The sequence below is a fragment of the Marmota monax genome, unplaced genomic scaffold (assembly GCF_021218885.2).
Source record: "Marmota monax isolate L192 unplaced genomic scaffold, Marmota_monax_Labrador192_F-V1.1 WCK01_AAM20220418_F8-fsc00219, whole genome shotgun sequence".
NCBI classification, from domain to species: Eukaryota; Metazoa; Chordata; class Mammalia; order Rodentia; family Sciuridae; genus Marmota; species Marmota monax.
The window spans coordinates 2,556,002-2,628,090 of NW_026692081.1; the positions used below are offsets into that span (position 1 = coordinate 2,556,002).

The window sequence follows — 72,089 nt, forward strand, 5'->3', positions numbered from 1 at the left end:
CCAATGACTTCTAATGAGATAGAAGGCTTTTCACTACTGTCTCTAACAAAGAAAAACTCAGGGCTGGATGGACTCCCAGCTGAGGTCTACCAAAAATCTTTGAAGAAGAAGTGATGCCAAAACTCCTCATATTACCCCATGAAATACAAAGGGACAGAACACATTCCAAATTTATAAAGCCAGCATCGCACACATACCCAAACCAGATAAGGACACATCGAGGAAAAACAACCTACACATCAACAACCCCAAAGAACTTAGATGCACAAATATTGGATGTACGTTTTCTCTGATATGCAAAAAATAAAGAACAAAAAGGAAAAGAAATGTGGGAAAGATGAGTAGAGAAAAGGGAACAAGTGGTAGGGGTAGCGTAGCTGAGCCATACTGCATCAGTAAAAATATGGGGAAAATGATAAAGATTACTAAGAAATCTTGATACTAACCCCAACAACTGAGACAACCAGTCATTAAGGGAATGGAACAGCTCTCAAAAACTGAGAGGTATCACATTTCACATAAAACCACTGTTTGCTTGTTTTTGGGGGTGGGAAGAGAGGGGACTTGTCAATTAGCCTACCCTTTAATATAGAAAAAAATGCCACAAGATATTTGTTTGATGACATCGGTGGAAGCCCTAAAAGGAACACCAACACAAGTCTTCACAGGTGTCAGCCTTCTGAGGCAGGCAACATGGCTCTCAGTAAATTAAGTGTCCTGGTAGAAATGTGAAGTGATCCAAATCAAGCTAAATGAGAGCTGGAATCCTAGAGGTGATGACCCAACCAAGAGCTGCTCCTGGATACTACATTCCCCCACCCCAACTTTTGGTAGTAGTTATGACCATTTAATTTTCCCTCATGAAATTTATAAAATAGGTACAGAATAACCATCTTAGTGTATTCTACTGTGATTAAGTTTTTTGTTCACACAGAAAACACTCTACTACCATCTCAATTCCAGAAAGTGGGAAGATGTACTCAGGGGGCACTCTTCCACTGTCAAAGCAGAATGACACCAATGCCTCAAGAATATGTTACACCCTTGAATTAATTTTTCCCTCATTTCAAAAAAAAGTGAGTTTTCTTTTCTTGTTCTTCCTGGCCCAGGTGTTCTGATGCCAGGCCTGCACTCTCTTTTAAGTTGTTCGTGATGGTGATTGGCCCAAGACTCACAAACTGCACTAAGGATCAAAAAGAAGAGGCCACCTCAGAAAGGGCAAAGTGTGGGCAGTGGGACCCCTAGTGGATGTGACAGATGATGCAGAACCTTCAAGATCAAGGAAGTGGGTGACAGGTGGCAGCTCGTACAGCAAGTGTGAGTCTTCCCTTTACACTTGTAGTTGGGGCACTAGATCAGGGGCCAGCATCCCTTCAACTCAAGAAATATTTTGAATAGGCCAGAGAAAGGGATGCTTTATTTTGCAAGAATGCATCTATAGGCCAAGGCACATGGTCTCCTTTGGAGTGATGGTTGCATTCCACATCTTTGGGGAGACAATCTACTCGGTGGAGAGTCCCACAAAAGTCATGTAGTGTGCTAATACATGAGGTGGATCTCTCACCCATTCAGCTTCTCCTGCCAGTAGCCATCTGGCTCCATTACCTACTCCATTGCCTTTGTCTGGAGTGGTGTCAAATCCTTCTCTTTCTAGAAGAGACATATTTTCTCTTCTCAGCCTTGATTTTTAACATCTCAAGATTCTCCTGGTTAGAAGGGGGAAGGAGGCATTTTTGGTTGAGCATGGCAGCATTCCCCCCTGATCTGAGCCAGCTAGGAAACTGCTGCCAGGTACTTTGAATGGCTGCCTGAATTTTCCAAGTTAGTCAGTGTCCAGCAGAGGGAGCTCTCTGAAGTCCCAGCCATCTACCTGATGATGGAGATCAGAAACTGAGAGCCCAATCTGTAACCAGGTGGAAAGGAATCTGACCTGGATTGAGGGAGGGATAGAGAAGGTCAAGAGGAACAGTAATTGAACACATGAAAGCTTGGTATGTTCCATCTGGGGCTCTTCTCCTGAGAAGACATGTGAGATTTGTAGAGGGGTTGTCAGCTAACCAGGGACTGTGAATTCCCAGGATGAGCAGGACAATCATCTTCTGGTGGTGTCCTTCCTCTTCAGATGTAGTGAATGAGGGTTAGAAATGTGTGAGTGCGTGGTTAGGAGAAATTCATGAGGGCCTGTCCACTTATCCATGAGTTGCACTTCTGATCTCTGGCTTTTGTATGTCTTAAGTAGGATTGAGTCTCCTGCCCAGAATGTATAAGAAGGGTCCTGAGGAGAGGGTGTTGTCCTAGAAGAAGGAAATTCCTGCATGGAGGTCAGAATTAGTTTCAGCAGCTGTAGAGAATATTGAGTGCTGTCTTCATATTTTCAAAATGGAGAATGCATTCTTCTTAGTGAGGTCTGAATGATCTCATAAGGGTTCAACTGCAGCCCCATTCTGGGGACAGACAGGACGTGGAGCTGGGCAGTAGGTAATATCATTTCCCATATCAATCTAGTTTCCTGACATAATTAGTCTTCAGTTATTTTGTGACACACACCATGGAATTGACTGCGTTCTTTGCTTGTTCATCCATTGAAGGAATTTCACAGACACAAATAGTGAAAGTGTGAGGGCAAAGTGTCAGATTATACAAAAACAATATAAAGAAAGCAGAACCCCTGCATGGGTGGGGTCCCAAGAGAGGGTTGCCAATGAGTGGCAATTGTCTCAGGTTTTATAAGGATCGAAGGGTTAAGAAAATAAGCCTCCAGCCCACTCTTGGTAAGGCATTCAGGGACAATGTGCACTTCATGTGCCATTTCTTCCCCTATGTTAAGGTCACTGTGTTGAAGTTTATCCCTTTTTAACAGATGTCTCACCCTTTGTTTGAAGCTCAGCCTTGCATCTGTGGTCTTTGTATTCTGTTCCACTGTCGTCTTTCTGTTAGGAGAAACTTGACCTTGGTGAGTGCAAGTCTCCTATCTGCCTACCCAGCTCTTTCCCTACCTACATTTTAGAGTGTGAGTCATATTTTGTGTGTTACATGTTGATTGAGACTTCAGACATCACAGAGTCACCAAAGAACTCCTCAAGATTTACTCAACTGGTGAATTACTCTGGAGACAAAGGTGAGAACATAATTACATTGAACGAGTCACCTATACTCTCCCTGGGGAAGCTGTCTCCCAATAGTCGCCCTCAGGGTGCTTTTGAGCCCCTTTCCATTCAATTTTCTACCAGTCTTGGACATTTAGGTGAAGTTCATTGTCAATATTCAAACGAATATGGCCCTCAAATTGGGCCCACTATTTTTGGCAGCTCTTTCATTTTCAGTCTCTTTTGGACACAGAATTGGCATCTGAGTCACCTCTTTTTTTCTGTCATAAGCATTCCAATTCCTCAGAGAAGTGGTCTGGATAATTGCATACACATATCTGTTCCAAAATGAGACTTTAAGGGACAAAACCAATGTCCATCAGTGCTCAAGAGAACCTCTTCTAGTGGTAGGCACATCCCTACCAACTACAGGAGGAAGTAGAGAGGCATGACCCACAGACCCTTCTGTCTACATCACACCACAGGAACACCAGAGGCTCCCCACTTTCTTGACAAACAGAGAACTCCACTCCTTCACACTGTGGAACTCAATGCCCAGGGTCAGTCCTCACTAGTCACAGCTAGAGATGCAACAGGGAGTAGAGGCAATGGAGTGCATCTGGAGTGAAACTCAACACCACACACCAAACCGTCCCTAGGCGACTGCACCAGGAGAAGGCAGATGATAAGAATGGATCCAAAACAAATGTGAGACACAACTGGGCATGGCAGTGCCTGCCTTTAATCCCAGAAGATGGGAGGCTGAGGTAGGAGGATTGAAATTTCAAATCCAGCCTCTGTAACATAGTGATGCCCTATTCAAATTAGTGATAGCTTCTCTCAAAATGAAAATGAAAAAAAAAAAAAGGGCTGAAGATGTGGCTGGCTCAGTGCTTAAGCTCCTCTGTGTTCCATCCTAGATTAAAAATAAATAAATAAATAAATAAATAAACAGCAGAGACACATCCATCTCCTCGGCAGGGCAAATTTAGCACAAATACAAGAAATTTCACGATACAAGGAAACCTGACACCTCCTACATTCTATAATTTTCTTGGCACTGATGCCAAATATTTGAACTTGCCAGATAAACTATGCAAAACATTAATCTTTTAATGATTCTCTCCCCACCTCACATCCCTACATGTGTGAAACCAAGTACTTTGCATGAATTAGGATTTTGAGGACTGGGATGTCTGAATAGTACATTAGAATTATGTTGTACAATCTTTTTATTCTTTATTTTTAATTTTTTTCTTTTTCTTTTTCTCTACCAATTTCTGCTACTTTAACATTTTTTATTTTTCTTGATATGTATGTGCTTGTTTTATGGACTGTATTGTCTTCCCACTTACTTGTCTACCCAAATTTACTTCCTCTCCTTTCAACTGCTACTAATCTTCCTCTTTAGATTTCTCTTTCACACTTCCTAAAATATAACAACTCTATGTCCTCACCTCCTACCTCCTCAGCATATCATCTTACTCCTCATCCCTGATTCTTTGTCTACCATCAGAAAGTGTAATCCCTTTTACAAACCTACTGGGTATATTGTAGATAATATTTGAATTCACAATATCTATATATTGTGACCAAGTGTAACATCTTATTAGCAAACATTTGTTTTTAGGGTCTATATGGTTTATATTGGGATCTGATAACATTGTCCTTCACCTCAAAGGAGGTGATCCCTACAGGGGCACTATAAGCCTGTGGGGTAAAAACAGTAACACCTAGGGTCCACAGTGCTAGGAAAGAAGACACACAAGCAATATGAAAAGAAAAGGGAAGAAAGTGCCCCAAACAAATCAAGATACCACAGTATTAGAATCCGTGGCCGGCACATCAGAAGATATGACAGAAAGAGTTCAGGATGTACATAATTAAAATGTTCTGCAAATTAAAGGATGATATAAAAGACCAAATACATGCAGCAAAAGATCATTTTGACAATGAGCTACATAAACAAGTATTGGAAGCAAAAGATTACTTCAGTAGAAAGATAGAGATTCTAAAAAAAAAATACAGAAATCCTTGAAATGAAAGAAACAATAAACCAAATTAAAGGTTCAATTGAAAGCATCACCAACAGATTAGATCACTTGGAAGACAGGACATCAGACAATGAAGACAACATATATAATTTTGAAAAGAGTGTAGACCACACAGTGTAAATAGTATGAAACCATGACCAGAACATTCAAGAAATATGGCGTAGCATAAAAAGAAAAAAAGGTTTTTATTTCTAAGGCATATACATCGACAAAATCTGCAAGAAAAAGCTCTTCAATGTACAACTTCAAAGTATAAATATGAACATCCTCACACAATTAAACTTCAAGTCAGGATACATTATGAAAATTAAAGATATACTCTTATTCTTAAGTTCCAAAAAGCTGGAGCTGGTGCAATGAAGTGTGTTTAGTGATCTTTAGGATGCAAGTGTGTCTTGTGGATCTGGTGGTGGTAGTCACTTCAACCTGCATGCATGATGAAATTGCAGAGATCACATACACAGAGTTGTAAATCTCTGAATTTCCTATGTAATGTGAAAGTAATTGGGGTAACTCTTTCATCCTTATAGAAGGATAGCTAAATAAGCTGGAAAACAGATAAAGGCTCTAATTTAATTACAGCCATAGCTAAAAATGCTTTTATTTAAAAAGGATTTTTCAATGTCTTGTTAGTTCAAATGTAGGACATATCCAGGAGAATTTGCACTTTAGATTTTGGATTTTCCTTTGTCCTGAGCTAGCAATATGTATCACAACACCCTCTTGGTGGGGGCAGCAGCAGTGAGAGGCAGCTCCCCAACAGTGACAGGATCATTAGGGGAAGCAAGTAGCACCTGCAGAGCACTGTGCTTCTAGGCACATGGTGTGGTGCATGCATTTTCAATTTGAGATGTTTTCCTTTATGGTGGAGTTAAGTAGGGGAATATCTATGATGCCAATCAGGCAGAGCTCGGGAGGCAGTTAAACATTTCTCAAATGAACTGTTATGGGAACTTCCTTTACAATGTATGGAAGAATGGTAATTTAAATAAGTTAGCTAAGAAGAAAGGTGACACTGTGTGAAGCAGTGTGGCCTGTTAATTTTTTGGAAAAACAAGTTTTATACATCAACCCATAATCAAAACTTCCAATCTCCCAAATACATTAGAAATATACAGTAATCACAGCAAAATTAACAATTAAATTTCACTCTAGTTGGAGCCACAGCTCTTTACATATTTGAACTCGACTTGTTTTCACAGTTTCTTGCTATTCAAATGTTTCTCTTTCTAAGGCAGAGCTACACTGACAAAATCTGCAAGAAAAAGCTCTTCAATGTACAACTTCAAAGTATAAATATGAACATCCTCATACACTTAAGCTTCAAGTCTGGATTTTTTTAATAATGAGCTGGTAAAAAATTCTTAGGTTCTAAACACCTGGTGCTGGTGCAAGGAGGTGATTTCACTTATTCTTAGGATGTAAGTGTGTCTGGTGGCTGTTGTGGTGGTCGTCACATCAACCACATATGCACAGTTGTAGGGGACTGGTGTGGGAAATCTTGTTCTTAGCCTTTTGATACAAATTCTTCTAAAGATGATTCATATATGTTTCAGGTCTACTTTGTGACCTACTTAAAGAAGCCATGAGTAGTACTTTCTTTTCTATTTGTAAATTGCTTGAGATTAAAGATAAACCACATGTCCTTATCCTAAAGGAGCTTGAAAATCAAATAAAGAAATAAGAAGCTGAAACTGAGAGAATATTAAAAATTGAAAGAAAAATTAAAAAAAAAAAAAAAAAAAAAAAAAAAAATATATATATATATATATATATATATATATATATATATATATATATATATATAGCCAGTAGGTATTTTGTCTTCACTTTTTAATTCTGTAAGTTAAGATAAGAGATTAATCAAGTTTCCAGCTTAAGTTAGGTTAAATTGGAGAAGAGAAAAAAGTACATTTTATAGCAAATACTTCTGACACCTGTAATTTCTAAAACCATTGAGAACATTTTATTAAAATTAATGAATTTTATTAAAATTCATATTAAATTACATAACAAATAATTTAATTTATATTAAAATTTATTTAAATTAATTTTACTAAACTAATTTTAATAAAATTTTAAATATAAATTAAAATTTAATATAAATTAATTTATTAAATTAATAAAATTGAATTAATGAAAATAATTAATTTAATTAATAAAATAAATTAATGAAATTAATTCATATTAAATTATATAATTTGTTTTAAATAATTTAATTTATATTAAATTTTATTTGAATTAAATTTAATAAAAATGTTCTCAATGGTTTTAGAAATTGCAAGTGTGAGAGAAGCATTTGCTATATAATCTGGTTTTTCACTTCTCTGATATCACCTGACTTAAGCTAGAAATTTTTGGTTTATCTTTTATCTTACAAAAGATATCTTATCTTTTATCTTATCAAAATATATCTTTCACCTTATCTTTACAAAAATAAAAAAGGTTTTAACTAACCATTTGTTAACTTTTTCATCTTTTAAAAAATCTATAATTTTGTTTCTCTTCTCCACTTTCTGTTTTTGATCAAATGTTTTTTAAAATGTGCTTATAAGCATTACTGTAGGGCCCAGAAAAGTATGTAAACAGTCCAGATATTTAATGATACATTCTTAAAAATTAAAAAGGATGCATGTGATTATACTTTTGGTTTCACTGACAAAAGTCATCTTCCTTCTGGTCATATTTAACATCTAGAAAAGGGAATGAACTTCAAGTGACTCTTTTAATAGAATGAAGTAAAAGGGATAGGTGTCATAGCATTTAGATTAAAAGAATCTTAGAATTTATCCACCACTAACATGTTCAGGCCCTCCCACTGTAATTTTCTTTTAGTAGTTATACAATGTTTTCTTTTATAAACTAATGAATTCACAACTTTTATACATCATATTTTGTTTTCATATAGCCCAAATACTGAGGTACATATCTTTTTCATATCAGTTGGATTTTTCTTTTTTTCTGTTATATAAATGAAATTAAATTTAACAAATATAATCATTTAAAAAAATTGGAGCTCTAGTTATTATTGCTGTTGATTACCTGATAGCATCAGAACAAAATTTTATGTAAAAAATGCTACAGCAAACAAACAAAAGTAAAGTTTTATTAAAAAGTACTAGAGCAAAAAACACACTCCAAAAAAAGGGGGAAGGGGGAGACAAAATACCTGGTTGCTCTGTATATCAACTTTTTTCTTTTTCTTTTTCCCTGAAAATGCACGACTTCTTTTCAAAAAGGCCACTTTGTAAAAAGTACAAAGTGTTTATGGCTTCTTTAAACTGCTAAATCATCTCTGGCTTGAGAATCACCTATTGCTTTAAAAGGTCCTTTTGTACAACCCTGGCGCTATTGTCGGGGGACACTGGCAATGGTATAAAGGTGAGCAAGAAGTCTAAGATGAGATTCAAAAGGAGATCCCCAGGTTCACTGGGTCCAGGTCCAGTTAGGCTAATCAGTGGCACAGAGAATGTGATGACAAGAATGGATTCACAGCTGCTCTTTTACCAACTCTGAATTCTGCTGCATCTTTCAAACTTCTTGGTACATTCTTACCTTCCTTTCTCCTTCCTCTGGAGTCAAACATTTCATGGCATGAGCAGAAAGTTTTGGTGGTGGAACACATAAAGGAGATTCTGCTTCCAGAAATTTAACAAAAAGTTCTGAAAAAGAACTATTAAGCCCAGGTTGCTCATTTGTCTCAAAGATGTGCTGGGGACATTTTTTGATCTTCCTCCAAGCCAACCCGTCATCCGCTTAGTAACACCACCATCATCTCCATTCGACAACTGCTCCATTTCTTCCTTTTGAATGTTCAGGATGCTTCCAATTAACTGTAACACTTTGTGATGCTTACTGTTCAGTGTATGGAAATGCCCAACAAAGGTTTCTCATTAGGGCTTTGTCCGCTTTTCCTTCTGTGCCATTTCCTGAGTTCATCAATTTCTTTTGTGCATCATTCAACATTTCTTGTTGGAACTCATTTTGCTTTTTAAGTCCTTCAATCTGTTCTTCCTTTAGATGTAACTGTTGTGTAAGTCTGGTTGCTGAATCCAACACACCATTGGCTTTATCCAAATATTCCTGTAATAATAATACCTCTCTTTCTAGATTTTCTGCCTTTTCCTTTCATTTGGTTATATGTTGTTTTTCCTTTTCTAATTCAGCTGAATACATAGCTTTTTCTTCTTGTTGGAAATGCTCTAGAACAATTTGCAGGTTAGTTAATGACATGGCATACTGCTTTATTTGTTCCTGGTAGAGCAAAAGCTGCAGTGCATACTCATCCCTCTCTTGGGAGAGTAAACGTACCTGTTTCTGCAGGGACTCTACCTGCACACTGGCTTGATGACTTGCATTAGAAGAGGAAAGTAGCTTTTCTTCCAATAGTGTGACTTTCTCTCTCAGGTTCATCTCTCTCTTCTCTGCAGCCCAAATTTTCTGGGTGTAAGAATCTTCTGATTCTAAAAGATGGCTCCTCAGTCTCTGTACCTCCTGATTTAAATGTAATTCTTTATCACTTAAGTGTTGAGCCTCTTGCTGGAGGGTACTCTTTTCCATCTGTTTGTTCTTTAGGGACAAGGTGAGTTGGTCTGTCTCCTACTGATATAGAATGCTCTTCTCCTTCATTGATTCAACTGCATTTAAAAACTGATTTAATTCCCCAGCCTTGCCCTGTTCTTTTTCTTGTAATACTTACTCAAAGGCAAGAGATTTCTCCTTCATCAACTTCATGAGAAGTTCATGTTTCTCTCTTATAATGCTTGATATTCCATTTCCTTTTCTTTGGATGTTTCTATTATTTTTTCATTTTCTCCTTTTAGTTTAGAAATCCATTTCTAAAATTAATATTCTCTCCTCGAGGTTAGTTATTTCTTGCCTCAACAACTCATTTTCATTCACTTTGTTAGTGAACTTTGCATTTGAAAAAAGGTAACTGATCACTTTTGGCTTGGATTAAGAGGTCTTTTTCTTTCAGTAAATTTTGTAACAGATCTTGTTTGTCCTTGAGCTGTTTAATTTCAGAATCTGTTTGTTCATATTCTTTCTTTTCTCTCTTGGAGGCAGCAACGGTTGCATCAGACAACCTGTGGTTATTCTCCTGGAGCTCCTTAATGGTGGCCTCTTTTTCTTGCAGCAGTTTTCTCAGCTCTTTGACCTCTGCTGACTGGGAGGTAAGTGATGATGCAGACAAGAGCTGTGGTGTAATCATATCAAGTTTTCCTAAAAAGAGAAAAGTTGCCCTAGGCACTGCTGAACCTGGCCTAATTTGAGCCCAAAATATTTGACTTTGGTTTAATTCAGCTCATAACATTGGATGAGGCCAGTGTAGTCTGCTTCTAATTTAGAACTGTTATCACTGTCAACCAAAACTTGGGCTTCAAGTTGAAGAAGGTCTTCCTCGTGTTGGGCTGACTTATGATGCAGATTTTGGATGGTTGTCATTACCTATTGTGTCCATTCCTCCATTTTTTTTCACTTGTTGTTTTAATTCATCACATTCTTGTAGGAGCTCCTCGAACTGATGACTATTAACACCTCGAACCTCATGACCAGTGCCAGAGATTCATAAAACTTCCAATAAAGTCTGACATTTTTTACTTAGTGCATCTATTTCAATGTCTTTTTCTCTAATGATACTAGATAAATTCTGCAGCGTTTCCTTTAAACATATCTTGATAACTATTTTCAAATTTTGTGGACTTTTTTTTTAACTTTCTTCTTGAAGTTGGATGAGAGTTGTTGTTTTGGCAGTGACTATATCCTTCATTTTCTGATGTTCTGCTTGCAGTTGGGTATTTTCTTTTGTCTTCTCATTTAAAATAGCTAATATTTGTTCTCTTTCCATAGTGAAGGTCTGCAGTTGCCACTGAAGGTAAACAACATCCTGGGTGTAGGAATCTGAATAAATTTTATCCTGAAGAGCTTATATCTCCATGTCTTTCTGCTGGATAACTTGAGTGAGTTTACCAACTTCATCTTTGGACAGCTGATCAATCTGTTTGGTTAAAGATATATTATTTTCATTTAGAAGTTGAATCTCAAGTTTTCATTCTTTAATTCCTTTCACTAATTTTTCAATTTCATAGTTATACAGGTGGTGTTTTTCACTTCCATTTTCTATAGAAAGGCTTTTAACTTTTGTTTCTTAAAAACTATCAGAATTGTCTCCGGGAGGGTTGTGTGTGTCTTCCTACAACTGGGCTTTTATTTGTTCAATGGTTTTCTGCAAATTCTTAATTTCCTCATCTTTCTGCTCCATCACAGAAGGCCACAATTGACTACATTCCAGTTTCAAGTTTTCACACTGTTCAATTTCTTGTTGCTTTCCCACACTGAGATGCACTTTTTCTCTCTTCAAGGCATCTCTGTCATTTTCTGCCAAAGATAATTTTTATTTATGTCTTTTATTTGATTCTCAAGTTCTCCCATCTTTGTTGCAGACTCTACTTTTTCAGTTTGTAGAACCTGAATAGTTTTTTACATCTCACAGATTTTAGACTCATCAGTTACTGTAACTCCTGAGTCACCTTGTTGTTACTGATTTTCAAGTTTTTCGATTCTTTCTTCATAGTCCTTTAATTCCTCTTGATACTGGTGACTTATCTCTGCCAGTTTCTGTTGATGTGCATTCTGCAAAACTGACATTTCCTCTTGATGATTATGAAGATCTTGACTTCGGTTTTGTTCAAGTACCTTAATAGTATTTTGTAGTTTGCAGATTTCACTTCGATGAGAATTATGTGTTCCCTTTGCCTGTAAGGGTCCGGCAAAGCGTCGGAGGAAGAGACCACCAAGGGACTGTGACTCATGCAACAGCAAGTGGGGTTTATTGAGATTCCAGCATGCTGGGGCTCCGTGCTCACTCAAGAAGGGAGAACAGCCCAGAGCCCAGAGCAGGGGTTGTGCAATGCTTAAGTACACTTTTTGGGGAGGGCGGGACTTTACATACATCACAGTCTCCTTTAACAAATCACCATACACCGCGGGAAAGTCAAACAACAATATCTCTAATGCACCTAGATGCAAAAATCCTCAATAAAATCCTGGTGAATCGGATACAGAAACATATCAAAAAAAAAAATTGTGCACCATGATCAAGTAGGATTCATCCCTGGGATGCAAGGCTGGTTCAATATATAGAAATCAATAAATGTTATTCACCACATCAATATACTTAAAGATAAGAACCATATGATCATCTCGATAGATTCAGAAAAAGCATTCGACAAAGTACAGCATCCCTTTATGTTCAAAACACTAGAAAAACTAGGGATAACTGGAACTTACCTCAATATTGTAAAAGCTATATATGCTAAGCCTCAGACTAGTATCATTCTGAATGGAGAAAAACTGAAGGCATTCCCTCTAAAATCTGGAACAAGACAGGGATGCCCTCTATCACCACTTCTATTCAATATAGTTCTCGAAATACTGGCCAAAGCAATTAGACAGACAAAAGAAATTAAAGGCATTAAGATAGGAAAAGAAGAACTTAAATTATCACTATTTGCGGATGATATGATCCTATACCTAGAAGACCCAAAAGGGTCTACAAAGAAACTACTAGAACTAATAAATGAATTCAGCAAAGTGGCAGGATATAAAATCAACATGCATAAATCAAAGGCATTCCTGTATATTAGTGACAAATCTTCTGAAATGGAAATGAGGACAACCACCCCATTCACAATATCCTCAAAAAAAATAAAATACTTGGGAATCAACCTAACAAAAGAGGTGAAAGATTTATACAATGAAAACTACAGAACCCTAAAGAGAGAAATAGAAGAAGATCTTAGAAGATGGAAAAATATACCCTGTTCATGGATAGGCAGAACTAACCTCATCAAAATGGCGATATTACCCAAAGTTCTCTATAGGTTCAATGCAATGCCAATCAAAATCCCAATGGCATTTCTTGTAGAAATAGATAAAACAATCATAAAATTCATATGGAAAAACAAAAGACCCAGAATAGCAAAAGCAATTCTAAGCAGGCAGTGTGAATCAGGAGGTATAGCGGTACCAGATTTCAAACTGTACTACAGAGCAATAGTAACAAAAACAGCATGGTACTGGTACCAAAACAGGCGGGTGGACCAATGGTACAGAATAGAGGACACAGAAACCAATCCACAAAATTACAACTATCTTATATTTGATAAAGGGGCTAAAAGCATGCAATGGAGGAAGGATAGCATCTCCAACAAATGGTGCTGGGAAAACTGGAAATCCATATGCAACGAAATGAAACTGAATCCCTTTCTCTCACCATGCACAAAAGTTAACTCAAAATGGATCAAGGAGCTTGATATCAAATCAGAGACTCTGCATCTTATAGAAGAAAAAGTTGGCTCCGATCTACATATTGTGGGGTCGGGCTCCAAATTTCTTAATAGGACACCCATAGCACAAGAGTTAATAACTAGAATCAACAAATGGGACTTACTCAAACTAAAAAGTTTTTTCTCAGCAAAAGAAACAATAAGAGAGGTAAATAGGGAGCCTACATCCTGGGAACAAATCTTTACTCCTCACACTTCAGATAGAGCCCTAATATCCAGAGTATACAAAGAACTCAAAAAATTAAGCAATAAGAAAACAAATAACCCAATCAACAAATGGGCCAAGGACCTGAACAGACACTTCTCAGAGGAGGATATACAATCAATCAACAAGTACATGAAAAAATGCTCACCATCTCTAGCAGTCAGAGAAATGCAAATCAAAACCACCCTAAGATACCATCTCACTCCAGTAAGATTGGCAGCCATTATGAAGTCAAACAAGTGCTGGCAAGGATGTGAGGAAAAGGGTACACTTGTACATTGCTGGTGGGACTGCAAATTGATGCGGCCAATTTGCAAAGCAGTATGGAGATTCCTTGAAAAGCTGGGAATGGAACCACCATTTGACCCAGCTATTTCTCTTCTCTGACCCAAAGTACCTAAAAACAGCATACTACAGGGACACAGCCACATCAATATTTATAGCAGCACAATTCACAATAGCTAGACTGTGGAGCCAACCCAGATGCCCTTCAATGGATAAATGGATAAAGAAAATGTGGCATATATACACAATGGAATATTACTCAGCACTAAAAAAATAATAAGATCATGGCATTTGCAGGGAAATGGATAGCATTAGAGCAGATTATGCTAAGTGTAGTTAGCCAATCCCCCAAAAAAACAAATCCCAAATGTCTTCTCTGATATAAGGGGGGTGACTCAAAATGGGGAAGAGAGGAAGAGCATGGGAAGAAGATTATCCCTACATAGGGAAGAGGGGTGGGAGGGAAAGGAAGAGAGAAAGAGAATTGCATGGATGGTGGAAGGAGACCCTCATTGTTATACAAAATACATGTATGAAGATGTGAGGGGAAAAAAAAGAATAGCGTTACCCTAGATTAAGTAGAGAGAAGTGGTGGGAGGGAAGGGGAGGGGTTGGGGAGATAGAAAGGATAGTAGAATGAAACAGACATTATTATTACTGTGTGTATATATGTGACTGCATGACCAATGTGATTCTGCAACCTGTATACTCAGAAAAATGAGAAATTATTTCCTATCTGATTCAAAGTATGATATGTCAAGATCATTGTACTGTCATTGTAACTAAGTAAAACAAATTTTAAAAAAAGAAAATTCTTATAGGAAATGAACTTTCCACACTCAAATTTGAACAAGGTCTTAGTTGCCATGCCGGCTATAAGCATATCTGTCATTACTGCAGACAAATATTATGCTTCCCAACAGGGTTGGGAAAAGATCAAAAATTTCCTAATGGGTTTGGCATAGCAATAATAATAGTTGGACCTTATGAGCCTTAGCTCACAGCCCTAGGGTCAAACGCAGTCACCCAGAGATGGGAATAACCTGCCAAGCCTCAAACAATTTGTTTCCCTCACTCTTATCCTGTTTTTCTGATTATGCTCCTAACTGAATCCCTTTGGTGTATTTCAGTATAAATGAAGCATTCCCAGGCTTTTCTCTTTAGCATCAGACCCATCAGTTCTCTTCCACTTGTTAAGCCACTGCTTCCAATATTGTCCTGCATCTTTTGTGTTTAGTTCTTAATATTACTATCCTAGACTTTATTTTCAGCCAACTCACACTTCAATGGTTATCTTCTCCCTCCCCATGCAGGTCATGAGCAGGAGTGATGTATTTGAAGCACTAAAAGAACAGAGGTGCCAATCTAGATTACTGCACCCAGGAACATAGTCCTCTCAGAATTAGGAGAGAATTAAAAACCTTCCAAGATGAGAAGATCCTAACAGAATTCATGGCACTAAACCAGCTGGACAGATACTTAAAGGAATCCTACACACAGAAGAGGAAGAAAGATGAACACAACTAAGTTCAGGAAGTGTCTCTAGGAGAATAGATACACAATTGAGAAATGAGAGGATCACATGTTATCAATTTAGAAAACCCTGAAACATCTGAGCATTCCATGTTTCCTCCTTCACCAAAAAGACAAGCAAAAAAAAAAAAAAGCCAACAAAAAGATAAGAAACATAACATACCTTTCAGAATAACCTTGAGTACACATGGTCTTTAGCCTTCAATTTAAAGATAGAAGGGTAGATTGGATTTTTTTAAAAAAAAATCTACTTCCCACAAGAAACTCCCCTTCCCTTCAAAGCTGAGCAAGACTGAAAATGGAAAGATGAAAAATAATTTTCCAATCAAGTGGAGTCTGGAGGCAGGGAGAAGTCACTATGCTTATATATGACAAACACACTGAGGCCAAAGACAGGCAGAAGAGACAAACAAGGTCACTCTATGTTCATCAAAGGAAACACAGCAAGACGATATCACAATGTCACCAATACATAAAAACGCACCAATGTTGGAGCACCCAATTTTATCAAACACTACTAGATAAAGAGGAAGCCATAGGCTCCAGCAAAACAAAACTGGGGAACTTCAGAGCCCATCTCTCCAGGAGGTAGATCGTCCAGACGAACAATCACAAGGGAATGTCAGAGTTAAGTGGCACTATGGGACAAGTGGACTTAACAGACATTGACAGAATAAGGAATGCAACAGCTATGGGGTACACATTCCACTCACCATGACAAGGAACGTTCCCCAAGGTATATTATGTATTAGGCCAGAAAGCAAGTTTTTAAAAATACCCCAAAAATCTTATATGCTTTCCAATCACAATGAAATGAAACCAAAAATCAAGAGCAGAAGAACCTACAGAAACACTTGAAGATTATGCCTCACACCACCAAACAAGTGAAAAATCCCTAAAACCAGGAGAATATGGAAAGACAACATATCAGAACTTGTGGGATACAGAAACAGAGTGTAAATTGCCTGGTGATGGCTCAGGAAATCAAAAATCAAGTCTAAAATCAGGAAAAGGAAAAAAATAATCAAGATTAGGGCAGAAAAAAAATGCAATAGAAAGTAGAGGAGCATCATCAAAGTTCGAGGGAACAAAGAGTAGTTTTTTGAAAGCATAAAACAAAGTTCCCAAACCCTTAGCTAAATTAACAAAAGAAAAAGAGATTAGACCCAAACCCATAAAATGAAACTTGAAAAGGGAGATTTTACAACAGATACCAAGGAAATTCAAAGGATCTTTAGGGAGGATTTTGAACAACTACATGCAAATATGTTGAAAAATCTAGGAGAAACAGACAAATTTAGGGACCCAAAATGAATCAAGAATATAACATTCAGATAATAGGAGGGACAAGTAAGGAGACTGCAGTAGGATCTTATGCCAGAGATAAGCTCAGGTCCCAATGGAGTCAATGCTGAATTTGACCATATTTTAGAAGAAGCAATAACACCAGTATCATGTTACCCAAAGTATTCCATAGCCTAGACGTGGAAGGAACTTGTCTAAACTCAGCCTCCAAGTTCACTGTGTTCCTGATTTAAAACCTGACCAGGACAGAACCACAACAACTATGAGCAGAACAATGTGAGGGGGACATCCCTGCCCAGGAATGGAACCAGGTATTGTGGGGGATGGAGACAGTGGTGAGTGCAGTGCAGGTCTCCTAAGTGGCTTTCAGGGACCACAGGAGAGCCTGCTCCTGGGGCTTTTCTGCTGCTCCTGTAACAGGCACAGTCTAATTAGATTTCTGTTGGACTGGGGAGTATTGGGGTGTCAGCCTGGTGAAAGACGAGAGCCTCCACTGGGCTTACTGAAGAGATTACTCTTGTCTGCAGTTTGTGAGCTAAAATTATGACAGCATGAGACAAAGATGCTCTAAAAGGGTTCCATCATTTTCAGGGTCATCATGGTTAGAAAGTTAAGATTCTTTGTGTTTAGCAGACCAGAAGAGTAGAGGGAGTGTAGGTTGAGACAGAGCAAGCTGCTGACCTTGGGATTGCTACCATGGGCTGTTGTCTTTGGGGGTATGGCCCTGCTTCACTGGGGAGGGTGCCCTGGCAAAATTGAGTGCCCTCACAAGTCTTCAAGGGGCAGAGCATGCCAGACTCACCATCCTATGGTGGAGGTGATAGGATGCCCAGTGGCCCCATGAAGTGGAGGTAGGGCCAGCTGAGGCCCAGCTGAGGGCAGTGGAAGACAGTTGGGATCTAGGCAGTGTCAGTCCTTAAAGAAGTTAGCATCATCCTATCTGGGTAGGGGGGCTGAAGTTGTTAAAGCCCAAGTGTGTTCTTAGTGCCTTCTCATGCTTCTTGTTCCTCCACTTGGGCTGATGACCATGGCCCCAAAGGCAGAGATCAGATCTGGGAGCCAGTCTGGACTCCCAGGTCTCATAGATGGAATACGGGTGGACTTCAAAGTAGAGGTCGATATTTTGGGTGTGGTGCTGGTTCCTCCAGGAGAGCTTAAGCCTTTCTGTGGGGGCAGGCTTTGGGGGATGGCAGAAACTGTGGCCACACCAGAGGTTGCTTTTCTTGGTGTGTGCCTTGCCTTCTGTCCCTTGGTCCCCACGGTGGTGCTCTGGTTAGGGGCACTGGAGGTGTTCTGTCCTAACTGTGTCCCATGTTGCCACCTGTTGCTTGGGGTACCTTCTCTTTGGGAGGAGCTACCCCAGGCCCCAAAGTTTGACATAAGCTCATGGAGCAAGTGTGGGCTCTCAGATCTCCTTGATGTCACAGGGACTGAAGGGAAACTGGAAATACCCTTTCTGGGGGTAGTGCTTGTGTTTCTGGGTGGGCAGGCTTTGAGGGATGGCACTCAGGGTAGGAACACAACCATTTCCTTGCCCTTTTTTACCCTCTTTTGTGTGTTTTCTGGGTGCCATGGTGGTGCTCTGGTTAGTGGCAGTGTAGGTGTCATTTCCCAAACTTGCCCCATGGTGCTCTCTAGTTTTGGGGGTTTCTCTACTTTCTGAGCTTGATACTTCCATGGGTGATGTCTGACCCAAGGACAAGTCTGGCTTCCCAGCTGCCATTGAGGTCACTGAGTGTGTTTGGGTGGGTGGCATGAGGACCCACGGTGGTGTTTCTATGTTTGTCAGACCCAAGGGCTGAGTAGTTTAGGCTGCCCAAGGTCATTGGGCCCACAGTCAAGGGTGGCATCAGAGCTGCCCCTGGACCTGGAGCTTCCATATGTCCAAGCCAATGAGAGCTGACAAATCTGGGGGCTCCAGGCTTCATCCCACCAGGAACCCTAGGGATTGGTGAGATGGTGGCTCCAGGGATGAGAGGCTGCTTCCCCTGCGGAATGTGTCCTCGCACCCTTCGAGCTGGAGAGCTGGAGCTTGCTACAGGTGAGGGCCTGTGAGTACAGTAGGGCTTTGGGCCCTGGTAAGAGCGCCGGAAGCTCCTACCCAAGGTGGAGGGAGGCCCCAGATGGGGGGGCTGTGAAGGCATAGTGGTGTTCAAGGGTGTGACCCCAAAGAGGGCCACTGGCTGTGTAGCCAAGCCTGCCAGTGTGCTGGGATGGGGCCTTGGAGGAAGGGCCAAAGCAGCAATTGGCAGGCTGGGGAAGAGAAGTACCCTAAGGTTGGAGATCAGATGGTGTATATGGGATAAAACAGCAGAGACCACCAACATTGGGGTGGAGGCCACCACGGTGGTGCTGCTGGGGGGGGTGGGGAAAGGTCTGGCTGAGGCTCACTGATGCCAGAGGCCTGGCCCCTCCCAGTGAAGATGGGATCCCCCCATGGGCTTGTGTGGCCATGGAACAGCTGTTCCCAATGGCCTGGTTCTCACCCATCTGAAGATGGTTGATGTGCTGCAGAGCTTTCTTTTTCTCCCAGTCTAGGTCCTCAGCAGTCACTGGACAGGCCAGTTCTAGAGGTGGTGGCAGCCTCAGAGGTTCCCCTCGGTGGCGTGGCAGGAGAGGAAACTTGCGTTTCCAGGGCCTACTGGTGTCTCCCGTGGATGAGGACTTCTTCCTGGGCAATGGCTGTCCCACCCTGCCTTCTGCCACCTTCTCACCCTGGGCCTTCTTTGGGGGAATCCCTGAGGATGAAGAGCATCCCAGGGGCTGCTCCCCATTGGATGGGTCTGGAGTCCTCCTCTGCAGGGCTCGGAGACCTCGAGTGGAGCTATAGGAGCTGCTAATGGAGTTTATTTGCGGGCAGGAGCTCATGCAGTTGGCCCGGGAGCTCTCAGCTCTGTCTTGGGAGCTCTGGGTGCAGAGGTTTCCTCGCAGAGCCCCAGGCCTGGGCACAAAGACAGGCAGGCTGCTGTGGGCCCCCCGGGTATCTAAAGGCAGACTGTGCTCTTCCAGTGACCTGGGGGTGCCCCCTCTGATGTTCTCTCTCTGCAGGGTGCTCTGCTTACCCAGCTACCACTTGGCCACTGTCTCCAGGGGCTGTGATCACAGTCTTCCCTGGGCAGGGTTCTTGGGGTGCTAGAAGCTGGCAAGAGCAACTCCCTGCCCCTGTGCCCTACAAGGCATCTGTTGGCTGGGTCTGCAGTCTGGGCTGCAAGAATCCATGAAAGCTGCAGCTGACAGCATTATCTTCAAGAGACGAGGCATGCGGAGGGTGGAAGTAATGTCCCAGTCTCCCAGAAAGGATCCATTGCTGAGCCTGGAACAGGACATTCTGTCCTTCCTTTTCTGCAGTGAAAGTGTGAGCTAGCATTTGTGTCTAGCCTTGCTCTGGTGAGGACCGCAGTGTTGGATTTGACAGCTAGGAGCTCTTGCAATGGCAGGATCCCTCCACCCATGCTCGACCCCCAGAGTTGTCAGAGCTGTCTACTGTCCTTCAGGGGTCTGGCCAGACAGAAAGGGAACTGATGTCTGTAAAATCCTTGCTTCTGTACATATACACTAATTTAAAGATATCCTCATGAGTAATAGAATATACATAGAAATAATTACCAAATCTATGATGAAAAGAAAAACTAGAATTCAAATCAGAAAATTTCAGGATTATAATTTCATTGCAAAGGACTAAAGCTTTAGTGACACCTTGTGGTTATGTTGATTATTGCATAAAATTGATTTCTACATCCACAGTGAAATCTATTGCATTATTTCAATAGTTCCTTCAATTCCTACATGAAAAAGTACGGATGGACCCTGATCTCAAAAAACATGCAGACTAATAGGGGAGACCAACATTAAACCAAAAGTAGCACACATAGCTACATCATTACAAATTTGCTAATTGCTATGAAGAAGCAGGAGTACCTTGAGAACACTAAACCAAAGGAAAAATCTAAGTTGGGCAAGGGGGGATTCTGTCAGGAAAGTTTCCTGGAGAAGTAAATATTTAAGCAGAGAAATGTAGGATAAACTGGAGTTAGCTTGGCAAAGTGTCCCTAAATTCTCTCCGATTCTGGGAGAGAATTTTCCAGTGCAAAGATGAATCTGCATGTTCTAGAATCTTCATGGAACTTGAACTGTGGGAATGAGAGTCATTCTTTGGAGGAAAGCAGACAGTGATCATACAAGCCTTGCAGGTCATATGAAGAACTCTGACTTTTATTTTAAAAGCCCTGAAAATTTTTAGGTAAAAGAATGACATGATCAGACTCAATTTCTGAAAGTATGTAGTGGGAGAGGGGATTGGAATGGTGGGAGACTCAGAATGTGTGTAAGGAGATAGGTTAGGTAGGTCTGTATAATTTTAAAGAACACAAGCATATATAAAGTACAAAGAAAATAATGTAAACATCACCTCAAATTTCATAACTAGAAATAGTCATCTTCTTCAATAGGGCAACAACTTCTAAGATTTCTAAATACTCACACTTGACTTTACTTAAACTACGTTTAAAATTTTATTTCCTACTATGGAAAAATCACCAAGGAAAAGTTGCATTGACAACTTAAAATGTAAATGCTATTATTTAGAAGTCTAAGTCATCTAAGTTTTTATCATTTGATATGCCTAAAATGATCAATTTGAGTCGGTCATACAGGTAGTCATTTAGTAAAATAAATTCATCAAGCTAGTTAATATTCTCTGCATACTGCACTGCTATTTTAGTCCATGTAAAACTATTATACATGTTTTATTTTAAGAAGGAACTCTTTCTAGTGAACTGTGATCTTCTTGAGAGGAGGAATACATCTTTATGCTCACTTTATGTCATCCTATGCACAACTGGCTGGTACAGACAGATTAAAGAGCCAACAGATAAAAAAAATAAAGATATGAATAGTCAACATTTTCTTTGAGTATATTATGTGCCAGGCATTGTTCTAAACATTTCAGATCAATGTTCCTTAAAATATGGTCCTAAACCAGTAAACAGAGCTTTACCTGAAATTTTTCTGAAATATAAATTCTCAATCAGAAATCCTCTTGCCTCTATCTGTTTTATCTTTATTTCCCTCATTCCCCCAGGTCAGTGTTGAATAAATGTTAGTAAAAACTGTTCAATGAAGAGAGGAAATAGGCCACTAAACCCAAGGCCAACATCATTCTAATTAGAGAAAAATTGAAAGCATTCCTTCTAAAAATTGGAACAAGACAAGGGCGCCCTATTTCATACTTCTATTCAACATTGTCCTTGAAGCTGTAGCAAGAGTAATTAGAAAGAGGAAAAAAATTACAAGGATATTAATAGGAAAAGAAGAACTCAAACTATCACTATTTATGGATGACATGATTCAATACTTAGAAGATCAAAAAAATTCAACCAGAAAAATTCTAGAACTAATAAATGAATTCAACAAAGTAGCAGGATATAGGATAAACACCCATAAATCAAATGTATTCCTATACATCAGTGATTAACCCAATGAAAGAGAAATTAGGGAAACTATTCCATTCATAATAGCATTAAAGAAAATAATAAAATACTTGGGAATCAATCTAACAAGTGGGGAAAGACCTCTACAATGAAAACTATAGAACACTAAAGAAAGAAATTAAAGAAGACCTTAGAAGATGGAAATATCTCCCATGCTCCTAGATAGACAGTATTATTAGTATTGTCAAAATGGCCATACTGGGGCTGGGGTTGTGACTCAGAAGTAGAGTGTTTATCTAGCACATTTGAGGCACTGGGTTCCATCCTCAGCACCACATAAAAATAAATAAATAAATGTCCAACTACAACTAAAAAAAGTTTAAATTTTAAATTGGCCATACTACCAAAAATGCTATACACATTTAATACAATTCCTATTTAAAATCCCAATGACATTCTTCATAGAAATAGATAAAGCAGTCATGAAATTCATCTGGAAAAATAAGAGACCCAGAATAGCCAAAGAAAACTTTAGCAAGAAGATTAAAGAAGAAGGCATCACAATACCAGACTTTAAACTATATTACAGAGCTATAGTAACAAAAATTGCATGGTCCTGGCACCAAATAGACACATGGAAAAATGGTATGGAGTATAAGACACAGAGACAAACCCACATAAATACAGTTAACTCATTCTAGACAAAGGCACCAAAACATTCATTGGAGACAAGATAACCTCTTCAACAAATGGTGCTGGGAAAACTGGAAATTCATATGTAGCAATATGAAATTAAACCCCTCTCATCCCGCATGAAACTCAATTCAAAGTGGATCAAAGATTTAGGCACTAGAATAGAGACTCTGCACTTAACAGAAGAAAAAGTAGGCCCAAATCTTCACCACATTGGCTTAGAAACTGACTTCCTTAACAAGACTCCTAAAGCACAAGAAGTAAAATCAAGAGACAATAAATAAATGATAAATAAAATCAATAAATGAGATGTAGTCAAACTAAAATGCTTCTTCTCAGCAAAGGAAACAGATACTGTTTAGGTACTGGCACACTGTTAAATGCAACACAATATAAAATAAAAGTCTAAACTTTTTTAGGGATAAAAAGGTGAGTGTTTGATCCTGATCTTAATGTAAAATTATACTTATGTATATTTTCTCTATGGTATCTAAACAACCTTGAATGCTTTTTTGTGAATGCTTTGAATGTGAAGAGAGAGCCTACAGAATGGAAAAAAACTTTAGCACATGCACCTCAAATAGAGCATTAATTTCCAGGACATATATAGAACCCAAAAACCTTAACACCAAAAAAACAAATAGCCCAATCACTAAATGGTCCAAGGAAATGAATATACACTTCACAGAACAAGAAACACAATCAATCAACAAATATATGAAAAATATTGAACATCTCTAGTAATTAGATAAAGGCAAATCAAAACTACACTAAGATTTCATCTCATACCAATCAGAATGCAATTGTCAAGAATACAAGCATCATTATATTTTGGCAAGGATATGGGGGGAAAGGTACACTCATACATTGCAAATTGGTGCAACCACTCTGGAAAGCAGTATGGAGATTCCTCAGAAAACTTGGAATGGAACAACCATTTGACCCAGCTATCCCACTCCTCGGTCTATACCCAAAGGACTTAAAACCAGCATATTACAGTGATGCAGTCACATCAATGTTTATAGCAGCTCAACTCACAATAGTTAAACTATGGAACTAACCTAGATACCCTTCAACAGATGAATGAATAAAGGAAATGTGGTATACATACACAATGGAATATTACTCAGCCATAAAGAAGAATGAAATTATGGTTTTGGGGGGACTAGGATTGTGACTCAGCAGTAGAGTGCTTGCCTAGCACGTATGGGGCCCTGGGTTCGATCCTCAGCACCACATATAAATAAATAAAGGTATGATGTCCAACTACAACTAAAAAATAAATATTAAAAAAAGAAATTATGGTTTTTGCAGGTAAATGGATGGAACTGTAGAATATCATGCTAAGTGAAATAAGCCATTCCCAAAAAACAAAAGGCCAAATGTTTATTTAATATGAGGATGCAAATTCACAATAAGTGGGGGTGGTCAGGGAAGAATAGAGGTAATTTGGATTAGGCAGAGGGGAGGGGAGGAGGAGCATGGGCATAGGGAAGATAGTAGAATGAATTGGACATTATTACCCCATGTGCATATATGACTGCACAACCAGTGTGATTCTACATCATGTACAACCAGAAGAATGAGAAGTTATACTCCATTTATATGTGATGTATAAAACACATTCTACCATCATGTATAATTAATTAAAATGAATTTAAAATAGATAAAAATTTTAAAAAAGAGGAAATATATAAATGCATGACATAATCGATGGAAAGCTCATCATCTTAAGATTGTGTGTGTGTGTGTGTGTGTGTGTGTATTTGGTGTTGGGGATTGAACCCAGGGCCTCATGTATGCCAGGCAAGCACTTTACCACTGAACTACATCCTCAGACTCTTAAGATTTCTTAAAGAGCTAGAATTGAGAATAAAAAGAAAACACACAGGGAAAGGGAGGAAGCAGAGGTAGAAATTTCATTTATATATATTTTGTTCCACTAATTAAAACCCCACAATTAAGCTATAGCCTCCATTTTTATACTCTTTATAGCTGTGTAGGGAAGCATGGAAAGTCAGATACACTTAAAATTTATGCTGGGTTTTTTTTTTTTCAAAAATTCAAGGTAATGGGGCTGGGATTGTGGCTCAGTGGTAGAGCGCCTGCCTCACATGCTTGAGGCCCTGGGTTCAATCCTCAGCACCACATAACAAATAAATAATTTTTTTTTTTCAGAGTAGAAATTAGAAGTTTATTAAAGGACAGCAGAAAAGACTTCTCCCGGAGGAAGAAGGGGACCCAAGAGGTGGAATCCACAAATAAATAAATTTAAAAAATAAAGATATTTAAAAATTCAAAGTAAAATAGTAGTTATTTTAAGAAACATTATACACATGAACCAGACATAGTTAACAAAATAACTAAGAATAAAATTAGATTATTCAAGTCTTCTTTTTCCAATTCCTATCTGCAAGTGGAATTGTCTCTATTTGGAGCATGTTCTATGTATTAACTGCTAGATTCTTGTCTCACCTATCCCACTTCCCTAGATCTCTTTCAGGGACTTCAGAAGAAATTCTGTGGTCAAGAAGGTATGAGCTTGTAAAAGAGAAAAATGAGGGTTTTGTTTCTATTTAGCATAAAGAAGATATCAATGGGACAAGAAAGACAAAAGGAAAATGGTTCATCAGTACAAATGTAGGTACTGGCACACTGTTAAACACAATACAATATAAAATAAAAGTCTAAACTTTTTTAGGGATAAAAGATGAGTGTTTGATCCTGGTTTTTAGTGTAAAAATATACTTATGTATCTTTTCTCTATGGTATCTAAACAACCTTGAATGTTGCCAAGAAATAAATGTTTGATTTCAATTTGGACCACCAGCAAAGTCAAAATTATTTTCAATTACAGAATGAGTTTATGTTTTTTTTTAAATTCAAAAGGTTTATTGCACCAAATGCCACAGAAAAATTGATCAAAATAATACATGAACAAGTTTTAAGAAAAAATTTCCACACGTTGACATTGGTATCTATTCAGCTCATCAAAATTATAAAGTCCTATCAATTTCTCTTAATGGACTTTCAATAACAATTCCCAGAATTTTCTCCTTATCTGCCTCAAATTTAAGCATATTGCGATCTCACTTCCTAGATATATGGTTCACCAAATTCTGACATTTAAAAGTTAACATTCAGAGGGAAGTTTGATTTAGGCAGAAATTATATTAAAATATCCCCCCCCCAAGAAGAATTAAACAAAACAAATCGTTCACATTAACTAAGAAAAGCTAAAGACTTTTTTTTCTTCAGTTTAATGGTGAAAGTATGCAAGAATGAAATGCTCCCCAAAGTACATATTAGTGGAAAAATCCAGACATTTAAAAGAATTTTGGGGTCACTTTATATTCTTTATATACAACCAACTCTAGTAAAGAACCTAAAAAGCTACAGACTAAATTTTTATAAAATCTGAGGACCTAATTATAAGAGCCCAAACAACAGTTTAGTATCATTTAGCAAGGGGGAAATTTCCTCCCTCCAAAAAAGTTAATTTTGAAAAATATGGTCAGTTTAAAAAGTTGCAATGTGTAAATGGCAGTTCCATGGGATGTGAAAACATTATAGTTACTTTCATTAAAAAACAGCACACTTCAGAAAATGGATTTGAAGCCTGTACAAAAAGCTATTTAACACTGATAAAAATAAATACTTTGGAATTATGCACAAGTATGGAAGCTACATTTCAAATTTTCATTGTCATGTTTAAAACATACACAATTACCTTTACATTCATATCACTTATCAATTTATTAAAAATAAAACTGCAACATGATAGAAAGAGGTCCATCACAGTAACATTCACATACTTCTGCTCTGTCATGCCTCACTTGCTTGCTTGAGAAAGCAAGATGCCACAAAAGTTACACTCAACAGGTAAGACTTAAAAGTTGAAGAAACCCTAAAGTTGGAATCCTGTCAACTGAGGTAGATTTCTTTATTTTTTTTTTTAATTTTTATTTTCTTCTTGAGGTGGGCATGGGAGCAGGTGGGATCCCTCCAACCGTTCAGCTGAGACAAGAATGAAGTCACGGGGTGGTCTGTGATGTTCGAGCGGTTGTCTCTCAACACAATCCCATGAGATTTTTTTCCTTTTTTGCTTCTAGGAAGAGGTTGAATTTAAGACAAAGACTTGCATGTTAAATATTAAAGGAGGCTTTAAAAAAAGAGCAGCTGTATGGGGTGAAGGTGGGAGTTCATAACCCACTAGAATCAAAGTGTGGAATATGATATGTCAAGAAATTTGTAATGTTTTGAACAACCCAAAATAAAAAATTAAAAAAAAAAAAAAAAAAAAAAAGAGCAGCAACATTCTTGGTGTGTTTTTGTAGGCGATAGATATGAGGATTCGGCTCTGACAGGAATCCTGAGTGTCACTGAGACGACCTGTGACCCACTTGTAGCTTCCCAATAGGTGTTTTTCTAAGAGTGAGTTTTGGAATATTAGATCAAGAGACAAATTAAATTTTTGCAGGCATTGGGGAGCTGGGCTAGATTTTTTATGTATGGGATTGAGAATCAGTCACTTAAAGCTCAATTTTCCCCGTAAGGGTCTGATTTTCAGCACGCCACAATGCCCACATTAGAACTGAACTGATTTTGAATCAGGTTATTTTCTAGAAACCCTGGAAGGTGGTGACTGAGGCAAGGTGCCCACAACATGTAAACAAGGAGAAGGGAACCAGAGGGGAATGCTTTAAGCTGGTGCAGACGGAAAAGCTGTAATGACAGCTTTGACAATTTATTCACATGCAAGGAAAAGCAAGTGCTGAGTGGGCCGAGCTACAGGTGGGGTTCATTTTCCTTCCATAACAAACAGCAAACAATGATGTCATGGAACCAGAGAACTGAAAACACCAAACTCCAATGTTAGGCAAAATGAAATGGAAAACTTCAATTTTGCGAAACCAAGACATAAAATGCAAATTAAAGATCTCCAGAACCTTGAAGCACCCATCTACTTTCGCAGCACAAAGGAGAAAGAGGAAGGTAGCAGTTCTGACCTATTCCTGATAAATAAACAGTACAGCCATTCACCTCCATTGGAACAGCTGTAGACGCTCTCAAATAATTACAGACCATAATGAGAGACGAACTTATGGACAGGGTCAGGATTTTATCAAACATAAAATGTGAACTAATTCCAACCCATAAAAAAGAGGTCACCTCATATTCTTAGGAACAGAAGATTCACAGAAAGGGCTGAAATGCTAACAATGTTTTGCCTTATTACATTAGCTCCTGTCTTTTGACCGTCATTTTTTAAATTTTTGAAGTGTTTTACTTTATCCTGGATGTCAGGACTTAGAATGTTTCATGGTCAGTAAACTAAGTTTCTTTAATATTAACAGACAATTGAAGTTTTTTTTTAAGTGAATTGGACTACTAATTCTTTACTTTGGTAGGTTTTATAAAATGGTCAAGTCAATTTCTGGGAAGATGTTTTGAAAAGACATAGGGATTAAGAGGTACAGAGATGATAATGTAAAAATTTAGGCCATGTATGAACCTTTTTCTTAATGTTCAAACTAATTGCTTTCACTGACCATCCTGAATTATTGCAGGTTTCATTTCTCGTGGGGACAGCAGTGTCTTTAAAAGTATAAATAGTCATTTGTATAAACTATTCTAGGAAGAAAGTGGCTCTGGCTGGAAGAATTCACCCACAGAAACACTCTTGAGCTTATAGAAATAACTTTGGTAAATGGCCTCTCTTGAAAATGCTGCTGAGAACTCTAAATCATAATGATAAAACATATGGCGTCAAACTATGCTTTGCTGCTACAAACTACATCTTGATGGGATTAGGATGCTACATTGACTCTTGGGTGTATTGCACCAGCAATCCATCTCTAACCTACCTGTGGCTGCATCTGAAACAAGGTAAACTCTGAGGAGAAATGAGAACAGAAGGTCCCCAAAAGCACTCTCTCTCTTCCCAATAGGCAGTTTTCTTTCACATCTTATGGCAAACAGCTGCTACAGCCAAAAATGGCTTTCTTCATTTCACTTTTCTTTTCTAAAAAGCAAACTCTGACCTGGAATCCAAAGTCCTTGTTCTGACTTTAGCCTAGTGTACTCTGCTCTCTACAGCTTGCAGTGCTTAGACTTAAACTCTGAAACATTTCCTACTGGAATGTTACATACACTGTTTACCTCCCTGCTCCAAAGTCACCCATCATTATTCTGCCCGACAACACAAGGCAATCAGTACCAAACGCTGAGTGTTCAGTGTAGTGCTTACGTTTTCCCCCACCAGAAAGGCCACTCTCTCCCCTGATTGATTCATGGGTAACAAAGGCCTAAAGTGTTCCTGAAAATCACAAATGCCAGTATTTAGAGTAAACCTGTCTTCTCTTCCAATGAAGCACCCACTCAAAAGTAACAATGCAAAACAAATGGTGGAATGACTATTTGTTTGCTCTTCTCATGCTTTGGATGTCCCAGAGAGTTTATTCCTCTCTTCTTCAGTTGAGACTTTGTTTTTCTTATTCCAAGGAAGAACTGTCCTGAGCTTCAGCTTATAGGAGTATTTGAGCCACGTAAGGAGAATGATTACTGGCAACAGCAATCAGCAGCGACAGGTCGTTAGATTCAATCCCCAGCACAACACCTAATTCCTTCACGTGGACTCGTGTATGTCCCTGAAGATACTCAGACAGCATTTTGCTTTTAAGATACATCTCCTGCAGTCTGTCCTCAAGATGCATGATGCAATGCACTGTGTGGATAAGATCAGCCACCAGGCACTGCTTCAGCTTCTCATCACTGCTGGTCCCATGAAGCACCAGATCAGGCATGTATGAGGGGCAGTAACCCGCCAGGAGACAGCGGCCAAAGTTTCTTACATTTGGGTTGCTGATGCTTTGAGACCTTGGCAGAGGCAGCTCCACTTCTAAGGTCCCTTCAATCCTGTCACCACTGTGATTTAGATCCAATGTGGCTGAAGCACATGCTTCATCGTCACTGTCTCCAAGAGCGATATCGGAGCTTTCGTTTCTGGGAATGTCTCCTTCAATCCTGAAGTCAGCCTTCCTATCGGCATCCCCACAGGGGACATCTGCAGCAACCAAGAAGCCAGAGACCTGCTGGACACACCTGTCGGGGGCAGGTTCTAATGAAGGTCCTTCCACATCTTTCAAATACAAACCTCTAGTTGTCTCCAGTGTTCTCCTTCCAGTTCCCGCTGCACTGTCAGTGGGAACAGCTTGGCTGAGCTGCCCAGCATCTGCTGCCACGTCAGGTCTGATACCTCTGTCCTCAGCAAAACCTCTGTCAGATTCACCTTCCTCTCCGTCAGAAGATCGATTCTGAGGACAACAGACATTCTTTTGAAAGCCAGGCTTGAAGGAGCACCTAGAAACCTGCTGGCTCTCAGCCACGTCAGCAGCCAAACTGGACTCGGCTGAGATACTGGCCACTTCTGGGTATTGTCCACAGGCCTTCAGCCGCTCCTCCATTTTTTTTGGTGCGGCTTTCAAAGTCAGACTCTGGAGATAGGGAGCTTCCAATTTGGAAAGTGACCTTTTCTACTGGAGAGTTCTCTCGGGAATGTCTGTCAGGACAAGGGCAAGGCCAGGCTTCTTAGTTATCTCCTCTTTCAGCTCCTCGTTGGCAGCTGGCCGGCTGATCTTCTTTTCTGCCCCTGGAATGGCACACCTGGGAAACCTCGAAGGGACATCATATGGTGCCTCTTTTTCACTTCCTTCATCCCCACAAAGGGGATGAGGTTTCCAAGAACTGTCTAATTCTGGCTCTTGGAACCCCATGCTATGAGCCTCAGATCCCTGGTCTGGCCTCTTCTTTCCTTCTTTGTCAGGTCTGGGATCCAGGTCTCTAATGTCAGTGCCCTCTGGAGTCCCAGCTAACCCTGTGGGCCCAGGGCTCCTTCTCTCAATCATTGCTGTTGGTAGGATGGGGGGTACCAGAGCAGGCTCATTTCTCACTGTCACTACCACATACTCGGACTCCTCCACCTCTCCTTTCTCCAAGGCTGTTACAATCTTGCTCCCATTTATAACTTGGTCACCTTCACTGTGATTCCCACTCCAGGTCAGCTGGTTCTCTTGCAGCTCAGAGCAACGGAGAAAGTAGGTCAGGGCATAAAGAATGCGCTGGACCAAATCCTTCTGCTTCCCTACCACCACAGTGCGAGTCAGTCTTACTGGAGAGCCTATAGCTCCATAAAGGTCACCCAGCTGTGCCCAGAGAGGATTGTACGCATGTGTTTTGGCCAGCATGTTCACTGATTGAGAGGTACATTTCTCTGAGAAGGCCTTAATGGGAGGGTGATCAACAGGCATGACAGTTGGTACCCAAGCCAGGTGGTAGGTTAACACTGCAGTCAGTAAGGCAGCAAAAAACTGATTTTTGTTGATTTGTTCTATCAGAAGTGTAAACTCCTTGAGAAAGCGCTGGCAGAGCTGGGTTTTTTCCAAAGTGTTTGACATCATAGTAAGCCATACTGGTTCAGCTATCCTTAGAACAGAATGTAAATTCCAGATAGTCCCTCTGAATTCTCCCAGAGCTTCCATCAGACGGCTGATGTAAAACTGGACACGGAGGCTTGATTCTGCAATCTTTCTACAGGAGATCATGGCCTTTTCAATTGCACCCTTTAGCCTGTTCATGTGAGATTCAGAGAGGGGGAAATGAGAAAAAAAGAAGTCCTGGAAATTCCGTTGCGCTTCTTCTTTCTCACACAGGGAAAAGATGATGCTTATGGCAATTTTCTTCCTCCTAACTATGGCTGGATTAGAACTACAGGTTTCTTCAGCCAAGCTAAATGTCTCATCAGTGGACCTCCTTGGAAAGATGCCATTCTCTAAACTTGTCGTCTGACTTCGAAGCCAACGGCGCTGATAACTGCTGGAAGAAGATGTAGAGGAGCTTGGAGATGGGAAAGGCGTGATCAAAAGGCTGCTTAGTGAGGCTGATCGAGCAATGCCACTGTCCCTGTCTTCATTCTGTCCTCTGCTTGGCATATCAACTGGGGTGCTGTGTGCTGCAAAGAAAGAAGCACTCCGGGTGAGCCGGAGAGGTCCTCCTTCAGCTGCCCCCTGCAGCAGTTTGCTGCTGCATGCTTGCAGCAGACCTAGGTTACTTCCGGCACGACCAGGACCCAAACTATGCTGATTCGTGTTCGGTTTTCCTGCATGAGGATCTTGGTTGATGTACTCAAAGCTGTCTTGCAAGTTATTTGTTCTTCCACAGAAGCTGCCCACTCTAGCAGAGAAAACTTTACTAATCATCAGTTGTGGAGGAGAACGTATATAGTGTATCTTTAAGGTGGAGCCTTTATAACTCATTGCGACTGAGCCAAACATCATTTCCCCTAGCATGTTGACATCGGAAGCTGGTCTTGTGTACTGGTACTTTGAAAGCTGCTCCTTGGTGTGTTGTAAAGATCCTCCAGAAGAACTATGGGAAGAGATGCTGCTGCTGCTGCTGCTGCTGCTGCTACTTCCGCTGCTGCTACTTCCTTGGCAGCACTTGGCTGACGTTTTCACAGGGACATCCTCTGTTTTCTTAGTTGCCATCTCTTCAATCTTTTGAACAGCTTTAGAATCAAACAACACTTGTCTGCCTCTCCTCTCACAGTCCTGGTAAACTATCAGGCGAATGTCACTCAAGTCAAACTCTGAACATGACCAACTAAAGGCGGGTCCTTCCTTGGGAGCCCTGCCCTGGGCGGACGCCGACGCTGTGCTGCCGCCGCTGCCCCTTTTGTTGAAGAGCTTCTGGAGTAGGGTCGGGGCCATGATGCTGCCGCCGCCGCTGCAGCTCCGGCCGCGCGCTCGGGGCCAGCAGCTCAGCGCGCAGCCAGGCGCGGCGGCCGCAGCGGCGGGGCCATAGCGGCGGCGGCGGCGGGGCTGCGGCGGCTAAGGAACTGTGCTCCGCGCCGGGGACGCCGGCGGCCGGTCATATGACTGGGCCGGCCCACCGCCTCGCGCGCTGACAGTTACCTCCTGCGGGAGGAGTCCGCAGCCCCGCCGAGTTTATGTTTTTTGCTTTGAAATATATAAAATTAATATTTTCTTTCTTATTTAATGGTTTTTTTAAAATCCCAACATCTTTTTTTTAATTATTCAGCCTATTCCAGAAATTTACTACAAGTTTACACCTGAATTTAAAGAACTATGGGAAAATTTGACAGTAAGCTTTTCATTTTTCATAAGTCTGAATAGTTGAGGCTCATTTCTGACGTGAGAGTAGTATATAGGATTCAGTGGCATCTCCCAACATCTTATAATATGTTTATACAACTTTACAAATAATAGGTAAGCAAGTCCAAAACACTGAAATGCATCTTTTTTCTCTCCTCTGTTTAATATACTGGCATACATTTGATGAATAATTAAATATTGATTTTTTTTCTTTACACAAGTTCATTTTTTTACAATTGATTAATTTTTAATTGATTATTACATCTGTTATAGGAAAACCCAGCTATCAATTCTTGGCATAGAAGTGACAATAATTGCTTGTCCAAAGGCATTATTTTCAGATTAATATATGTTCTGTTCTGGCACAAGTCCATTTTTTAAAAAAAACAAATAGTATTTCTTAAAATAACACTGAATATTTGCTACAAATTTTCAGGAAAATTTTTAAAGAGATAAATTATTTTAAGGAAATGAATCCAGTCTTATAGGTAATGTCAGCCACTATAAAAAACTGTTCAACCTTTGTGAAATTTTAATTATTCACCATTTGGTAATATCCAGTAACCCAGAACATTTTTTTTTCCTCTCAGAGATTTTTGAACTGAGATCTACAAAAACAGAAATACCATCTATTTTCAGCTATTTAATGTAGTACTGAAAATGTCCATGCTCAGTAGGATATTTCCTTTGTTTTATTTATATAACTCATTTAGTTGTATGGCCTATAAAATGTTTTTAATTTCTAAATATCTATTAAAAATAAATCCGGGCTGGGGTTGTGGCTCAGCGGTAGAACACTCGCTTAGCACGTGTGAGGCCCTGGATTCGTCAGCACCACATAAAAATAAATATACAAAATAAAGGTATTGTGTACAACTAAAAAATAAATATTTAAAAAAATAAAAATAAAAAATAAATCCTACATTGATAATTATCTTAGTCTCAATTTTGATGACAATTTAGCAGTATTCCCTGTCTACAATGTAGCAAAACTGAACTGGTTGCAAAATCAGTTAGCCTTACTTTTTTACTTCTTTCTACTTCAAAGTAATTATGAGGTAGTATTGAGACCATCCCTATTGACCAACTTAAAACATACATCTCAATCTCATTTGTCTGTTATTTCTCCCTCTCACTGAAAAAAAAAAGAAAAAAAATATGTCTCATTCTCAAGTTTCTTTTCTTCCCTGTATACTTCATATTTAGATGGAAATTAATATTAGATAATAAATCCAAGTATGTAGAGAAGAAAAGAAAATTATATTAAAAGATAATGACAACTGAAATAAGCCAGACTTAGAAAGTTCAAGGTAAAATGTTTTCTCTCATAAGTGGAAGCTACAGAGAGGGATGGGAATAAGAAAAAAGGGGTCTCATGAAAATAAAAATACCAATAGAAAAAAGGAAAAGGATCGAGAGAGGGAGGAAGGGAAGGCATGGGGAAGTATTGGGTACAAAATCTAGCAAATTATGTTATGTCTACGTATGAACATTCTATATGAGTCATATATATACTCATATTATTCACTGTTCATACTTATATATATGTTTATACATGAATATAGCATAATGTATGACTATAATGCACTAAAATAATAAAAGCAACAATAGAAAGGAGATCTATAGAGTACAACAAGCAGATTGGGAGGTAGGAAGGGAGAGAAAAGGAAGGTACTAGGGAATCAAATTGATCATAGATCATAGATCAAATTATGTCATGTGCACATATGAATATAGCATAATAATACTATGCATAATGCACTAATAAAATATTTTAGAGGGGGTTGGGGTTGTGGCTCAGTGGTAGCGCTCTTGTCTGGCATGTGTGAGGCACTGGGTTTGACCTTCAACACTGCATATAAATAAATAAAATAAAGGTCTATTGACAACTAAAAAAATATGTAATTAGAGTTTTGATTTAGATCAGTCCAAAATGGGCTGGGAATATAGGTCAGTTGGGAGAGTGCTTGCCTTGCATGTACAGGCCCTGAGTTCAACCCCCAGCAAAACAAAAAATAAAATAAAAACAACATAAAAAACAGATCAGTCCAATACTGATCATTGATTTATGTTATGATTTTATATGAGTCATTTATCTTTTCATATTGTTTTCCTACCCTAAAATAGAAATCACCTCTTCCTCTATGTTATGTTGGTATAACATTTAGAGATTATCAGAAAGAAAATGATATAGGAGGGGCTGGGGTTGTGGCTCAGTGGTAGAATGCTCACTTAGCAGGCATGAGGCACTGGGTTCGATCCTCAGCACCACATAAACGTAAAATAAAGATATTGTGTCTACTTAAAACCTAAAAAATAAATATTTTTTTAAAAAAGAAAAAGAAAATGACATAGGAGAATTGAGCAGTAAGGTGGGTTACTTGAAGTATAATCATTGAGATGGAGACAAAACTTAACACTAGAACTGTCAAAAAATAAAGCCAAAGGAGTGGGTTTACGCCCATGCCTAGGATAGTGACTGGCATACAGTAAGTGCTTAATTACCCAAAAGATGTCTTTCATAATTCTATGCTCCAAATAAAAAGGAAAGTGCAACTATATGCTACTATAAACAAATTCTCATGCTTATGTGTTTATAATACAGTGCATTTCATCAAATACTGCCCAAGAAAATTAAATTGGAATGAGGCCAAGGTATATCATTAAATATAGGTGTGAAAAATTAAAAATAAGGTTTTGAAAAGTAGCATCTAACAATGAAATTTGTGGCTCTCCATATTTGTTTTCCAAATGATAGTTCTCATTTTACTTATTGATCAATAAGATTTACTATCCAGATTTTAAACAAACATTAACATTTTTTAAAAAGTGAAGAGTCCCAGATACATTTTTATAATACAAAAGAAGGAGATGATCCAGAAAGAGATTATAATATAAAAGAATAAGTTGATACTTGTTTAAGAGCACAAGAAACAAAATAAGTAGAAGACCTGGAAAATGAGAACAGGACAGAATTTATTAGAATAATAGTTGTCTAATATCCATGCTAATAGAGAAATGGGCTTGCCCCACCCCCCACTATAGTTATACATGTTAATAGGGAGAAAAGTTTACTACTTGGTTCTTTGAACTTCTTCAAAGAACAAATTCAATTGAGACAAAAACTAGAGTGTATATTCAGCATTTAAATACATTTTGTTCTAACTATTGCTTTTAAAGGGCTATCTTAGAATAACTAGATTTAGGCCTGGCATGGTAGCACATGCCTGTAATCCCAGAAACTTGGGAGGCTGAGGCAGGAGGATCACAAGTTCAAAGCCAGCTTCAGCAATTCAGTGAGACCCTAAGCAAGTTAGCGAGACCCTGTCTCAAAATAAAAAATGAAAAGGACTGGTGATATGGCTCACTGTTTAAGTGTCTCTGGGATCAATCTCCTCTGGTACCCATGCCCAAATTACTAGACTTATCCTTACACATTTATTTTTCATTCAGTATCTCTCCAGAGTCTATTCATTCCTATAAGTAAAATCACTACACATAGCAAAATTAAAATGGAGAATGGATTAGTAAAATGATCTTAAAGAGCAGGCCTATGAATTGTAATTAGTACACTCAGCTATTGTGAATTGATCTGCTATAAAAAACATTGATGTGACTGCATTACTGTAGTATGCTGATTTTAAGTCCTTTGAGTATAGACCGAGGAGAGGGATAGCTGAGTCAAATGGTTGTTCCGTTCCAGGTTTTCTGCGGAATCTCCATACTGCTTTCCAGAGTGGTTGCACCAATTTGCAGTTCCACCAACAATGTATGAGTGTGCCTTCTCCCCCACATCCTCACCAACACTTATTGTTGTTTATATTCTTGTTAACTGCATTCTGACTGGCATGAGATGAAATCTTAAGAGTAGTTTTGATTTGCATTTCTCTAATTACTAGAGATGTTGAACATTTTTTCATATATTTGTTGATTGATTGTAGATGGACATTATTACCCTATTTGACTGCACATATGGAGTGATACTACATCATGTACAATCAGAAAAATTAAAAGTTGTGCTGCATTTGTGTATGATGAATCAAAATGCATTTTGCTGTCATATATACCTAATTAAGATATATAAAATTTTAAAAATAGATCTTAATCTTCAAGGCAGAAAAGAAGGCAAAACAGTTACCCAGGTAATTCAAGATCACAACACTGGAATTTTTCTAGAAATGTATACTCTCCTCCTTTCTCATACAGTTCTCAGATCTCATGGAAATCTGGTTCCTCCCACTCCCTGGCTCCATTCTTCACTGTTCTCTCCATAGTCACCAAGTGCATCATACCATTGCTTCTTCTCATTCCATATTAACGTGTAACTTTTTTGAAGCACTGGAAATTATGCTCTCACACTCACTTTTTTCCTCTTTCTACCTGCCATAACACTATTTTGTTTCATTGTTGTCTTAGCAGTATAGAGTATCAAATCAAAAGCCTCATGCATGCAAGTCTGCTACCACTGAGCTACAATTTCAGTCCCAAAACACTAAGGCGATTTTCACCTACCCCTACATACCTAACTCAATCTCTCCTTTTTTCTACTTGTTCTTCCCTTTAAATGTTAGTCTCCCCCAGGATTTTCTTCAGTTCTTTGCTCTTTTCAATGCTCTCTCCTTGGATAATCACATCTATTCTCATAGCTTCAGATACTAACTCTACAGAGAGGTTTAATCGGTATTGTGCATCCCACTTCTACATTTCTAATTTCTGAACATGAACTTCCTAGACCACTTTGTAGATTAAGATCCCTTAAACTCATTTGATCTCTACCACACCTGGCTAAGACCAGATCCCAGGTTCATTCTCAGACAAGTGAATCAGCATCCACTCAGGCTAGAAGCAGCTTTATCTTTGGCTCCTCTCCCTCCTTTGTACTCCATAGCCAAACATTAAATGTTAATAATTCCCTCTAAAAGAGCCCTCAGAAAAAAATCTTTACCCCACCTACCTCAGATAATCTATTCACTAATCTCCAGGATATATAAAGAATTCAAAAAACTTAACACCAAAGAAACAAATAACCCAATCAATAAATGGGCTAAGGAACTGAAAAGACACTTCACAGAAGAAGAAATACAACTGATCAACAAACATTTGAAAAAATATTCATAATCTCTAGCAATTAGAGAAATGCAAATCAAAACTACTCTAAGATTTCATCTCATGCCAGTCAGAACGGCAATTATCAAGAATACAAGCAATAGTAAGTGTTGGCAAGGATGTGGGAGGAAAGGTACACTCATACATTGCTGGTGGAACTGCAAATTGGTTCAACCAATTTGGAAAGCATTATGAAGATACCTCAGACAACTTGGAATGGAACAACCACTTGACCCAGCTATCCCATTCCCCGATCTATACCCAAAGGACTTAAAATCAGCATACTACAGTGACACAGCCACATCAATGTTTACAGCAGCTCAAATCAAAATAGCTAAACTATGGAACTAATCTAGATGTCCTTCATCAGATGAATGGATGAAGAAAATGTGGTACATACACAAAATGGAATATTACTCAGCCTTAAAGAAGAATGAAATTATGTCATTTTCAGGTAAATGGATGGAACTAGAGAATATCATGCTAAAGAAAATAAGCCAATCCCAAAAAAACCAAAAGCTGAATGTCTTCTCTGATAAGCAGATACTGATCCATAGTTGTGGGGGTAGGGAAAAATGAAGGAACTTTGCTTTAGGATTGAGGGGAGGGAAGGAGTTTCAGGGATGGGAGGACGGTAAAATGAGACAGACATTATTACCCTTTACAGCCAAAGGCATGAGAAGTTGTGCTCCATTTGTGTACAATACATCAAAATTCATTTTACTGTCATGTATAACTAATTACATTTTTTAAAGTATGAAAAAAATAATTAATTAATTAATTAATTGATTAAAAGAGCCCTCACACCTATCTTCACTTTTCTCTTATCACTCCTACTGCCTTCACTTAGAATATACTCACTTCTCCCGGAACTCGGCGCGGCGGCGCGGCTGCAGGACCCGGGGGTCGGTGCCACTATGTGGGTCACCGGAAAGATGTTTCGTCAGCGAGGGGCCAACTCTGAGTCGGAGGAAGATAAGCGGGAATTGGAGGAGGTTCTGCAAAAACTGGAAGAGACCCGAGAGGTGCAGAACTTGAGAAAGAGGCCCAATGTGGTGAGTGCTGCTGCCCTGCTGGTGGGAGAGAAGGTAAAGAAGAGACCACACTAGTGGATGATCCCTTTCAGATGAAGACAGGTGGTATGGTGGACATGAAGAAATTGAAGGAAAGGGGGAAAGATAAGATTAGTGAAGAGGAGGACATTCATCTGGGTACATCGTTTCCTGCAGAAACCAATTGGAGGGATGAAGATGCAGACATGATGAAGTACATTGAGAGAGCTAAAGAAGAGGAAAAGGATTGTGGAACATGAGGAACTGAAAATCAAGCCAAAGAACGCAGAGCACTGTCTATATGAACTTCCTGAAAACACCCGCATCTCCTCTGCAAAGAAGACTGAGGAGATGCATTCCAACCAGATGCTGAGTGGCATCCCCGAGGTGGACCTGGGCATCGATGCGAAAATAAAAAATATCATTTCCACGGAGGATGCCAAGGCTCGCCTGCTGGCAGAGCAGCAGAACAAGAAGAAAGACAGTGAGACATCCTTCGTGCCGACGAACATAGCTGTGAATTACGTGCAATACAACCGATTTTATCATGAGGAGCTCAATGCTCCCATCCAGAGAAACAAAGAGCCCAAAGCCCGGCCCTTGCGAGTGGGTGACACGGAGAAGCCAGAGCCTGAGCGGTCTCCTCCTAACCGCAAGCATCCTGCTAATGAAAAGGCCACTGATGACTACCACTATGATAAGTTCAAGAAGATGAACAGGCGGTACTGACTGAGACATCGGGGAGGGGTCACTAGCACATGCGGCCGCACCCACCCTGCTACAGAAGGCCTGGGAGGTCCCTGCCGGGCAGGCTTGGTGCCGCTGCTTCCTACTGGCTTTCAAGCACTGAATTTGTGACTTTTTGAAACAGAACTGGGTAGTTTTCCTATATGGGGGCAAACTGTTCCTATGAGCATCATTAAATCTTGTTTGTAAATGGAAAAGAAAAAAAAAAAAAAAAAAAAAAAAAAAATATATATATATATATATATATATATATATATATTCACTTCTCCAATTTATAACTTTAGTAGCCCTGGATCTTCCTGGCAACCATTCTTTTCATTCAGTCTGTCTTCTATAATGCCATCAGAATCACCTTTCAAGAATACAAATCTTAAAACACTCTCACTGTCCATACAGAATATAATTCAAGTATTTTAGCGTATACTTGAGAACCATCAGAATCTTGTCCTTGTCTAGCTCTGTGGCCTCAACTCCTACCCTTTCCTCAATGCCCCCACTCAGTTATTCCCTCCCATACAGTCTGCTTTCTGGCCACATGGAACTACTATTCATCTACTATTAATCTACTTACTCTTCTACTACCATATATTTCCATAATTGCATGCTGTGCTTAAGATAAAAGTCTGAGAAATACAAAGGTTCTGTAAAATGTTAGATGGGTTCTAAATAAAGTAGCAATACTTTCCTGTTAAACTGTGAGTGTGTGTATAGCATTTCAAACAAATTTATATAGTTGTTCTTGAGTGAATTGTAGTCTGCTTTAAGAAACACTGTGCCATATGAAGAATGTCATTAGAAACTAATAGATACATGAATTTGTGAATCGGCTTTAGTTTTTTGGTGTGTGTATGTGTGTGTGTGTGTGTGTGTTTCAGTACTGGGGATTGAACTCAGGGGCACTTGACCACTTATCCACATCCCCAGGCTTATTTTGTATTTTATTTAGAGAAAGGATCTTACTGAGTTGCTTAGCACCTCACTTTTGCTGAGGCTGGCATGCACCACAGTACCCAGCTCTGTTTTGTTATTTAAAGAGTTTATTAACAGTCATCTCACATATAGAATATTTACTGTTTATGTTGGGTATCTTGAATTTTCATTTCAGCATATGTTTGTCATACTATAAAATGTTTATTTGTGTATATGTCTTAACACAAAAATTAAAATGTGATCATTTAAGTCACAATTAATTACTCTGTGAGACTGCAAATTTTGCTGTATTCTTTAAACTAAACACAAAATGTCTCATGAACTCCAGCTGGTGTTGTGTTAATTCATTTTAATTTAAAAGTGTTTTCCAAATTTTGATTAATTGGAGTAAATTAAACTTACATTTTTCTGTTCATTACTATACTCTTAAGAGCAAAGAAGCAATTCAAGATTAAGAAAAAATATTCTCAATATACATGTTGACAAAGGATTCATATCCAGAATGTATTAAAAAAACTAAATTTCATCAAGAAAAAGACAGACAGCAGAACAGAAAAAAAAAAACTGCAAAAGGTTTGAACAGATGCCACACAAAAAGAATCCCAAGTGCCCATAAAGAAATGAAAAAAAAAGAACTTCATCAGAAAAAAAATGCACATGAAAAATCACAATGAGAGAACACTATAGACTTATCAAAAAAGACTTAAAATCAGAAAATATTAAATGTTGACAAGGATGTGAAACAAAACAATTAAATATTGGTCGTGGGAGTGTAAATGGGTATGACCACTGTGCAAAACTACTTGGAAGTATTATATAACGCTAAATATCCCACTCATAAGTATACACCCATATATGTTTGTTCACTGAATGATTTGTATCTGAATGTTCATAATAACATTATTTGTAAAAGCTCCAAACTGGAAACTAATCAAATACTCAACAGTAGAATACATGAACAAATCATAGTATATTCCACCAGTGGAATGCTAGAGGGCAATGAGCATGAATGATCAACTATTATATTTAACAACATAAGTGACTTACATATAATGCTGGGCAAAAGGAACCAGATACTAGTTAATACTGAAGTATGATTTCGTTTACATAAAATTCAAAAGCAGTGCTATGCTGTGTGCATACACAAATATGAAACAAAACCCACCATTATGTACTACTATGATGCACCATTTCCTTTTTAGGAAATAAAATTAATTGTAAGAAAATATACAAAAGCAAGTGAAACTAATCTATGCTATTAGAAGCCATGATAGTGGTTTCTCTTGATGGGAAAAGGGAATAGTTACTAGACAGGAGCATGAGGGCATTTTGAGTATAGTTCTGTTTCTTGATTCAGCTTCAGGTTTTGTGGTAAGAGCTCTCCCTAAACAAAGAGGAAACTATGTGAGGCACTTAGTAGCTATGTGCTCATGTGTTCCCAGAACAAAAAAAAAAGGTGACATGGCACATTCAGTGCACATACACAACTCTGTCATAACTCTGCCATAACTCTGCCACAACTCTGTTATGCACAACACTGTCACAACGTAATACTTAGCAAATACAAAAGCAATAGAGATAAATACCTTATATTCATAATGGAATGAAATTAGAAATCAATGATGAGATTAAAAAAATAGAAACCATTCTTAACATCTGGAGATTAAATAGTATACTTTTCAATGATGACTGGATAGCAGAAGAAATCAGGGGAGAAATAAAAAAATATTTAGAGGTAAATGAGAATAATGGTACAACATATCAAAATCTCTGGGACTATGAAGTTGGTTCTAAGAGGAAAGTTCATAGCATTGAGCTCATTAAAAGAGTAGAAAGATATCAAATAAATAATCTACCATTACCTCTCAAGTCCCTAGAAAAAGAAGAGGAAACCAACATCAAAATCAGTAGAAGAGGACAGGGGCAGTGGTGCATACCTGTAATCCCATGAAAATCTATATCACATTACCATAAAATCATTTAATAATATATAATGCCATAGTGATGTTTGACTCTTCAGATGTCAAGCTAAGTGATCTTGGGTAAGTTACTGTACTTCTCTAGTTTCTTCCTTACGTTTACTTTGAGGCGAAATTGAAATAACATAAAAACTCTTAGCACAGTGCCTGGCATATACCTACATGCTGAGTAAATATTGGCTTCTATAATTATTATTGTTGTTTTTAGTACTAAATAACAAAACCACATAGACTTAAAATTTATTGGGAAAAGTAGCTCATGCAGTCCAAACAACAAAAATTTGGTTGTATCAAAAGGCTAATTTGTTAATTTACACTGAGAAAGATAACTGTCAAGCTGATTAGTATTCATAAATCAGCAGAGCATTTTCCTCCCAGGAAAAAAACACACTTAGGAAACCAAATGAGATCAGGGTCTACTTAGAGACTGCACTGAAATCAAGCCAGAAAAACGACTATACTCTCTCTCTCTCTCTCTTTCCTATTTCTCCTTCAACTTCAATATTTCCTATCTCTGCTATAATTTAATATTCCTAGGAAAATTGTTTTACTTACTATCCTGAACAATCCCTCTGACTTCCCTTTAGCTATATAATAAAGCATACATTCCTTAGGGCAGCTGTGAGGATCATATTAATCTGTTCCCAAAGTTGCTATCCAATTTCATTCCCACCTTCTGTCCAACATAAGCTCTCCATTTCAGTAAAGATAGGTTCTTTGTTATTCTCTGAAATATGCCTTGCTTATTCTTATTTCATGCTAACCATAGGCTGTTTTCCTCATAAAATTGTCTCTCCGGAGTCTTTTTATCATTTAAGAGCCAGCTTAAGTCCTACCTCCTTCATAAGGAATAGACAATTAATTCCAGTCTATACTGAATTTCCAAATTTCTGTGAGTTAAATTGCCTTGCTCTTTTTCACAAATATGTAAATATAGGCATATTGACTTAACTCTCCTACAGAACTTATTTCCCTAACCAAATTATTAATTTCTGGAAGATAAAGTAGTTGGGGTTTGGGTTAGTTTGGGTATATACTTAGAAAATAACACAGTGTTACATATAATACTGAATCTCAATGAATAAAGAAATGATTCATTAATAAAGTTCCTAATCCAGCAAGGTTACCTGGCCCTGGCATGTGCCCTATTACAGTTTGCATCTTAAATGTCCCCCAAAGGCCCATATGTAGCAGGCTTGGTTGCCAGCCTATGGCACTATTGGGAAAGGATAGAAAATTTAGGAAGTCAGGAGAAGTTAAGTCATTGAGCTGATCATTGAGCATATGCCCTTTCTTTTTTTTTAACATTATTTAGTGTTTCAAATGTTTTTAATGTATGAATTATAACAAAGGAAAAAGAATTTTCAAAACCTTTAGTCATTAAGTACTGAATTTTCTCAAGTTTCCTATCAAAGACATTCATTTTTTGCCTGCTTTCATATACATATTTTTTAATTTATTCTAATTTGTTATATATGACAGCAGAATGCATCTAGAGCACAATTTTTCATATCTCTGGTTGTACACAACGTAGTCACACCATTCATGTCTTCATACATGTACTTAGAGTAATGATATCCCTCACATCCCACTGCCTTTCCTATCATCATATCCTCTCCTGTCCCCTCCCTCCCCTTTGCCCTATTTAGAGTTTGTCTATTCTTCCCATGCTCCCCCCACATTCCCATTATGAATCAGCATCCTTATATCAGAGAAAATATTTGGCATTTGGGTTTCCTTCCTTTCTTTTTGTTTGCTTCTTGGCCACCATGATGTGAGCAGCTTTGTCCCATCATCTACTCCCAGCAATGATGTTCTGTCTCAACAAAGGCCCCAAAACAATGGAGCAAACCAACCATGAACTGAAACCCTGAGCCAAAATAAATCCTTTTAAGTTGTTTACCTCAGGTGTTTTGTCACAGTGATTGAATACTGACCAACATACTCCCCCAGGCTCCAAACATTCAAGTTTCTGTTAGTGCTCTCTCTACACTATAACTTTATCACCATGTGCAGCACAAGATTCCTAATTGCTTCAGGAAGTAAATGTCTAACAAAAAAAAATCATTATCTCCAAATGTCCCTTTGTAATTTCTTTTACTCTACAAGATAGAAATATATCAATATGAAATAAATACCCAGTAAGTAACTTTGTAATCTATTTTAATTTCCTAGATATCTTCAGTCCTTTAGGCAGATAAAATCTCCCAGAATACTAATACCAATTAACTGATAAAAAGATAAAAATCCTGCCCCCCCCCAAAAAAAAAAGACACAAAGATTTGAAAGTGACTCATTAAATGGTCATTTATTTTCTTTTAATTCTAAACAAATACATTATATGGTAGGTGTATTCTGATGGAATGAGAGAGCTGAGCAGAAGCCATTTGTATGACTGTTTCAGTTTTCTTTCAACAATTGTAAGCTGTTAAAAATTAAGTAGAGGGGCTGGAGTTGTGGCTCAGCAGTAAAGTGCTCACCTCGAATGAGTGAGGTCCTGGGTTTGATCCTCAGCACCACATAAAAATAAGTGAATAAAATAAAGGTATTGTGTCCAATTACCAATAAAAATAAATATTAAAAAAAATTAAGTAGAGGCACTAGGTTCAATCCTCACCACCACATAAAAATAAACAAATAAAATAAAGGCATTCTGTCCATCTACAACTACAAAAAAAAAAGATTTAAATTAAATAGATAGCTTGCATAACAGTACTTTCTATCTTTATGTGGCCCAAAGATAGAAATGAAAATTTCTAAAAACAAAAAACTAAAATCAAGGACAGTTATATAAACAATTTCCCAAATTGTTCATTAGGCAGAAATAAACCAGCTCAAATTTGAAAAGACAAAGGAAAAATGAATACTAAAATGTCCTATCTGCTCTTATTTAAACTATAAAATAAATTTGAACTAGAAAAATTTTATTGTGAATTTTCCAGTGGAGAACTAGATAAGTAAATAAGTTTAAGAAACATTTTAATTTCCAAAACCAATTTTCTATAAATTTAGCATAAGGTGTGTGGATTAATTTTATCAACTGCCTGATGCAAATTATGTGATATTTTTTTCATTCATACATTTGGAGGAGAAAATATAAATCACACAAAAATTTAAAAATACATATCTTATTCACCTTTTTTATTCCCTCAGAGTATAAAAGTGCTCTGCGTATACCAGGGGTTTAGAAGCACCTCTTGAACTAACTTCATATGTAATTTTTTTGCAAATTTTAAACTCAAAAGTTGACATGTACACTTGATACCCTTTAGGATGACTATCCAATGGGTAAGGATAAGTGTTAGTGAGGATGTGGAAGAAATTAAAACCCTAATCCACTTTGATGGAACTGTAAAATGGTCCAGCCATTAGGGAACATGGTATGGCAATTCCTCAAAACTTTAAACAGAATTATAAAACCCAGAAATTCCCCTTCTAGGTATGCAGATTTAAAAAATGATTTAAAGTGGGAACTCAGGTATTTTTAGAATAATACTCACAGCAGCATTATTTGTAAGAGTCAAAAGATGGAAACAAGCCAGACTTAAGATATGATATGGCTCAGTGGTTAAGCATCCCTGGGTTCAATTCTAGTACTACCCCCCCCCAAAAAGTGGAAACAATCCAAATCCAAATGTCTATCAGTAAATGAATGAATCAGTAGTTGTGGTGGTATGGGCCAGCAGTCCTAGCTACTCAGGAGACTGAGGCAGAGGTTTACTTCAGCCCAGGAAAACAATGAGAACTTGTCTCAAAAACAAAACAACAGTTGGGCACACTGGTCCACACCTGTACTCCCAGCGACCTGGGAGGCTGAGATAGGAGGATCACATTTTAAGGCCAGCTTCAGCAACTTAGGCTCTAAGCAACTGAGTGAGACCCTGTCCCAAATAAAAAATAAAAATAAAAACAGCTGGGGGTATGGTTCAGTGGCAAATTGTCCGTGAGTTAAATCCCTAGTAACCAAGCAACAAATTGTAGATAAGTATATAAACAAAAGGTGGTATATATGGGAAATACTATTCAATCTTTAGAAAGAAGTGAAATTCTGATACATGCCACAATGTAAATGTACCTTGAAAACTTTATGCTAAGTGAAAAAAGCCAGACTCAACAGGACAAATACTAAATGATTTCATGGACAAGGTAACCATAGCAGGCAAATTCATTAAGATATAATGCAGAATAGGGGTTACCAGGAGTGCAAAGAATGGGAAATTTAATGGGTAGAGTTTCTTTTGAATGGAGGTGATTTAAGGGGAAAATAGGTTTGGAAATGCATAGTGGTGACAGTTACACAACATAGTGAAGGTTCTTTGTGCCACTAAATTGTACACTTGAGCACAGGTGAGGTGTGTTTTGTGTATAGTGTTCCAAACTTAAAAAAAAAAGTTAATAAATATTTAGTTTTCACCTTTTTGCTTCTACAAAAACTAAATTAGAGCTTTCCTTTTCAAAGGCCTTAATTTAATTTCCTTTGGGGTATCTTTTCAATGTTTTATGGAATTGTGATGAAAATATTTGTAAAATAACACATTTGAAGCAATTTCATTCTGGATCATCCAGGATAGGCCATTCCCTGTTGCATTATCAGTTAATTCAAGATTCTAGAAGATTTTTGCCAGTAAGAGGGCAGAATTATTTCAGGGCACTGCCACAAGGTGGTGATAGAGATTATAAACAGGTAATATTTAATTTCTTTCAAATTACTTCTTCAGAGCAGCACTAGGGGACACTCTATGACAATTTCTTTTCTTTTCTTTTCTTTTTTTTTTTTTAAGACAGAATGCCTTTATTTTATTTGTTAATTTTTATATGGTGTTGAAGATCGAACCCAGAGAGTCAACACAACTGTTGACTCTCAAATTTCAAGAATTAAAATTCTTGAGGAGCAGGGGAGAATAGCAATAAGACTTTCAGATCTAGTTGCTTGGTTTAATCATGACCCCCTACTGGGGTAGTTATTCGTTTTAGAGACAATAAATAAAAGGAATAATGACTTTTAAATGGCTTTCTATACTAGTGGAGTCTTTTTTTATTTCTCTATGATCATAAGATATTCTGATGGCATGTCTAGAGAATTGAGCCCTGAAAATAGTATCAACCAACTAGAACACAAGCACTACTACACCTATATTTTTTTAGAGTGTATGGACAGCCTGGATTAAAATGATATTATCACTGAAAATCCTGAGACATCCAGAGCACTTGCTTGTGAGAAAAGATTCCAGTTAGGCTCTTTTAGTACAGGGTAAACTCATTAAGAATTGCTATCTATGAGTAAAATTAAATTGTATACACAGAAATGTATGGATGCAGAGAAAAATAACAGAAGTACAATCTAATAGAAGAGACTTTGGATTTAAGGGATCTGGGTTCAAATTCTGCCTCAACTAGATAGCAGTTGTGTGATTCTAGCTAAATTACTTAATATCTCTGGGACTAGGTTTCCTTTTTGCAAAATGGAGACAATAGATACAACTTTCCATGGCTCTTATGTGAGTATCTGTTTATCAGAAGAGGTAGCATAGCATAGCAGTTAAGCACTTGTACTATTCTGGAGCCAGACTGCCTAAAATCCCATCTTGATCTGAAATTTACTCACCATATGACCTTGCCCAATTTGTGTGCCTCAATTTTCTCATTTAAAAAATAGAGATAATAACAGTACTTACTTCCACAGGGCTATTTCAAGGATCAAATTAGTCATTATTTGTAAAAACACTTGTACATTCTCTGATACATATTTCATTATATGTAACAAATCATGTTTGCTTTAAGAAATTTGTGTTCAATCTTCTGATTTTCCTCTAGCATTCCAGTTGTTCTAACTGTGCAGTGCAAATTTTTTCCCTGCCCATTTTCCACTGTCATCTTTATGTTCCTCCAGGTCTGTCCTAGGAGCTCTTCTTTTTTCACTTCTAAACACACTCCCTGGATGAACAAATATACTCTAATTTTCAATTACACTTTCTATTCTAACAATTTTTGTATGTATACCCCCAGACCAGGTTGTTCTTCTTGTCAATTGCTAGCCAGTAACTCTACCAGTTTATTAGATAATTCTAATTGATGTACTTAGCACATGCAAATGTGAGTTCTTTTTCCTAAAAATCTACATCTGTTCTCTGGCTAAGTGAAAGACATCAGCAGATACCAAGCCTAAAATACCTGACTGAACTCTGATCCCCTCCTTATTCCTCTGTCCAGTCTCCTTAATATTTCTCAAATGGGTTCACTTCTCATTTTATCCATGTTGTTGTCATTTCAGCTTTAGATCAGACCAAACAAAACAAAAAGAGATTTTACAACTATGGACTTTAAGAATATAACTCTTTCAAATGTCTTTTGCTTATGTATTTGTTTGTATACTGGATCCACAAACATCTGAAACTTCACAGGGCAACTATATCATTCACTCATTTGATATGTTGTCTCTGTGACAAAGATTAATGATCTTCTTGAGAGTTGAGATTTCTGTGTTCCTTTGGGGAAAAACTGACTTAGCTCTTGACCTACATATCAAATACTCTTGTTTTAAATGATGGCACAATTACTATTTTACCCTTTCTATGAATGAATCCAAAAGAAAGATTAACCAGCTGTTGTTTTGTTAATTGAGACCTAAACCATCTTTTTTTTTTCCATTCCAAGTGAAGTAAAACCCAGAATTTTTTAGGTTCGTCCTCCAAAAGTCATACTTGATACAATAAGGGTTTCTTTTTTAAATTTTTTTTGTGTAGTTGAACACAATACCTTTATTTTATTTATTTATTTTTATGTGGTGCTGAGGATCGAACCTAGTGCCTTGCACGTGCTAGGCGAGCACTCTCCCGCTGAGTCACAACCCCAGCCTCTTCTTTTTTTTTAATACTATGAATTTCTACATGTTTTCACATAATTTCCCAATCCATAGTTTTTACAGGAAAATCCCCTATTAACTGAACGATAACCCACAGATGAATTCTGAATTTTAACTAGATGATCTTCTTTACACATATATGATATGAAGGATAGCTTTGCCCAAAGAGAGTGCACGTCAGGAGAAATGAATTGAAAAGATTCATAAAGCTGAAAGGGGACAGAGATTTCCTCTTAATATTAATTCAACCCCTTCATTTTAAAGAAGGGGAAAATGAACTTAGTGAAGAAAGGACAGTCTTTTCAACAAACAGTGGTAGAACAAGAGGATGTCCCAAGCAGAAAGTGTAGTGGGAGGAGAAAGAAAAAGAGGAAAGAAACAAACCTAACCCTAAAGCTCATACCATGTACAAAAATTAATTCAAAATGGACCATGGATTTAAATGTAAAACATAAAAGCCAGAAGAAAAAGAAAGTGAAGGTCAGCAAGAAAACTTTGCCAAAGTTCACTCAATGATGTAGACCTGTTAGAGAGCTTGCTTCAATAAATTATTATTCAGCAGTTTAACAAATTCCATTTGACCCTAATAATTCTGCTACTCCGTGCTCATTCAGAGTAAATGGTTTCCACCATATTAACTGGGTATTTGGTCATGCTCTTTTGGTCTTGGAAATATCTGTTTCATGCTACTTCAATTACTCATTCAACATTCACTAGGCAACTGCGATGTGCCAGGCATCCTGCAGGATTAGAAATGGGGCAGACACAGTTCCTACCTCAAGGGACCTAGAGTCAATGGAGGAGAGAGTGGATTATCATCCTAATGAGATTTTAAACCCCTTCAGGGGCCACAACCAAGCCTTTTCTTCCTTTCCGCCAGGTGGGCACAGCCAGTCAAGCGCTCTGCATACCTGACACATTTTGGTGATTGGCCAGTATTAAGTTCTAGGACACTGGCCGCCCTGGCCTGTTTGGAGGACTGAAGTCTACAAAGATAAAAAGGCAAATCCTCCATAAGGCGAAAGAGGAGCCAGGCCATCCCGGGGAGACTGGGGGCCACCTGGCTCATCTCTTGGTCTGCACCAGGCAGTGATTACAGGGGGACCTGCCAATGGCGGAGAGAACCTGGGCAGGTCGAGGAAGACCCCTAAAGCGCCACAGGCGCCTCCTCCCAGGGCACAGCCCGCGGCTGCCTGGTGGCTAATGATGGCTGCGGGGCCCTCACCCAGGCCCGTCCCTGCAGCGCCTCAGAAGTGAATCTTAAAGCTACTAGAGGGCAGGATGCGGGTGTCTCACCGCATTTCTATTTCCTTCTTCAGCTCCTTTTCGTAAAGTGTGGAATTTTCTAGTGGAAAGTCGTGGGGGGTGGTCGCCTCCCCTCTGCCGCCTCCTTCGGTGGGTTTTTCTGCTTCCCCTCAGAATACGTTGGATCCTCGCGAAAAACTTTTAAATCAAACTTAAAAGTCTCAAGTAAGAAGAAAAAGAAAACAAAATTTAACAGGAAAAACTTGTGACTAACAACGCCCAAGCGCCTTTTCTGCAGAGACCTGGGCCCTGGACAGCTCACCTCAGCCAGTCGACGCCTCCCTCTCATCCCGACGCCGCGTCCTTTTCCAAACCGACCCCCTCAGGCTCTTGAATAATCAGCCCGGCTTTCCCGGGCGGGGCGATCCTTCCTCATGAATAACGTATTTTCTCTCCGCGGCTTTCCGGAGCGGAAGGCGGAGCTCAACCTCATGAATATGCAAAGAAGGGGCGAGTGGCAGATAACGCCCCCTTCAAGGCGGGACCCCTCACAGCCCGCTGGGCTCTGGCTTCCACTCCGGAGTCCTCCAGCAACCAGCGCCGGTTTCTCCCGCCCTTCTGAGAGCTCGCGCCCGCTCCCAGGCTGGAGGGACCCGCACCGAGCTCGCGCTGCCTCGGGAGTCTGGGGCGCGATCAGGGACCGCACCAAGTTCAAGGCGCCTCGAAGCTTGCGTCCTGGGCCGTCCCACCTGGGCAACCTGTAGGATGAGGACAGCCTCCTGGGGCTTCCTGAGGCGGTGCCTACCCTCCAAGGTGAGGCGCTGGGCTGGGCTGGTGAGGTCCCAGAGGACTTTGGGGCTATAGGAGGGGTGGCTGGGCTGGGAGTCCCAGAGAGACCCGAGGACAGGGCAGGGCTGTGCGGGCCGGACAGGCTTGTACCGGGAGGGACCTGAGGTCCAACAGAAGGACGGGTTCGGGATCCAATGGGCAGAGCTCCTCAGTCTTCCAGGGCACCTCGCACCTCTTCCCCGCGAGTGACCCAGTATGTATTCTTTTTAATATTAATGTGTAATTATGAAAATAAAACAAAATCTACATTGAGTCTCCTTACCCTGCCCCTGAACTCAGCCCCTTCTGCAGAGGTCACCCCTGGCAGCAGCAGGGCCAGGGTCTGCCTCACAGCATTTCCTGTGTGTCCAAGTGTGTGTGTGTGTGTGTGTGTGTGTGTGTGTAAAATATTTATTTTTAAGGTGCAGTTGGACACAACGCCTTTATTTTATTTGTTTATTTTTATGTGGTGCTGAGGATCCAACCCAGGGCCTTGCACGTGCTAGGTGAGAGCTCTACCGCTGAGCTACAACTCCAGCCCCCAAGTATATAAATTGCACCCTGTGGAACTTCCTTCCCTAAACTCCCTTGAACCTCTGCAGTGGGATTCCCTGCGACAATGGAGGAAGGAGTGGGCTGCTTGACACCTGTTTTTATTTTATTCCTGAGATGAATAGATTCAAGCTGCTAAGACCAAGAGTTAGAAGATAATGAATAAAATTCCTTTAGTGCAGGTTTTCAAAACCTCAGCAATAGTGCCCTCCTTCTTCCCAGTCCTGCCATTCAAAAGTATAGAACCAAAGCAGTACTCATACTTTCCAGAAGTAACTGCTTTTGAAGCTTCAACCACACACATGGACTTGGTTCCTTCCAACCTCACCACTAACATGTGTCCCTGCCTGGACCCTGTGCTGGCTGTCCTAATTGTCATCTGTCTTCAGGTCTAAGTTCACTTAACTAATACCATGTCCCAAAACCTTCTCCCTCCCTTTATTAATGGCAATCCTTCCCATTCATAGTTCTTTTCTTTTCTTTTCTTTTCTTTTCTTTTCTTTTCTTTTCTTTTCTTTTCTTTTCTTTTTAAACCAGGAATTGAACTCAGGGGCACTCAACCACTGAGCCACATCCTCAGCTCTATTTTGTATTTTAGAGTCTCACTGAGTTGCTCAGTGCCTCCGTTGCTGAGGCTGGCTTTGAAATTGCAATCCTCCTATCTCAGCCTCCTGAGCTGCTGGAATTACAGGCGTTTGCCACCACACCTGGCTTTCTGATAAATTTTCAGAATTTATCTCAATTGGATTTCACTTCTTTGTTAACCTATTCTTCTATCTCCACCATCTAGAATAGAAATAAGCTTTATCAGAGGTCTGAGTTACCACCTCAGGATCTCCAACTACTCAGCACAGTGCCTAGCACACTATGAATACTCAGTAAACATTGATGGACTGATATGATAATTTACCCTCTCTACTCTTCTGTGAAGTTTCTCCTTCTCCTTTTCCTGTTCATTCTTTGCTGGGCTCCTTGTGACCTTTGTTTAGAATTTGAATGGAGGGATGAACACCTGGTCCTGGCTCTACACTAGGAACTGTGGGTAAAGCCTTCACTTTTCCGTGAGGGTAGATACTGTTAATTTTATTTCATTTATTATGTTCCTGGAAGGTTTTCAAATAGATAATTGAATGAACTAATCAATGACTTAAAGAAAATGTTAAACAATTAAAAATTCATAATGCTACAGGGAGGGTTGGAAATCATCAAAGTCTAGTCATTTAGTTTATAGATCAGAGTTTAAGTAATTTGCTCAAGGTCCATAAGCTTAAGAGAGCAAGTTACAAGCACAACCCAGAGTCTCATAGCTCTAATTTCAAGGCTCTTTCTTGTCTTCAATCAAGCTAGTTTCTGATTACTTTTCTATAAACCTGACTTACAACTCAAACACAGAAATCCCAAGTTAAAGACTTGTTTCTTGCCAATTAAAAGGTTTGAGTTTGTACTCTGATTAAATCTAACTCTAGGGATAATGGCCTAATGAACTCCAAAGTACTATGTGATATTCAAATAATTTCCCAGCTTCCTTTCTCTCTCCCCTTTCTTTTCAGTGATAAGAGACTGGAAATTGTTCCTGTCTGTCATAACAAAGTATCTTATTTGTTTTGGAAGTGGGTATTGTGCGTTGTGCCATTATTCACAATAAAGGTCAAAATTCTTTAGTTGTTAAAAGTTTTGCCAAACCTTATACCCATAGTAAATAACACATAAAACAGATAAAAGGGAAGAAAATCTTGTTTGAGATGACTTTGACTGGTGGGATTTAGTTAATTGGGTAGTTAGTGAGTTATTGACAAGTTCTTGCTATTTTGTCCAGGCTGGTCTTGAATTCAGCCATCCTTCAATCTCAGACTTCCAAGTGCTGGGACTACAATCACATGCCACTGCACTCAGCGTCACTGACCATTTTTAACTTTTTCTCTCTTTAGAAATATTTGTGTTGTTTGACTATATCTGAAGCATTTATTACTCCTCATCAATCAGTCTCTATTTACACCTTGTCCTTTGAGTGCTAAGGACAATTTTTCCTTCCCAGTGAAAAGAAATCTGGAGTTCCTTCTTTGCTCTTCTTAATCATTTCATATTGGTAGCATCTGTTGGAGTCTTGTGGAGTCATGCTCTCAGTTTTTAGAATCTCAGAACTTCTGCTGAGACATCAGACAGCTAGTATACACTGTGACAGAGGAAACAGGGCCCCTTTTGTCTCCTTAAACCAATTGGAACTTTGCCCATTGAATTCAGTTAAACCTTGGAAATCTACTCCAATAGATGGTGTATTGAGGATTATCAAAATACACATATTGAATATACAGTTATTCCCAGGAAGACATCTTCAGTGAACACTATCATGATACCAAATACAGAGAAAAGAAATTGGGGTATAGAAAGCAGCTAAGTAGGAAGGATCCTACTTGCTTTTGACTTTCAAAAGAACTCCTAAAAGCATCATAACTTGCAGTCATCACAAAGCTGACATCATCATATTTATTCATTCATCAAGCATTTATTTTGCACCAAACATTTATAAAGCACTCTACTTGCTACTAGAGATCAGAGATATAATGACTTGGTCCCTGAGCTGTGGAAGTGTATGACTTAGTGAGAGTGGAAGACCTGTAAACATATTCCTCACATGGAAAATAGTTCCAAATACTAACGGAAGTAGAAAGTATGTGATAGAGAATAAAGAAAGAATCTGTGAGTTCTGACTAGGGAATCAAGATAGCTTCAAGAAGGAAACGACATTTTAGGAGAAGAATGTGCTTATATAATTTCCTTTATTTGTTCTTTGGCAGTGGTTAGGCTACTTCAAACCAATAAAAGCAGACATTTTGCCCACCACTTATGAAGCAGGAGAGAACAGGAGGCATAAGATCTTTTCATAAGATCTGGCAGCAATATGCTCCTGAAAGCTATCTGTTGCCTTTACAATCCCAAGTACCTCATGGCTAAGAGGAGAGCTGAGTACAGAGTCCCCTTTCATCGTTGGCTCCTTCCTCACTAAAGTTGAGTCAAATGTGGCTCTTTCATGCCTGTTGCATTATTTCAAGCCCTCTCATTTTTATGTTAGGATGTTATTTTATTCTAGTTTCCATTGGGGTATGGAGTAGTTTTATCATCTGGATCTTAAATGACCCCTAAAAGCCCATATGCTAAAGACTTGGTTGCCAGCCTGGGATGCTATCAGAAACTTCTGGCAGGGAGGAAGTTAGGTAATTGGGCATCTGTCCTTAAAGGCGATATTGGGACCCTGGCCCCTTTCTCTCTTTTTCTTTGTTTGCGTCCCCATGAGGTAAGCAGCTTTGCTCTACCACACACTCCCTGCAGTGATATTCTCTGTCTCTCCACTGGCACAAAAGCAGTGGAAACAATCAACCATGAACTACTCTGAAATTGTAACCAAAACAAATCTTTCTTCTTCATAAGTTGCTTCTCTCGGGTATAGTTGTCATAGCAATGGAAAACTGACCAACAGAAGTAGCCATGTGGTTTGTACTGGGAAAAGCAGTCTTCGAGGTTTACAAGTGTTTGTATTAATGTGATTCTGGAGTCCTCAAATTTTAAACATCACTGAGAAGAGATGAAAAACTATTTAGAGAATTGAAGTTTTGAATGTAGCCTGTATGTATAAGCTGACTTATTTGGGACATTTTCTAGAGAAAAAGGCAAAGATAAAGGTTGTCAACTTGGCTGAGCTTCTAAACTTTATTCATCCTTTGGCAACCAAAGAGAAGCCAGTCAATATGAATAAGTTCTAAACCATAAGGTTGAAATATAAGGCTCTTGCTCCTTCTTCCCACAGTGTCAGTCTACAAAATATAATTCCATGTGTAGGTAGCAATTTATTGTGGCCTTCATGCCCACTCAGAGTTGCATATCAATTTTTACTTCCTTCAAATTGGTCTTTCCTGACTGGCAGGAGGATTTTCCATGTGGTTCATGTGCTTCTGGGAAAGCCTAAGGTTTAATGAACTGGAACAGGAAATGACAGGGGCTGTAAGTGACAGGCTGCTGCTGCCTGCTTGAATGCCCAGACTGAAAAATGATATCAAGGAAGATATTGAATTCTCAAGCATTATAGAAATGTTCTTCGGCTCTACTTGGTAATGTTTTCTGCTGAAGAGAAAGTTTTTGTGACATGTAAAATGATGTTATTCCTCTTAATGATTATCATTTAATAGAAGTTTCAAATGAAATGGACTTTTAAACTGGCTTACCATGATTTCTACTTGGAACATTTGCACAGATATCTAAGATGACATGATGTTCAAAATTTACCACACTATAGACATGCCATATTTTGAGGCCCTATACTTTGCATATTTTGTGGTGCTTAGAAAGTGACCGTTACAAAAAAAAAAAAATGATAACTCCAGTGATACCATGCTGCCTCAACCCTGTGAGGACCATTTTTCTTTCCTTACTTTATACTAACCAAATGATAAATTTGTAAGTACTAATGATCTCTGATTAAGAGGTTCCCTAATCACCATGAGATGAGCAGCTTTGCTCCACCACATACTCCCTGCCATGATGTTCTGCCTCTCCATGGGCACCAAAGCAGTGGAGACAACCAACCATGAACTCCTCTGAAATTGTGAGCTGAAACAAATCTTTCCTCTTTTTAAATATTTTTTTAGTTATACATGGACACAATATCTTTATTTGTTGATTTATTTTTTATGTGGTGCTGAGGATCGAACCCAGGGTCTCTCACATGCGAGGCGAGCGCTTTGCCACTGAGCCACAATCCCAGCCCCACAAATCTTTCCTCTTTATGAGTTGTTTCTCTCAGGAATATGTTCACAAAGTGGTGCAATCATCACTACTACCTATTTCCAGAGCATTTTAATCACACCCAAGGAACCCCTATGCTTATGAGCAATCATACCCCATTTCTCCCTTCCCTAGCACCTGTCAAACATTAATCCACTTTCTATCTCTATGGATTTGCCCATTCTATACATTTCATATAAATGGGATTATACAGCATGGTTTTTTGTGTCTAGTGTCTTTCACTCTGTATAATCAGCATCTATTCCTTTTTACAGCTGAATCGTATTCCATAAATACCACATCTTCTGTATGTATTCATCTCAGTTGATGAACATTTGAATTGCTTTCACCTCTTTGCTGTTAAGAATAGTCCTGCCATCAACTTTTATATACAAGTTTCTCTCAGAAATATACTAGAAGTGGAATTGCTGGATAATATGGTAACCCTATGTCTAACTCTTTGAAGAATTGCCAAACTGAAAAGTAATTTCACCATTTTATATTCACACTAGCAGTGTGTGAGCGTTCCAATTTCTCCACATCCTTGCCTTATCATTTTTCCCTTTTGATTTTTCTTATTATAGTTATCATAGTGTATGTGAAATTTTATCTAATTGTGGTTTTGATGTGCTTTACCCCTAGTGTTTAATGATCTAAGCATCTTTTAATTGGTTTATTGGCCATTTGTATTTCTTCTTTGAAGAAGTGTCTACTCAAATCCAATACCCACTTTTAACTGGGTTGTTTATTTTTTTATTGTTACATTGTAAACGTTCTTCATATCTTCTGGGCACAGCTACTTATCAAGTATATGATTTTCAATTATTTTCTCCCATTCTTTGGGTTGTCTTAACTTACTTGATGGTGTCCTTAGGAGCACAAAAGGTTTTTCCCCCTACTCCCCCCAGTGTTACAGATTGAACCTAGGGCCTTGTGCATGCTAGGCAAGCACTCTACCACTGAGACACACCCACAGCTCAAAAGGTTTTAGTTTTGATGAAGCATTCATATTATATTCTCCCTTCTAATTGAGAAATACACCAATAATCTTATGGCACATTTCTTTTATGTCATGAACGGCTTTTCTCTTGCCACTTTCAAGATTCTTTGTCTTTGACTTATGACAGTTTGATTATAATAAGCTCTATATGGACCTATTTGGGTTCATCCTAGTTGAAGTCCTTTGAGCTTTCTTAAATGTGAATATCCATTTTTATCCTCAGATTTGGGAAGTCATAGGCCACCATGTATTCAAATAAGCTACCTAACCCCTTCTCTATTTTCCTCTGGGACTTCCTTAATGCATCTTTCTGAACATTTCATTTTATTCTATACTCCCCTTAGGTTTCCTTCATCCATTTTTCTTTTTGCTCCTCTGACTTAATAATTTCTAATGACTTGTCTTTGTGTTCCCTGATTCTTTCTTCTGCTACTGGATCCCTCTAGTGAATTTTTTACTTCAGTTATTATATTCTTCAGTTTTAGGGTTACTCTTTGGTCCATTTTTTTTTTATTTTGCCTCTTCAAATTTTTATTTTTATACATTTTTTGTATTAAAAAGAAAAGCATAATTACCACAAATTACAAAGGACTAAAGCAGGAATAGAATAATGAATGAATCACTTCAGCCTGGAAAACAGATACTCTCAATAATATTAATGTTACAAGCTCATTCAAGTATTTTACTTTTTTTTTTTTTTTGTCCTTTTAAATGTGATATCCTAGCACATGGTAAAGATAATGTACTACGATCATTAAGGTGGAACCTTCTCCGCAAAGACAGATGACAAAGTTTTCCTCTCCAGTGAGAATCGGGCTGTAAGTTCTTATGTTCTCTGCCTCTGCCATCAACATGGCTGAAGGAGAGGGTGGGGCTGGGGAGAATCCAGGAACCCTTCCACACAAGAGGTACTTTGAGGTTCCCATTTGGGAGGGTGCCAGATGATCCAGACCACTCTACCCAGGCTTTTGGCAAAACACCCCTACCCCTCCTAAAGGTTAGTCTTCTTGCTTCCTCCACCCCACTTCCAGAGCCTCCTGAGCAGCTTACTTTCTTTTGTAAATCAATCATCAGAAAAGTGGGGGGGAGGGGAAGAGCTACAATGAAACAAAAACATTTAACTTTGACATGGGGGCTCAGTGCCTCTTGCTGTCTTTCTGAGCCCCAGGGGTCCAGGCTGAGGCAGGACTGGGTAGCCTTCTCTATCGGTAGTGCATCGTCTCAGGTTCTGGAGAGGGCACAAGAAAAACCTGTCCCTCACCAGGGTTTGGTCCATTTTTTTAAATATTTATTTTTTAGTTGTAGTTGGACACAATACCTTTATTTCACTTATTTATTTTTATGTGGTGCTGAGGATAGAACCCAAGTTCTCGCACATGCAAGGTGAGCACTCTACCACTGAGCCACAACCCCAGCCCCTGATCCATTTTTTTTAATAGTTTATATCTCTGTTGATATTCTCATTTTGTTCATGCATTGTTACCCTGACTTCCTTAAGTTGTCTCTGTTCTCTTGTATGTAACTCACTGAGTTATTTTAAGACAATTATTTTGAATTCTTTTACAGCTTATTAATAGACATCTTTCTTTACGTCAATTCCTGGAGACTTATTTTGGTCCTTTAATTGGTACATGTTTTTCTGTTTCTTCATATGCCTTCTTGTTTTTTGTCACAGTGTCAGCATTTGAAAAAACAACTATCTTTCCAGTCTTTACAGACCTTTGCCAAGTGGCACACCTAGATATTCTATTGACCTCTCAAGCCTTTTCTGGGAACATTATCTCTCTGAACTTATACATGGAATTTCTCAAATAGAGAGGTCCCCCCCCCACCCAGGAGCTCATCATTTCTTTCTTCCTCTGGTGTCTGTCTGCAGTATTGCTGGTTCTCTGGTCTGCACCAAACCACCAGGCTCTCCTTGGTTCTTAGGAATTCCCAGGCATACAAAGTATACCCTTCAGCATTCAGGGTCAGACAAGACATAAATCAGTTCCTTTGAAGGCCCCAGAAAGCCAGAACATTGGGCATATGATCCACTATTCTCTTTCTTTCCCAAGGGAAAATCCAATAATTGGGATTTTTTTTCCTTACCACATTAAGCAATCTGATTTGTAGGGAAGGACTATTAATGAGTAGATTCTTACTGTTTTTGTACAGCTGGTCTTGACTTTGCCCTTGCCTTGGTACTGACTTTCTAATTGGTTTCTAGAGTTCTCATAAGAACATCTCTGAATTCTATACTGTGGTTAAGTCAGTATCTCTAGGGGAATGAAATCTGTGGCCTATTACTCTACCATCTTGCTGACATCACTCTATATTTTTAATATTTTTTAGTTATAGCATCTTTGATAATCTGATAAAAGCTGTGAAGCTTCTCCCTAGAAAAAATACACATACATAAAATATGAGATATAAATTTTGAGAGTATAGATAATCTTATATACACATGAATATATACCTATTCATTAATGTACCCAGGATTTAAAATATCGATACAGTCTGTATAGTAAAGGGTTAAATCAGAAGTTGTGGATTACTCAAACCCTGCACATTCCAGAGAAAGGACTAGTCCTTGACCAGCTTTGAAAGACAACCCCCAAATCTTGGAAGATTCACCCTAATAAGTATTTTGTATGCATGAAGGCTTGGACCACATTGTATCAGTTAAACCATTTAGATTACACTAGTGAACACATGTTTTTGTGTGCCTGAGATCCTGAGCCATACTACATCAGTTTGATTTTTGTGTGGCTGAAGATTGATAGCTGAGGTCATTTATAAAGAGGATGCATGCCTGTGTGACTGATCTCCAGTAAATATCCCAGACACTGAGGTTCCAATTAGCTTCATTGGTTATTGACATTTTGCACATCATTTCTGAGAGAATTCGGCACTATTTGTAAGACTAGCAGAAGAAAACTTGTGCCTGTTTTCTCCTATTTTGCCCTATCTTTTCCCTTTGCTGAGTATAATATATATCCTTTCATTATTTAAAAAAAAAAAAAAAAAACTTACCTATGAGTATGACAGCTTTTTCCAAGTCCTATGAGTTCCTCTAGTGAATTGTTGACTCTTGGGAACTCTTGATACAAAGTCCAGATCATTCCTGTTGAGTTTGCCAATCTGCTATACCCACTGCTGTAATTAGGCTACACATCTCTTAGTACCCAGAGGACAAGTTCATTCCAACAAACACTTAATGAAAGTCTAGCATTTGCTCAGTGCTAAGAAAGTACAAAAATCAGAGGGAAGTGGGTTCCTACCTTGAGCTACAGAGTTGGCATAGACCACTCCAGTATTCTAAATCTAAGTAGTAGAAATCATGTATATAGGTAATATTTATTTCATGTGGCTTCAAATTGATCTCATCCAGCCCATCATTCTATAGTAATCTCCCCTTATCAGTGGGGAAACATTCCAAGACCTTCAGTGAAATGGAGAATAGTACTGAATCTTATAGTTTTAATACATTTTTTCATCTTAACTAAGGACTTTATGAGACACTGTGGTCATTAATTTTGCAGCTTGAAGTTCAACAGCAAAACTAGCATGAATTTCTTTTTCCTTCATCACAATTTTACAGATATTAGTGTCATTCTTATCATATATCTTATCAACGTCAGCATATGATATTTTTCTTAGGAGGTAAGGAACTTACTTACACCTTTTCAATTAAATGAATTACTGAACAAATTCTCTTTGGTATATTAAAATTACCAGCATCACTTTGTCTTATGCTTTGAGGCCACCATTAAGAAAAATAAGGGCTACTTGAATGCAAGCATTATGATACCATGACAGTCAGTCTGATAACTGAGATGGCTACTAAGTGATTTATGGGCAGATAGCATACACAACTTGGATAACTCTGGGCAAAAGGTTGATTGATGTTACAGGCCTGCTAGAGCAGATGGTGCAATATTTTGTCACACTACTCAGAAGGATGTACAATTTACAACTTGTGAATTGTTTATTTCTGGAATTTTCCACTTAATACTTTCAAACCACAGTTGATCATGAAAAGTGAAGCTGTGGATAAAGGGGACTACTGTATATCTTATTCTTCTACATTCTATATGAGGTCATGCTTAAAGGAAATAACTTATGTTAAAGGTAATGCCTACCTTTGATTTTATTTATTCACTCATTCATTCAATATTGAGGATTGAACCCAGGAGTGCATTACCATTAACTAACATCCCCAACCTTCTTTATTTTATCTTGAGATGTGTCACTGCCCAGGCTGGTCTCAAACTTCTAATCCTCCTGCCTCATCCTCCCAAATTCGTGGAATTTTTGTTTTAATTTTTGAAAATTGTTTTTAAGTGTCAGACCTTTTGAGATATAACTTATGTATAACAAAAGGTACCCATTGTAAGTATTCAGTTCTGTGAGTTTTGACAAAAGTATATAATTATATAACCACTACCTGAAAAGTTCCATTGTGTTCTTTTACATCAAGTCCCCTCTCCTCACTCCCAGTCAGCCACTAATCTATTTTCTGCTACTACAGTTTTGTCTTTTCCAGAATGTCATGTAAGAATAATCAGATGGTATAAACTTTCATGTCTTTCATTTTTTTTTAACCTAACACAATGTCTTTGAGTTTCATCCATGCTGTTATGTGTATCAAGAGTTTGTTCAGGGCTGGGGATGTGGCTCAAGTGGTAACGTGCTCACCTGGTATGCGCGGGGCGCTGGGTTCCATCCTCAGCACCACATAAAAATAAAATAACGATGTTGTGTCCACAGAAAACTACAAAATAAATATTTTTAAAAATTCCTGGAAATCCATATTCAACAAAATGAAACTGAATCCCTTTCTCTCGCCATGCACAAAAGTTAACTCAAAATGGATCAAGGAGCTTGATATCAAATCAGAGACACAGCGTCTGATAGAAGAAAAAGTTGGCTACGATCTACATATTGTGGGGTTGGGCTCCAAATTCCTCAATAGGACACCCATAGAACAAGAGTTAATAACTAGAATCAACAAATGGGACTTACTCAAACTAAAAAGTTTTTTCTCAGCAAAAGAAACAATAAGAGAGGTAAATAGGGAGCCTACATCCTGGGAACAAATCTTTACTCCTCACACTTCAGATAGAGCCCTAATATCCAGAGTATACAAAGAATTCAAAAAATTAAACAATAAGAAAACAAATAACCCAATCAACAAATGGGCCAAGGACCTGAACAGACACTTCTCAGAGGAGGACATACAATCAATCAACAAGTACATGAAAAAATGCTCACCATCTCTAGCAGTCAGAGAAATGCAAATCAAAACCACCCTAAGATACCATCTCACTCCAGTAAGATTGGCAGCCATTATGAAGTCAAACAACAAGTGTTGGCGAGGATGTGGGGAAAAGGGTACACTTGTACATTGCTGGTGGGACTGCAAATTGGTGCGGCCAATTTGGAAAGCAGTATGGAGATTTCTTGGAAAGCTGGGAATGGAACCACCATTTGACCCAGCTATTCCCCTTCTCGGTCTATTTCCTAAAGACCTAAAAAGAGCATACTACAGGGACACTGCTACATCGATGTTCATAGCAGCACAATTCATAATAGCAAGACTGTGGAACCAACCTAGATGCCCTTCAATAGACGAATGGATAAAAAAAAATGTGGCGTGGTTTGGGCGTCTGGGCGGCGAAGGTAGGACTGCCTATCCCGGGCGGCACGTTGCCCCTCTCCAGCTAACTGCATTATAGCATGTCCCCCAGAACCCGGAGACCGCGAGCCCGGCTTGCTTAGTGAAGATGCGGCCCCCCAGCGTTTAGGCCACTCGCGTCTCAACCCGCTTCTCTGTCGCTGGAGAACGCGCGGGTTGAGCAGCTGGGAGAAGCAGGCCAGAGCCTTCTAAGGCCTTGGGCCCGGGGACCCAAGGAGGATGAGCTGGCTCTTTCCCCTAACCAAGAGCGCCTCCTCCTCCGCGACTGGTTCTCCCGGTGGCCTCACCAGCCTCCAACAGCAGAAGCAGCGCTTGATCGAGTCCCTCCGGAACTCACACTCCAGTATAGCTGAAATACAGAAAGATGTGGAATACAGATTGCCATTCACTGTAAACAATCTGACTATTAACATTAACATATTACTTCCTCCACAATTTCCTCAGGAAAAACCAGTGATCAGTGTTTATCCACCAATAAGACATCACTTAATGGATAAACAAGGAGTGTATGTTACTTCTCCATTAGTAAGCAATTTTACAATGCATTCAGATCTTGGGAAAATTATTCAAAGTCTGTTGGATGAGTTCTGGAAGAATCCTCCAGTTTTAGCTCCTGCTTCGACAGCATTTCCATACCTGTACAGTAACCCAGGCGGGATGCCTCCTTATGCTTCTCAGGGCTTTCCATTTCTTCCTCCATATCCTCCACAAGAAGCTAACAGGAATATCACTTCTTTGTCTGTTGCTGACACTGTTTCTTCTTCAACAACAAGTTATACCACAGCCAAGCCTGCTGCTCCTTCATTTGGTGTCCTTTCAAGTCTGCCATTACCTGTTCCCACAACGGACACTTCAGCTCCGATAAGCCAGAATGGTTTTGGTTATAAGATGCCAGATGTTCCTGATACATTTCCAGAACTCTCAGAATTAAGTTTATCACAACTTACAGATATGAATGAACAAGAGGAAGTATTACTAGAACAGTTCCTGACTTTGCCTCAATTGAAACAAATTATTGCAGACAAGGATGACTTAGTAAAAAGTATCGAGGAATTAGCAAGAAAAAATCTCCTTTTGGAACCTAGCTTGGAAGCCAAAAGGCAGATTGTTTTAGATAAGTATGAATTACTTACACAAATGAAATCTACTTTTGAAAAGAAGATGCAAAGGCAGCATGAACTTAGTGAGAGCTGTAGTGCAAGTGCCCTGCAGGCAAGATTGAAAGTAGCTGCACACGAAGCTGAAGAAGAATCTGATAATATCGCTGAAGATTTCTTGGAGGGAAAAACGGAAATAGACGATTTTCTCAGTAGCTTCATGGAAAAGAGAACAATTTGCCACTGTAGAAGAGCCAAGGAAGAGAAACTTCAACAGGTGATAGCAATGCACAGCCAATTTCATGCTCCACTATAGATTTTCCCGAAAACATGAACTGCCAAGAGAAAAATGAGACATAAAACTTAAGCACATTGTTTTATATTTATGATTTGCAAATTGGCATTTCATCATGGGGGCTGAATTCACAGATAATACTATATAGATTGTATACAGAACTGAGACTGATTTTGTATAGATCAAAATACTTGCTGTGATCTTTGCTTTGAGAAAATTTTCTGCACTATTTGCACTAAAAATGTTTATTTATTGTTGATAAACTATCATATATTTAAGTTCTGCTGCTATTCCTCTTATTATTGATTAAATGCCTATGCATGTAATTTCAGCTACTTTTCAGTACTTTATAAAACTAATTTAAATTTGTAGTTTTAATTCAAAGCTGCCTCAGTTCTTTATCAAGAGTGGTGTGGTTTTTAGATTATTTTCCTCTCAACCTTTTTTTAAGAAATTTTCAACTGTGGAAAGTCACCATTTTCTTTCTTTCTGGATGATAAAACTTTTCAAGGGCAATTTGTTTTTAAATATTCATAGTGTCAGGAAACACCAGACCTGCCAATGTGCCATCTCAAGTAAGTAACTTTTACCTACAATAAATCAAAAAAGAGTAAACCAGCTCTTCATATATTGTTTTATTTTTAAAACTAAAGATACATTTAAGTTGCAAGACCAGTTAAATAAATATTTTACTTAAGAAAATGACTGGTTTCGTTTAAACCAATCCAAAACAAACTTTCAGGCTAATTCTTAAAACATAAGTATCTGATGGATTTGTGGTTAGATGGGTATGCTTTCTAAATTCCTAATGTTAAAACAATCTTTTTGTTAATAAAAATAATCTAGACATAAAAAAAAATCAATGAATTTTTCTCATTTTTATGTGAATTCAATTTTCCTGAGAAAAGTTTTATAGGAACTAGTAAAAGTACTATTTAGTTTTTAAGCAATCCAAATTTTTAATGAATTTCCTCTTCATTTGTACTGTGTTCAGTAATTTGCTTCTATGCCATGTCACCAAATGAACATATTTCATAAGTAGCCCTAAATGATTCAAAGGGAGAAAATTTTGAACTCTAACTGAGGCTCAATAAACTAGTATCTAAATCACGAAACAACCTAGTGCATATTTTTGCTTAAATTTCATCCCCCTATAATTATCATTTCAACATTTGCATACAATATAGATTATCTTTGTCTTCATTCTTCTCTCCTTCTATACATGTCTTTAGCAATGGAGGTTTAGGGGAAAGACTTAATTTTCTTAGAATTGAAAAATACTTAATACTTAGTCTATATTTGTAAAACACAAATATTCACATGGACTAAAAAGGTACAATGTTGTATGCAAAAAAATGGCTTTTATTAATTGTCTGACTTGCCGGCACTGTGCTAAGGAAGGGCATGCTATTTAATATTCAGAATGCTCAGAAAAAGGTAAAATTATTCCTGATTTGTGGATGAAATAATGAAGTAAAAGTATGTCAAATTTGTGATAGTCTTTTGGGCATTTAGAACTTTCCTTATTGTCTGTGACAATATCCAGTGTGATAGCATTGGCCATCAGAGATTAATATTCTCAACAATTATTGCAGTCACTGGAAGACTTTGCATTCCCAATCTTTTACAAACAAATCAGGTAGCTTTCCTGGAAACTAGATATATCCTAGAACAAGAGGTCAGCAGACCAGAGACCTTCTAAAAGACCATTCACACTAAAAATAATGCATTACGGAAATACCATATAAAGATAACTCAAACATGGTTTAGTTATTGAAGTGCTTATCTACCTCCTGTTCTACCAAATATATATACATGTATAAAAAAATACATAATTTCCTTTAAATTAGTTTATTAGATAACCTCTTAACAACCCAGATTAGAGAAGTTTGATCACAATTATCTGTATTATATAAATTGGCAATTTAGTTCAGATATAGGTTATGTATGTCTTTTAGGATGGAAAGATTTTATGCCTGTGTGAATTTGGGTTCCATGACTGCAATAAACTTAAATGATGTTTTTTTCTAATGTTTTGGCTATATTTCTTTGTAAAAAATGATTATAGACATACATGCCAAAGTAAATATTCTGATTTTACTTTACTATGTAATAGAAGACTAGATGGAAATCAAAATTGTAGAGGAAAGCTTAGGAGTTTCAATAGACTATCTAGGACAGAGGTTTGTTATGGATAAAGCTTTAAAGGTTAATATCTCAAAAGAGAAGAAATTCTAAATCAATGAGATATATACTACTAAAGATAACAATTTTAAAGTTGAAAGAAATTTCTAGGAATAAACAGACTAGAGAATTTTTATTGGGATAGAGGTTGTTGGACAAATAAGGTTTAATCATAATCTATATATGATTATATTGAAAGACAGCTCCGATTTATGTACTCTTGAATAAATATTTCTCCTTTGTTTTCCTTAACTTCCTTTATTCTATAAAATAGTTCAATTATTGGTTTGCTTAATCATGATCAAAATTCTTATCTATTTCATATCAAATTTACCTTAATATCACTGAATAACAAATCACTTGAGCACTATTATTAATTAGGAAGTAACAGGCCCATGTCAGTTGCATATCGGTTTATTCTTTTCACTTTAAACCACTGCCCTAAATAATAAAACACTTCCTGATTGCAGTTTGATTTAAAATGAAAATGTAGTGTTAAGAGAATTTAGTCTTGTTGGATTGAGAGTGCTCTTTAAAAGCTCTCTAAAAGCACAATAAATGTTTAATAAGCAATAAATATAAACTTTTATATAGAGTTCAGTGTTAGTTACTTATAAAACAGACTAAATGAACATAATGTTTTATAAAAAGATTGAGGGAACTAAAAAGTTTATGGCTCTGATGGAAGATGTCACATTATAAAATTAAAATTTAATGTATCAAATAGAATATTTGCTTTCCCAAGTAAATGCATAGTCCTTTTTGGTATAGATACTGTTTCTTTTCTTTTTTTAAAAAAAAAGTATTGCTTTTTTTAGCCTTACACTACCAACTGGAAGAAATTAAAGTCATATCCTCAGTTTTAGACAACAAAGTTTCTAGAAGTAGACAACTACAAGAATGGTATGAAGTGAGTTATATACATTATAAAAATGTAAAAGCTATTGACCCTATATCCTAAGTATTTCTTAGCAGGGTATTCTCTGTTATATATGTTTTTTTTATTATAGAAAATGAATGACCTTTCCTTGTATTTAATTTGGGAACTACTCAGCAGAAAATACTCAGATTTTGTATTCTAAAACAATTGTACTTGCTTTTTTTTAACATTAAAAGAGCATTTTATATTACTGTCTTTAGTATATTAAAATAACTTCTATTTTTAAATATGCATACAATTAACAATTATACTGTATAATTTGATTTATGTATATTACTATGCCCCAAATCTTTCATACTAGAGATTTCAGCAATATCACTTGCCTTTTTTCTTTTCCTTGCTCCCATTTTAGCAAAATGTAATATATTCTCCAATAAAAATTCACATATTTAAAATGTTAAAAAAAAAAAAAAATGTGGCATTTATACACAATGGAGTATTACTCTGCATTAAAAAATGACAAAATCATGGAATTTGCAGGGAAATGGATGGCATTAGAGCAGATTATGCTAAGTGAAGCTAGCCAATCCCTAAAAAACAAATGCCAAATGTCTTCTTTGATATAAGGAGAGTAACTAAGAACAGAGTAGGGAGGAAGAGCATGAGAAGAAGATTAACATTAAACAGGGATGAGAGGTGGGAGGGAAAGGGAGAGAGAAGGGAAATTGCATGGAAACGGAAGGAGACCCTCGTGGTTATACAAAATTAGATACAAGAGGAAGTGAGGGGAAAGGGAAAAAAAAACAAGGGGGAGAAATGAATTACAGTAGATGGGGTAGAGAGAGAAGATGGGAGGGGAGGGGAGGGGAGGGGGGATAGTAGAGGATAGGAAAGGCAGCAGAATACAACAGACACTAGTATGGCAATATGTAAATCAGTGGATGTGTAACCGATGTGATTCTGCAATCTGTATGCGGGGTAAAAATGGGGGTTCATAACCCACTTAAATCAAAGTGTGAAATATGATATGTCAAGAACTATGTAATGTTTTGAACAACCAACAATAAAAATTTAAAAAAAAAATTCTCTCTCTCTCTCTCTCTTAAAAAAAAGAGTTTTTTCTTTTAATTGATGAATTCTATTGTGTGGATATGTAACAATCTGTTGGGTTTGTTTCCAGTTTGGAACTATTATAAAGGAAGGGACTATGAGTATCACATTTAGGTGTCTGTGTGAGTAAGACTTTATTTCTCTTGGGTAAATAAATACCTAAAATTAGGATTGCTATGTCATATAGAAGAATATGTTTATAAGAGATTGTGTAATGTTTTCCCAGTGGCTTTACCATTTTGTATTCTCACTAGCAAAATATGATATTTCATTTGTTACTCATGCTCACTCCCACTTAGCATTGTCACTTTTCCAATTTCATCCATTTACCAGGTAAATAGTGGTAATTTATTGTGATTTTAATTGATATTTGCCTAATGACTAATAATGTTGAGCATCTTTTCATATGCTTATCTGCCATTCTTATAGTTTCTTTCATGAGGTATATATTCAAATTGTTTATCCATTTTTAAATTGGGGCAGTTTATTTTAGTATAGAATTACAAGAGTTTTTTACATGTTCTGGATACAAGTTCTTTATCCTAACTGTGTTTTGCAACTATTGTTTCCCTCATGAACAGTTTCTAATTTTTTGGAAGTCTTATTTATTAATATATTTAAAATGTATATATATATATATATATATATATATATATATATATATATATATGGTGTAGATGGACACAGCACAATGCCTTCATTTTTATGTGGTGCTGATGATCGATCCCGGGTCCTGCCGGTGTGCTAGGTGAGCACTCTACTGCTGAGCCACAATCGCAGCCCTTATTAATATTTTTAATGGTTAGTGTTTTTCCCCCTCCTAAGAATTCTTTGCCTAACCCAAGATCAGAAAATCTGTTTCTCCTTCTAGACATTTTATATTTGAGCACTCATGCTGGTCAGTGATCTACTCTGCCTGGTATACAAGAAGGGTTGAGGGCTGGGGATGTGGCTCAAGTGGTAGCGCGCTGGCCTGACATGATCCTCAGCACCACATACAAAACAAAGATGTTGTGTCCGCCAAAAACTAAAAACTAAATATTAGAAAAGATCTCTCTCTCTCTCTCTTTCTCTCTCTCTCTCTCTCTCTCTTAAAAAAAAAAAAAGAAGGGTTGAGGTTTATCTTCAGCACCTAGAGATCCTTTTTTCCCAGTACTACCTATTTAAATGACTCTCCTTTCTTCCATTGAATAATTTTGGCACTTCTGTGGAAAACTAATTGACTCTCCATATGTTAGTCCATTCCTGGCCTTTCTGCCCAGTTGCACTAATCTCTGTCTATCCTTATGCTTTTTCTGACCTTGATTACCATAACTTATAATAAATCTTGAAAACATGTAATTTGGTTTCTCCAACTTTTTCTTTTTTCGATTGTTTTGGGTCTCCTAGGTCCTTTGAATTTTCATACTAATTTTACAATCAACTTGTCAATCTCTACAAAGTTGTCTGCTGGGATTTTGATTGGGTTTGCACTGAATCTTTAGATCAATTTAGGAGAATTAACATCTTAACAATACTGAGTCTTTTAATCCTTAAACATGGAGTATTTCCCTACGTATTTAGGTTTTCCTTAATTTCTCTCAAAAATGTTTTGCAGTTTTCATTGTGCAGATCTTATGCATATTTTGTTTAATCAGTCCCTAGGTGTTTCATGTTGGTTGCTGCTTTTTTGAATGTTATTTTGTTTTTGTTTTGCTTCAGTACTGGGGATTGAACCCAGGGGCACATTACTACTGAGCTACATCCCCATCCCTTTTTATTCTTTAAGACAGGGTCTCACTAAGTTGCTTATTAGCCTTCCTAAATTGCTGAGGCTTTCCTCATCCTTGTAATCTTGCTGCCTCAGTCTGGGGTCGCTGGGATTACAGATATGTTCCACTGCACCCACCCAGCTCTGAATGTTATTTTGTATTTCACCTTTCAGTAATTCATTGCTAGCAGAAAAATACAATGGATTTTTAAATACCTTTATTTTATGTGTTTATTTTTATGTGGTGCTGAGGATGGAACCCAGTGCCTCACACATGCTAGGCAAGTGCTCTACCGCTGAGCCCCGACTCTCATTCTACAATGGATTTTATACACTTTTTATATTTATATACTTTGTATACTTTTGTTTATTTTCAAATGAAGCTGATATTCCTGGGTTCAGAGTATCCTGAGATTCATAGAAAGTTCCATGTTTCCTTTCTGATTCTGCAGTCTTTATGTTTCTTTGACTTTATATTATTTTGAATATATGTACTCATCCTATTTATTTTCATAAACACAAAAACATTCCTATAATTCTTAATATTTGATAAGTACAACCCTATATTATGAGTATTATTATTGTCCCAATTTAGAGATAAGGAAACAGAGACATTGGGAAAATTAATTGTCAAAGTCCCACAGCTAATACATCCTGGAACTGAGATCTGATCCTGGACTTCAGCAGCTCGCAAACATTTTAGTCTCTGGACCCCTTCATATTCTTACAATGACTAAGCCAAATATATATATGGGTATACAACATAGCATAATCAAGAAATCTTGATTAAGAAAAACAAAACCTTAGAATTTTACTCCCAGACCTTAAAGTTTACTTTAAAGCTATAGATTGAAATAGGGTACTTCTGGAACAAGGATAGACAAATAAATCACTAGAATAGAAGAA

The 72,089-nt window shown here is 38.1% G+C and overlaps 2 protein-coding genes and 2 pseudogenes across 3 annotated transcripts; 2 read left to right on the forward strand and 2 right to left on the reverse strand.

Annotated features, from left to right (window-relative positions):
• Nucleotides 1-8,353: 8,353 nt before the first annotated feature.
• LOC124103699 (thyroid receptor-interacting protein 11-like) lies at nucleotides 8,354-12,184 on the reverse strand (annotated as a pseudogene).
• Nucleotides 12,185-28,040: 15,856 nt separating this feature from the next.
• Nucleotides 28,041-32,735, reverse strand: LOC124103687 (folliculin-interacting protein 2-like). The gene is given in 4 exon segments (XM_046460414.2): nucleotides 28,041-30,410; nucleotides 30,412-30,521; nucleotides 30,524-31,948; nucleotides 32,039-32,735. Coding segments are annotated over 4 exon segments (3,147 nt in total). The 5' UTR covers nucleotides 32,706-32,735; the 3' UTR covers nucleotides 28,041-29,465.
• Nucleotides 32,736-39,133: 6,398 nt separating this feature from the next.
• Nucleotides 39,134-39,997, forward strand: LOC124103709 (splicing factor C9orf78 homolog; annotated as a pseudogene).
• A 23,835-nt stretch (nucleotides 39,998-63,832) lies between these two features.
• On the forward strand, nucleotides 63,833-67,290 carry LOC124103720 (vacuolar protein sorting-associated protein 37A). Of its 2 annotated transcripts, XM_046460439.2 has the most exons (2): nucleotides 63,833-65,241; nucleotides 65,281-67,290. In XM_046460439.2, the coding sequence occupies exons 1-2, from the start codon at nucleotides 64,087-64,089 to the stop codon at nucleotides 65,296-65,298; spliced, it is 1,173 nt and encodes a 390-aa protein (XP_046316395.1). In that variant the 5' UTR covers nucleotides 63,833-64,086; the 3' UTR covers nucleotides 65,299-67,290. The 2 variants fall into 2 exon arrangements, with proteins under 2 accessions (XP_046316395.1, XP_046316389.1); XM_046460433.2 differs by having other exon boundaries at nucleotides 63,833-67,290.
• The last annotated feature ends 4,799 nt before the right edge of the window (nucleotides 67,291-72,089 follow it).

Bases quoted from the DNA above. Each gene is read 5' to 3' on its own strand.
- LOC124103720 (XM_046460433.2), top strand. From the start codon at position 64,087: ATGAGCTGGCTCTTTCCCCTAACCAAGAGCGCCTCCTCCTCCGCGACT.